This window comes from Primulina tabacum, chromosome 2 (assembly GCF_025594145.1).
Source record: "Primulina tabacum isolate GXHZ01 chromosome 2, ASM2559414v2, whole genome shotgun sequence".
NCBI lineage: Eukaryota > Viridiplantae > Streptophyta > Magnoliopsida > Lamiales > Gesneriaceae > Primulina > Primulina tabacum.
The window spans coordinates 46691281-46751586 of NC_134551.1; the positions used below are offsets into that span (position 1 = coordinate 46691281).

General features: G+C 36.7%; 3 protein-coding genes and 2 pseudogenes across 5 annotated transcripts; 3 read left to right on the forward strand and 2 right to left on the reverse strand.

Moving 5' to 3' along the window:
- The first annotated feature begins 9100 nt into the window (after positions 1-9100).
- LOC142532948 (derlin-2.2) lies at positions 9101-12264 on the forward strand. The gene is made up of 6 exons (XM_075639508.1): positions 9101-9408; positions 9807-9906; positions 10514-10728; positions 10830-10913; positions 11102-11155; positions 11819-12264. The coding sequence occupies exons 1-6, from the start codon at positions 9310-9312 to the stop codon at positions 11996-11998; spliced, it is 732 nt and encodes a 243-aa protein (XP_075495623.1). The 5' UTR covers positions 9101-9309; the 3' UTR covers positions 11999-12264.
- A 214-nt stretch (positions 12265-12478) lies between these two features.
- On the forward strand, positions 12479-13586 carry LOC142537776 (pentatricopeptide repeat-containing protein At1g11630, mitochondrial-like; annotated as a pseudogene).
- Positions 13587-13692: 106 nt separating this feature from the next.
- Positions 13693-17439, reverse strand: LOC142532956 (cardiolipin synthase (CMP-forming)-like). 3 transcript variants are annotated; one of them, XR_012816642.1, is made up of 9 exons: positions 16785-17439; positions 15835-15901; positions 15676-15750; positions 15479-15530; positions 14936-14985; positions 14774-14848; positions 14408-14502; positions 14001-14321; positions 13693-13917 (listed from the first exon to the last, which is right to left on the reverse strand). XR_012816642.1 is itself a non-coding variant. In XM_075639521.1 (8 exons), exons 1-8 carry the CDS (start codon positions 17297-17299, stop codon positions 14216-14218), a joined length of 1071 nt encoding a protein of 356 aa, XP_075495636.1. In that variant the 5' UTR covers positions 17300-17438; the 3' UTR covers positions 13922-14215. The 3 variants fall into 3 exon arrangements, 1 of the variants encoding a protein (XP_075495636.1); XR_012816641.1 differs by having other exon boundaries at positions 13699-13917; positions 14936-15021; positions 16785-17438; XM_075639521.1 differs by lacking the exon at positions 13693-13917 and having other exon boundaries at positions 13922-14321; positions 14936-15021; positions 16785-17438.
- A 2293-nt stretch (positions 17440-19732) lies between these two features.
- Positions 19733-22137, forward strand: LOC142532967 (putative serine/threonine-protein kinase PBL23; annotated as a pseudogene).
- Positions 22138-34861: 12724 nt separating this feature from the next.
- LOC142532975 (cytochrome P450 77A3) lies at positions 34862-36695 on the reverse strand. The gene is made up of 2 exons (XM_075639548.1): positions 35474-36695; positions 34862-35353 (listed from the first exon to the last, which is right to left on the reverse strand). The coding sequence occupies exons 1-2, from the start codon at positions 36621-36623 to the stop codon at positions 34968-34970; spliced, it is 1536 nt and encodes a 511-aa protein (XP_075495663.1). The 5' UTR covers positions 36624-36695; the 3' UTR covers positions 34862-34967.
- Between the last annotated feature and the right edge of the window lie 23611 nt (positions 36696-60306).

Here is a 60306-nt window from a genome sequence, read left to right on the forward strand (position 1 = left end):
GGTGACTAAATTTTTATGACGTGGCATATTTTAAAAGCGCTCATTATTATATACACACGATTACAGCACACATGCACACATTTTTACTCAAAATTTTTCCCGGGCTGACACGTGTCCAGAATTTGAACAGTCACGAACAAAAGCATTTTGCCCGCTTCACTTCAGTTCTATTCTTCACAATTACAATCAGTTTCTAAGAGTATACAAATTTCAGAACTTATTCTCTTCAATTTGCAGATCACTACACTTTCCGAAATGGCAAACCAGATCCCAGCCCATATATTGAATGCGATGGTCATCGATTTTAACTCGGTTCTATCGATTCAAGAAGCAGACGTTAAGAATGTATTTCTAAAGCTTGAGTCGGCAGGTCTCAGGATGTTCTTGGGACAATCTTCTCAGAAGATATACCTCAAGGAGGTCAATGAATTCTATCGGAAGGGATTTATCACTGCTAATGACACTATCTCTGTGACTATCAATGATCAGTTGCTACTCCTTTCTGAAGAAGCTTTCGGAGAAATCTTCTCTTTGCCAACTGATGATTATGTCAGCTTTTCTGAAGTAAAAACTCATGACATTGAAGAAATGCAGTGTCGACTATTTGCTGATGGACGGAAAATCAAGGTTTCCGATCCAAAGAAGGAACTGAAACCAGAAATTCAGTTGTTAGCTGATATCGTGGAAAATGGAATATTAGCAAAAGCCGGTTCTTATGCTGCTCTTACACTCGAAAAATTCCAGGTAATGACCATAATCATGGGTGAAAAGAAAGCAAATTGGAGATAAATTCTTTTTAACATCTTGAAGAATATGCTCAAGTCATCCAAACAGTCATGTGTCTTCGCCATCCAAATCAGTTATCTGTTAAAACTGAAAGGTTTGGTAGCTGAAAATGCTGAAACATCATCAAAATTCAAGGTATTTACTGCCAAAAACACCTTGCCATCAAAAACCAAAATAGAGGTTAAGCCATCACCAGTCAAGAAGGTCAAAACAACAAAAAGGAAACTGATTCTCAGTGAATCAGATTCAGAGAAAACTCCTTCCCCTAAGCTTGTCAAGAGACCAAGGACTCAAAGAACCAAACCAATAACCACAGTGGAAGTCATTCCACCTGAGAAAATTATTCAATCAGCTGCTCAACAGCCCATTCAGGCTGTCCCTTTGCAAGTAGTCTCACCTGATGATTCAGTTACCAAAGCAAAGACACCAGCTAAGGTAAGAGCTCCCTTGACTCTTGTAAATCGCCCTACCATCCTGCCTAGAGACAGATCTAAAGGTGTAATATTAAGGGAACCAGTGCACTCCACACATTCTGGAATGGATCTTCCTCACATTCTCTCAACTGACAAAGGAAAAGGACAAGTTGGTTGAAGAACCTCGGCCTATCCAATGTCATTCAAACACACATTGACCTAGTTTGGGAACAGGTCAATGCATTTGCCACATCACAATTAAAATCCTTTGATTGTTGGAAAAGTTTCAGAACAGAAATCTTTGCCAAAGAACTGAAGCATAGATCTCAACTGAAAAAGTTCATCAAGCTAGAAGCAATTGTGATGAAAGTAGTCAAAGCTGCTACAATTCCACAGGCATTAGAAAGGCAGAAATATTTCTTTAATCAGATTCGCGTCAAAAAGCTAACAAGAATGGTAGCAAAGCTGAAGTCCAACTACAATCCCACAAGTCCAACTGCATACAATGATAGAGCTGTGTTCACTCAACTGGACACAGATCTTAGTAGTCTGCAGAGAGAAATCAGATTTTGGGAAGAAGATCAGGAAGTAGTTCTTCATGACAAACCCCCCAACTCAAATATTGAAAAAGATTTATCCTCCTCTCCACAAAAAGAACCATATCCACAACAGGCAACTGAAAAGCCAGTTCAGGGAATACCTCAATCCTCTCAGACAGAACATCAACTATATTCTGAAGCAGAACTATCCTTGGCAAACATTGATGAAATCATTCAAGCTGTTACCTTGGAAGCTCATCTAGAGGAAATACAATATGACTCAATTACCCATTCAGCTGAACAACCAGAGCAAGACATTAAGATATCATCTGAAGCACCAGCTGAGTCACTTATTGCTGAAAAATTCATATATGCTCAAACTGAAGCTCAAACTGAAGCACCAGTTCAGCCAGAAACTTCTGCTGAACAAGATATTCAAACTGATGAACAAGCAAAACCCTCAAAACAAGAAACTGCTGAACATGTAGAAGGTCAGTTGCTCACTGAATCAAAGGAGCAAGAACAAATTTCAGTTAATTCTCCACATGAGGCCCCTATGTATGAACCATCCATCTCCATCATTCAGCCAGACAGTCCATTTCTTGATCAAAACCAACGTTCATCATCTCAAATTCAAGAAAATATTCCAGCTCAGCCTATGGCTGGAACAATGGAAATTAATCAAGCATTAGTTCTTTTGGACAAACATCGAAGCATTCAGAAACGCCCAGTCAGTGACCTCCAATTCAATCCACAGAAATGGATGTTGTTCTTGAAGAAATCCAGAACATACAGTACAATATGCAGCAGATGCTCGCTGAAATCAAGAAAATTCAATTCGAACAAGCTGTCTCATACTGTCAAATTAGATTCTTCGACTGAATTTGACTCGGCGAAACTAAACGCTCTTCAAGCCAACATGGACTCCCTTAGCAGAACTGTGCATGAAATAAAGAAGGGGCTAGTTAACTCACTCTTTACAACTCAGGATGTAATCATTCAGAGAGTTGAGCGACTGGAAACCTCTGTTTCAAATAAAATAGAATTGCTACAGACCTCCCTCACAACTGTTGCCTCAAGTATCTCATCAGATGTAAAACTTCTTTCCATTGACGTTCGAAAGTTATCAGACAAAATGGAGTTGTTTGACAAAAAAGGGGGAAGAACAGCAGCTGAAGAAGAATTAATCAGATTATTAGAATCAACTGATATAATATTCTCAGATTTTATGTTATCTACAAGGAATCCAGTTATCTTATGATTCAGTTGCGTAATCTATTATCTACAAAGAGCTCAGTTATTCGATCTTAAATCACTTGGTTTTGTCAAACACCATAAAGGGAGAAATTGTTGGAAACTAGATTCTGGAGTTTGACAAAACATGAATCAATCGATTAACAAAATATGAATCAACTGATACGCGCAAGAAAATTCGGCAAGTGAACTTATCAACTGAAATCAGCTGATACAATGACACATAGTAAACTGATCAGTTGGAACTGATCAGTTAAAACATTCAGCCGAATGCCTCAAAGTCTCTCAACTGAAGATGTCTCGGGAAAGAACAAAGAAGACATAACAGTTTACAAGAGCACCGCACAACAACCAAGACTACTTAAAACAACGCATTCCGGACAAAGCAATTAAGACGCCGAATTACAATAAATGAAGCAAACACTATCGAAGGAATAATCAAGTGGAAACCAACGGATACAAAGATTCAAATTTATCTCAAGATTACCGTTGGAAAAGAAGAGTATAAATATGGCAGAAGAAAAAGAAGAAGTAACGATACATCATTCAGAACTTGCTATTACTCTGTCAAAATCTCAGCTCACTCTTACTTGATTTATTCGTAGCATTCAAGGCTACAAGTTGAGCAAACTAGCACTCTGTAATATTTGTTAATTCAATAGTGCTAAGATCAGTTACGCACAGAGATCATTTTGTAATACTAAGAGTTTCAGTTTAGGCAGTGGGTAAGTCCTAACTGAAGTGGGTCTGTACAAGTGTTGTATTAGATCAAAGTCTTTTAGTGGAAATCCTATCCTTGTGATAGAAGGGGTGACGTAGGAGTAATTGAATTCTCCGAACATCCAGAAATAATCCTTGTGTATTTTATTTCAGTTCTGTATTCTATCTGTCAGTCAGTTACCTTCCGCAACTACCTCAGTTTAACTGATTGATATTGACGAACAAGATTCCGAGAATCAGTTTGTCACCAAACTGAACTCAAAAATTCGATAAGACCAATATTAATTGAGAGTGTTTATTCAACCCCCCCTTCTAAACACTCTTGACACGTCAATCGATCCTATCATATTTGGAACAACTTTACTAAGGAATGATCAATATTGGTGAATTGGAAATTTATATCAAAGGAACCCAAGAAAAGGTCCAGATCAATTGGTTTTTAGGATAGAGTTTTTCGAGTAATGCAAACCTGGAAACATTTAGAGAATGAAATGAAATTCATGACAGATGATAGAATGTGAAAAACCCAATGACCACGAGCCATTCTTGAATACAACACAGTATGGATGTTATATGAACAATATAAAGTAGAGTATTTTGCTGCTTATATTGATTGGAATCTACACAATAAAAAAATGATTGTTATAAAAGAACTGGAAGAAGAATTAGCTCATATAACTGGACGATATTTCTCCAAAATAATTTTAATCTTACGTAAAGGAATTAAGATGACATAATTATAATTCGGAGGTGCTGGACAAACACCTTGGTAGAAAGTAAAAACACCACCAATGTATTTTCACGATACAGGAGCATACATTCTGTTGTGAAATAATTTCTTGCAGATGTTTAAATCCCATCCACAAAAAAATGATACTAGAATATTAATGTTCACAACGTCATGTGGTCACAAATTCTTAGTCTAGAGACTAAAAGAGGTATTTTACAGTTATGAATCCAATTTCGCATCTAGCGTGGTGATGAAGGAAAACTTCTGAGCTAAAAAATGAAAAATTCTAGACGATTTGAAGAAACAATACTTCAATTAAGAACATATCAAAACCTCCGAGCAGAAGAAACAGAATTCCTCAAAATAGCTTTACACCAAAGGATGTAGAATTTGAAACAAAAGTATCATTAGAAGATGTCAAGAAAATAATAATAATAATTAAAAAAAACATTACAATGAAGATCCCTTGGTATGTTATGCTATAAATCAACTCCAAGCCAACATTAGAAAGGAAGACAGGGAATATGAGTTCGTCAAATATAAGTCTATCCCAATAAACATAGTATATCAAAAAGATATGCAAATTATTATAAAGAAATATTTAAACCATGATTTAATCAAATTAGAAATATCAGCATATAACAATACATGTTTTCTGTAAAAAATCATGATGCAATAAAAAGAAGAAACTCAATTTAGTAATTAATTATCAATAAAATAATAAAATTTGGAGTTCGATGAGTATTTTATACTCAGTAGATAACATTTAATCAGTTGCATACCCAACGCCAAAATCTTCTCTGAACCCGAGAAAGCTATATTATTTAGATGATAAGCTTTGTGTCAAAATTATATTTTGATATTGTTACTATTAAATCTCATAAAAATATTCTTGTATGTTTTTTAATAAGATATGGACAACGCTAATGTCGATGTCATCATGAAAATGCAGAGACATTTAAGACAATACCTTGAAATATTTCAAACTGAATTCAATAAGCTTGCCCTAAATGCAGAAATTGCAGGTATGCTACAACAAATTGATAATGTAACGTCCCAGATTCGATGACTGTCCTCACTGTACCAAGACGAGTCTTTCCAGCATGCTTATGTCCTCACTCACACGCACCCTGGGAAACTTCCCAGGAGGTCACCAATCCCAAAATTGTCCCAAGTCAAGCACGCTTAACTTTGGAGTTCTTATGTGATGACATACCGAAAAGAATATGCACCTTCGTGATATGAGTAGTACCAATCAAATCTTTTAAGCCCTCTTCAACTGTACAGTCCATTACATTGAACAGTCTCGGAATCCCTCTCATTCCGATGTGGGATCGGTTCATTCATGTTCCCTCCACCTAGAAGCCTGCCAGGAGCCGCTCATTGTCAGTGCAACCTCATGGCACCGGCGATCACCCCCCGCCCTCTTCGGCCCCGGGCCTCACATGCCCACCAGCTTCCGCTTGGTTCAGTCCCCGGACCACACCGTACTAAGAGAGGTCGGCTCTGATACCAACTGTAACGTCCCAGATTCGACGACTATCTTCACTGTACCAAGACGAGTCTTTCCAGCATTCTTATGTCCTCACTCACACGCACCCTGGGAAACTTCCCAGGAGGTCACTCATCCCAAACTTGCCCCAAGTCAAGCACGCTTAACTTTGGAGTTCTTATGTGATGAGCTACCGAAAAGAAGATGCACTTTCGTGATATGAGTAGTACCAATCAAATCTTTTAAGCCCTCTTCAACTGTACAGTCCATTACATTGAGCAGTCTCGGAATCCCTCTCATTCCGATGTGGGATCGGTTCATTCATGTTCCCTCCACCTAGAAGCCTGCCATGAGCCGCTCATTGTCCGTGCAACCTCATGGCACCGGCGATCACCCCCCGCCCTCTTCGACCCCGGGCCTCACAGATAAGCAGCAATGTCTCTTATCGAATCACATGTTGTTTACAGACTTATACTAAGCTATGGTCTGTATCTCAAAAGCCGATCATCCAGGCTATTGAGAAGTCATTGATTTCTAAAATGGAAAATTTTCTAGTAAAAAACTCTATACTTGGAACAGAGAATTTAAGTACCCTTAGCACAAGTGTTAAGTCAATATTATTTTTAGATGAGTCGACCAAAGAAAATATTGAAGCTCCAGATCATTATCTCGAGCCTTCGGGTCAACTCTCCATCTCGAGAATTGAAGAGGGAATATCAACCTTAGACATCAAACTGACAAGAGAAAATCTAAGGTTGTACTAACCAGCTTATAGTTTCTCCATTTCATGTATATCAACAGAATTGAGAGAAATTAAAAACAAGAATAAGTATCAACCAAACCACAATCTAAGTTGATAAAGGAGGAAAATATCATAAGATATGGATTAAACTAAATTCATATCCCAATGAGGTAAAAGCATAGTATGAATCTGGAGATCTAGCCTCAGTTTATACTAAATCACCCAACTTTCCAGAAATGTCAGCATTATCAAAATGGATCCAAGAAGCTTTTCATGAAACATAGGTGAATAATGATTATTCCTCAATAAGAAATATTTCGAAGATTTACTTTTTTAGTACATCGTAAAACAAGCCGGGAAAGACTCGCATGAAGCCTTTCACTTTATCAAGTTGAGAAGACTAGACATGAACATTCAGAAGTTTATCAAAGATCCTCCGGAGAATGAAACACCTCTTGTTTCATCACTAACTGAAATGACATCTCTACTAGACGAGCAAGAGGATTATGAGTCTGTCTCACAGATATGAATAAAGTTAAGTTTCTATTTAAGTTTTATCAAAATTTTGTAAATGAATATTTTCTGTTAAATACCATGACAGAAAAAACTACAAACTTTGTAAAATGAATATTTGAAAAGAAAAGAAATCTTCTATGTAACATCAAGCTGTCGAGGAGTAAATAAAATCGTCAGAATTCTTTAATATGACTCATGTGGGAAGATGGTCAGAAGGAATCTGACCATAATGCCCAAACCAGAAAGAGCTAGAATTCGAGAAAGGTTTTCGACCCAGATTTGATCGAAAACATAATACACAGACAAGTTCAAATGGTGAAGGTTCACATAAGTCACGGTTTCCTCGGGGACCATATAAAATCAAAAGATTCCCGACAAAAGTAAAGAGGACACATAATTCAACCACTTCATTAGTGGATGATGTACCATTCAATCACCACAACATGACAAACCACTAAATAGTGGTACATCAACTAAAAGATGTTGTCGGTCACAGATGACAATGCAATTCACAATTTTGAAAGTTCAAATTTCAAATCTACCAAAACTTCTATGTATATCATAATAGAAGAAAGATGAAGACATCAATCAACATCTTCATTTTTCTTTCAAAATAAAATTTATCATATCTTCAATTTATGTGTGTTGTAATTCCAGCTAATATAAGTAGCTAAACAAGTTTTCTTTTCTTTACAGAAGGTTACCATGTAATAATATGTTGTATGTTTGAATAAAATAACCAAGGCTTACTGTTTTTCTCATGTATTATTTTCAAAATTAAACTCCTTTAATATATAGCTTGAGGTAGGAATGATACAAGGTTGTGTTCAGTGATGTCGAAGAGATCTACATCAGGAATCATCTGCTGCGACTGCGTTGTTAGACTATGATGAACAGTCTATAAAATCCCGTGGATACAACCCGAAGGCATTCCTATCAAAGATGTAAAAATTTAATTTATTATAAGGAAACATGAGGAACTATTAAAATAAATAAAATTTAATTCATAGCATATAAGCTGAAATCTTTACGTAGCTCTATGCCTTTGGACATGCTTGATATGTATGACAATGCCACGCACCGAAAAGGTGGTTCAAGGATGATTTTTCAAAAATCTTAAATATAGTAGGTAATTTAAATTAAACTGAGTAAATTCTAAATAAAACTTGAGTTTGAGGATTTATTTTAAATTTATCCATAAAATAATCGCTATAAAAATACATGTCACTTGAAATACAACATATTTATGATTATTTCTATAATCAAATTATGAAAAAAAATTCTATAATCAATCAAATAAATTAATCACTATAAAAAAAATTAACAAAAAATATTAAAGAATTTATTGCATAATATTATGATATTATATAGAGTAGGTTTTTTGTGAGACGTTCTTACATATATTTATTCGTGAGATGATATTACGGATGTCAACCCTGTATTTAAAATAAAAATAATATTTTTAGCATAAAAAATAATATCTTTACATAGATGATCTAAAAAAATATTTATATACAAAAATGATCCATGAAACTGTTTCAGATAAATTTTTTTTGTGTATTATATATTTAAGTAGATAACTAAAAGATAATTTTTTTTTTCAATTTATCATTTTTGGATTAGGATCCTTTAAAATATTTAATTTAATTTTAATTTTCTATATGGATTATTTTTTTTATTAAAAATAAATTTTCTCGAATTTATTCATCAACTATCATCATAAACGACGCGCCCGTCCGCATAAAATTGATGTCACGGGGCCTACTCCTGGACACATCATTGGCCAACATCTCGTCGATAAAGTATCTCATTGGTTCGTGCATTGTACCCATTATCACTGCGCGTGTCATAAATATTACCATCCAGCGAGCCCCACAAGCTATAAGCTTAAATAGCAGCTTGGATTATGTCGAAGAAAACTGCAGAGAAAATTACATTTCCAATCCGTGTATGTATTCATGAAACCAGATATTACAATTCGATTTTATTGAAAGAAATTTTCCAGTGTCAAAAATTCTACGTTTCCTCTCAATTTTGCGGTATTTGATTTCGTTGGAGATTTGGGTTATGGTTTTTGTGGTTTTGATTATTTGATTGGGGATATTGGAGGAAATAGAATGGCGCAAGCCGTGGAAGAGTGGTACAAACAGATGCCAATAATTACGCGGTCTTACCTCACAGCTGCAATTGTTACCACGATTGGTTGCTCTCTCGATGTAATTTCTCGTGCCTGTTTACATGTTCCTTATTTATTTTTATTTTCAAGTTTTGATATTTTGGTTGGCCTGATTGTTATGGAGCCATTTGATTGTTTTTTGGAGGAAAGAAATGGAATTTCATGTTTTTTTGGTTAAACTTTCTTGATCATTCTTACGGATTAGGGCACTTCTTGTCATTTTTGTATGATATCTAGTTTTTCAAGTAATATAGTTTGGCATCTTTGGTGCTGAAGACAGTTTCATTGTTTTTTTTAAAAAAATTATTTTTGGGGGTTGAAAATGAAGCTATTGTTTTGTAGGGAAAAAGGCACCAAGCTATTGGCGTATTTGTTTCCTTTCTTAGGTTTTTGGATTGGGCGCTTTACTAAGTTTCATTTTTTTGTTGTTATTTGCAGATAATATCCCCTTATGACTTGTACTTGAATCCCAAGCTCGTGGTGAAACAATACCAAATATGGCGCGTCTTTACCAATTTCTTGTATTTTCGCAAAATGGGTAACTAATCTATTTTCTATCCTTCGGGAAGATGGGTTTAGCTGGTGGAATTATGTTTTGATTTAGTGATAAATGAATGGAGATAAATCATTTCGTAGGACTGAATGTGATCAAGTTCGATGCATATGATAATTACCTTTTGCTATCAAACCAAATATTTAGGAAATGATATCCGCCCTGATCATTTGGGCAGCACAAACCACCCATTTAACTCTGCTGCTATCTAACTCTTTGTTGTTGAATGGTTGCTTTGATGCGTTTATTCTAAATAATTATTTGAAATGTTACTGTAGCCGATTAATGCCATTCCTATTCAAAATTTGAGTATCCTCTAGTGTTCTGCATGTCTTTGTCAAATGTTTCTATTGCGATGGTGGGGCAGGCAAAATCTTGTACATGTATGTATCTTTTCTTCCTGTTGTTGTATAGTGAAAATGTGAAATGCACATGTATACAGGGCAAAATCATGTGATCTTGTCGTAATTCGTCAATTTACTCTCAGATAAATGGATCGGATAATTTTGGAGGGAATTAGCCTCTGACTAGATGAGTTTTTGCTCAACCAATACTTCCATTTGATAACACTATTTGATATGTTCCTTTCCAGACTTGGACTTTTTGTTCCACATGTTCTTTCTTGCTCGGTACTGCAAGCTTCTTGAAGAGAATTCCTTCCGTGGGAGGACCGCTGATTTCTTCTATATGCTGTTGTTTGGTGCGTCAGTTTTGACTGGCATCGTTCTTATTGGGGGGATGATTCCTTATGTCTCAGAGTCATTTGCAAAGATCATCTTCCTTAGCAACTCGCTCACATTTATGATGGTATGCTTCCTGTTATCAGAGGAGCCGTGCGTTTAACAATATCACTCTATTTGATTTCGACCCTTACTTCCCCTGGAATTCTTGCTTCTCTGGTTTTGTAGGTATATGTATGGAGCAAGCAGAATCCCTTCATCCACATGAGCTTTTTGGGTCTCTTTACTTTTACCGCAGCCTATTTACCATGGGTTAGTGTATTTAAATTGTCATCAACCAGTTGCATGAATGCTTGCTTGTCCTCACAATAATTTTACTCATTTTTTACCTTTGTCGCGATCAATTTAATCAGTGTCTTCTTTTAACTACACTCATCCGTTTTAGTTATTTCTGTTCATCTAGTGATAATATGTGTGACATTGGATTTACTTTTCTGCAGGTCCTTCTTGGGTTTTCTGTCCTCGTCGGCGCCAGTGCTTGGGTTGATCTATTGGTAAGTCCTCGCTGATGCAATATTTGTATTGGTTCTATGAATCTTATCTTGAAGCGGCTGATATTTTTGTCAGTTTGAGCAAGTTTTAAATGGTGTCTTATAATATCATATATATGCCAATGACCATTCCTTGGGGAAATTATCATTTTTTATATATTTGGTTTATGGCAAAGGTTTCCATCATAGTTGTTAAAACGCACGACTTCCATTGAGTGTTTTTAAGGGCGCTTAATAGAAAAACAACTTTTGTTTTAACAAATCAGACCGAGGAGAAAACGTCCATTAAAAGTGTGATATCTACTCTATTTATTAATAATATCACGTTGCCTCAGCCCCACATCATCTCGGCACTTTGCCCTCGAATTTTAATATTTGATACGTGGAAGATTAAAATGACGCTGCTTTGAATTTGTGATCTTTCATGTTTCATATTTTTTAAAATAAATTGATTTAATTTTTATAATTTTTTAGATTATTTTATTTATTGCCCTTTTTTCCCGTAAAGCTTGTGCTTCGCTTCGCGCTTTAATAGGACAGTTGAACCCTTTAATGCACCTTGCCCTTGAGATTACTATGGTTTCAATACTATATGGTTGATAATGAACATGTAGATGTACAAGTACTTGAAATATCTACTGAATGTGCAATTTTTTGTGGGTTCAGGGTATGATAGCTGGTCATGCATACTATTTTCTTCAAGATGTGTACCCGAGAATGACTGGTCGGAGACCCCTGAGAACTCCAGGTTTTATCAGATCATTATTTGCCGATGAACCTGTAGTGGCAGCCAGGCCTGCTAATATAAGATTTGCTGCTCCACCGGAGGATGTCCGACAGAATTGATCCTGTAATGTACGTCGGGATCTGTTTTAAAATGCATTAGGAGTTGTTTTAGAAGTCCCCCTAGTCCAAAGTGCACATGGCATGTTAGCAGTTAGTCATTTTGTCTTCACCCTTGTCCAGGTTTCGATATAATTAGCTGCTCTGTTTTTTGAACTTTCTTGTGTATTTATGCCGATTCAGCTTTTTGGGCATATGAATGAACATTGAAATTCTACCGTTGATTTGCATTTGATTATAAAATAGACAAAACATTGTTATGTTAATGATTTCTCGTGTTATCTCACAAGAAATGATGGCCCCATATTCTCTCGTTCAACGGGGAAACCCAAAATAGAACAAATATCGTCATTTATTTTTGTTTTATTTTCTAATAACAAATCTTCTTTTTTACCCATTCCAAGATATTTATGTCATATAATCTGCTTTTATCCCATTATTATCACATACACTAAACCCGCAATTGCAAGTCCAACACCCGTAATGCCATTACGCTGCAACCTCCGATCGTCGAGTCTCCAACGTAATGGCCTCAAAGAATCACACCATTACGAAGGTATTCGGAGCCTCATAAAGGAGTCTGTTGCCCGGCCTGAATTCAAATCCGAACGCTGTGTGTCCCATTTCGCTGTATAAGAAGAGGGTGTTTTCAGAGTATCCTAAGAAGTATGGCTTGGTTGGAAACGTACAACACTGTCCTGAAGGGATTCTGCGAGTCGGGCAGTGCAAATTCATCGCGCTCTATCCTGGCAGAGACGGAGAGAAAGGGAATAAAACCCCAAGGGAACCACATTTGCCACTGCGATTGCAGGGTTTTACAGGGAGGAAAAATTAGTGACGTGGGGAAAATGATGGAATTGACGAAGAAACATGGTGCGGGAACTGGTATCGGCATATACAGTGTCAGGATTCAGAGCTTGTGTAAGCTTAAGAGATCCACGGAAGCAAAGGTGTTATTGGATACAATCTCGGGCATGGGAAATCGGGTGACATACAGCCATTTGATTCACGGGTTTTGCGTTGAATGCAAAATGGAACCAGCCAAGATCTTGTTCAAGGAGATGATTGATTCAGAATTGAAGCCAGAGGCTGTGTTATTTTACGCCGATTTATTATCTGTGCCAAAAACAGGATTTTGAGACTGCATTAGCCATCTGCAAGGAGTGTATGCCGGAGGTTGGGTACCAAATATGAGATTATTCTACCTTATCTTGAGGATGGTTTGGTCAAATGTTAGCCCTTGAATTATCAACATATACGTCGAATTTTCATTAACATATGAGGACTTACATAGCCTAATGATATTGAAATAAGGGGAGAAATAGACTAATCAAAATATGTCTGACTATGAAATCTCTCGTTAATGGGTTAGGGAGCATCGACAAAATTGATGAGACGAGGTGGATTGTTGAGCAGGTGAAGGAGAATTTCTCCAGGAATGCTGGTACTTGGGCTGAGATTGAGGAAAACTTTCCAAAATAGAGTAGACTGTTCTCTCTTTTTTCCTCCAAGAATGGTGGATAGAGGAGGCTTTTATGGAAACTGATGCTTTGGCCTTTGAGGTTCTGTTGTTTTTTGGTATTTGGTTATGTTTAAGTGATGATACATACTATTTATTCAAGATTTTTTTGTCCATCTACAATTTGTCATCGAAGTTCTAGGCTTTATTGCACATATTAAGTTGTATATCAAGAATTAGGCAATAACAAATTTTTGCCTTTTGAATTATAATTCATGATGTGAATTTCCATTAAATTATGAAAATTCCATGTGATTTAATGACATTAGGACTAAAAGAAAACTACTCCCAATGAATGGAAGAGAGACTAACCCAACAATTTTTTGGGGCATGCCTGTCCATGCATTTTACTTGATGTGACTCGATCTTTTCCCAACATTTTAGTTGACGTTGCTTGAGCTTGCTGATAAAGAAAATGGGTAGGTTTTTTCACAACATAAAATTGCAGTATAAACATAAAAAAGTTTAAGGGGGTGGGAGATTGACCTTTGTAACATATAGATCCCGAGGTAGACGCATACAAATAGTAAAGCAAAAGGTGATCGTGAAACTTATAATGGTCTAAAGATTTCACTTTCTCTGCTTCCCTTAATGTGAAGATGTTTTTGAGGATGAGACACGGAGAAGTCATAGATGATAACTTGGCTCCAAAGAACGTCTCAGTTGCTCTCGCGAATATTAGAGCAGCCAGGTGCCCTGTTTCAAGTTCTAGCCCCCCCAGACTTCTTTCCAAATTTGGTTCCATTTCTCAGATATTGTGCCCCATACGCTGCAGTTGAGGCCACCGTTGTAGAAGCCACAACCCAACTGCACCAAACCAAAATAGTAGGATAATCTAATTTCACACATTCAGAATTCCATGGAAACATGGACGACTTGATGAAATCATTTACCCCAAGATGTAGATAAAAAATTGGGTTTCCTCGTTCCCATATTCTGGCTGAAGAAGAGCTGCTGCAACCAGGATTAACTGGAGCACCGTATTTAACTGTAGAAGGGAATATAATTGTTTTATAAATCTTGTTATACATATTTGCCACCTTTTACAATGACACCAATAATGTGCCAAACACGAACTGAGAATAGTTATAATCTTGTGCAACTCTGCAATAATTCCAGACTAGAAACGACAAATCAAGAAAACAAAATTATACCTTAAATAAAACACTATAGCTATACCCAGGCACGAGAAAAAAGTAATTTGCAACCTTCTTAAGTTCATTCTCGATGCACAAAGTACAAAGTACCATATGGTGTACCTTGCTTATCAAGAGAGGCTCAACTTTTTGGGCATGCTCCCCATCGAGGTTGAAGAAGTCATACCAACTGTTCCTCTAATTGTTAAAAAATGAAAAAGAAAAAGTAAGAAAGGCAAGATAATGGCTATAGCCAAACTGATGATATTGTGATATTGGTCTCACCTCCCAATCCAAACTGCTAGCTCTTTTGTAGACGGCACCAAAAACAAGAGCTAAATCACGCAGAACAACAAGTGAAACCAGTCCAGCTTCAAGTTAAGACAAATGCACAATTAAACATAGATCACAGGATACAACAGAAGGAACATGTCTCATATTCAAATAAAATCTATCCCAATAAAAATAAATAAACAAATACATGAACTCTATACCAATGATTTACAACTGATTAATAGCCAAAAGACTAGAAAACTTTTCCTACCTATCTCGTTTTCTAGGGCTGTATAACAATATTTACCCGTTGAAACAAAACGCTGGATAATGATAAAATTAATCCAGAACGTGATAGAAAATTAGAAATAACACATACGCGTGGACAGACATGGTTGCTTACTCAAACAAAGACAGAGATGAATCATCAACGTTCATAATACCGAACAAGATTATCATGAGTGATGCGAATCATTAACAAAGAAATTATGTTCCGATCCAAAGGAAAGTACTATAAATAAGGTAGTGCAGGTATAATAGCGTAAATTTACTTACGATGTATGAGATCCTTATCTACCAGTGCAAGAGCAACACATGCGATTAGAACCTGTCAAAATGTAATCATCGCCGCAGATTAGCAAACAAAGTTACAAAACATATTTTTGTAACAAAAATATGAACAGTGCAACGTGATGGAGGAAACTTGATATTGAACATGTAACAATGCCATCATAGAGAATACAGAAACAAACCTTGTCGGCCAATGGATCAAGATAGGACCCAACTACAGAATTGATTCCCATCTTCCTAGCCATGTAACCATCAAGCTAAAAATGTAGGTAGAGACGTGAGGAGAGGAGTAACGGATACATATTACACTACCACAAAGCAACCACAACTACCATTTATACCCAATCAGTTGCTCCAGATACTGCAAGTCCAATAAAGGCATATGAATACATGTCATTTGCAATCATCCTGCAAAATGGTGCAGCGATAAACACTTAACTCGGCCTCACCAAAAGGTTAAAGAATTGCACATTATTAAAAAACCAAAATGTCAACCCTTACCTTGCAAGTTAACCAAATATACAATGCACGGTAAAATTCACAGTCCAGGCCCACAAAACAAAAAAAGAGAGCAAAAGAAAGAAAAGAAAAAGAAAAAACATTCCAACAGGAAAAATATTTACTGGCACCATTATAAGAGAAATCACTCACACTTCCAAAGTATCTTCTCACAGATTCAAATTTTTTTTATTAAATTTACCATAGTTCAGTAAATTAGCAACTACATTGTGCTCCAGCCAAAGAAAGCTATTCTGGAGATAAAGGACTTGACAACTCCAGATTAATTCACCCAGTTACGCCTCAAAATCAGACATCTGACATCCATCTTTGAATGTTCCAAAATATATTGATGATAACGTTAAATAATTCTAGATTCAACTCCTGAAATTGAAATCACCACTAGACCAGATATTATTATAGATTAACTAGGTGCAAGGTTTTTTCCACGTAACTTTTAACTTCGAACAATCAACATTCTTCAGGTAGCATTTTTTTCAAATGTCAATAATGTTACACTCTGGAGTTCCTTCCAAAGCTCCCAAAATAAACGAAAAAAGACAATGTCAAATTCCAAATTCCCCCACTGAAAATCGATTATATAAGCGCGCAATACATGTACATGATAGCTAGTATACAATAAAAATAACGCATATGACGTAACGAGGAAACACAAGCATAGCCTCCAGCAGTACTAGAGAGTTAAAGTAATGAACTAACGGGTACATTAATTTACACTCAATTCAATAAACTACCCTGTTCGTAATATCTGATTGAGGAATTAAAAACGCACCATCCAAGCAACGGACCGGAGAGCAACCGCGCGAATGAGATATAATTAGGAAGATTGAAGTAACTGTCAGCGATTACACCATGACTAACACGAGCGCCTATTGCAGACGGATTTCTAAATTCCTCGCCAACACCCTCGGCCAACAGCTTATGCGCATCATAAGCAGATCGAAAACGTAAATTGTGAGGAAAAGAGGTCTTCTGGACTAAATTAAGGGCACCGAGTTTAATAAAGTATGAAGCGACGTCGGGCTGGAGGAGGAGAGGGGTGGCGGATTGGGACAGCTTCCAGGGAGGATTGCAGAGGAATAATGGCCCACAGATTGGGAACAGAAACCTAGAACGGAAGAGAAAGTGCTGATGAGAATTTTTCACGGGGGTATAAAGCAGATACGGAGGTGCAATTGGGGAAGGAGAGGTCAAAGAAAGGGAGAAAAGGGTTCGGATGCGGCATGAATTGCGGGGGTAGCTTGGAGATTGAAAGAATCGAGATATGAGTGATCGGAAAATGACCATCGGCGGTAGTGCACGAGCATTGTTCAATTGAGCGGATAGGACGTGGCGGCGGCGACGTCGGGGAATTGGGGTTTTGAAGTTTGAACGGTGGGGTTTGGAGGAGGACTGCGGTCACACGTGTTACGAGCAATAGGAATCATGGATGTTCAACTTTTGGTCGGTTTGACAAAATCCCAAACTAAATCAAAATTTTTTTATAATCTTATCAATCCAAATCATGAATTTTGGTTTGATTTGATTTATTCTGAATTAGATAACTAATTTTAAGTTTTATAGTGAATTATGCAATGCGATATTATAATTTGGAAAAATAACAAATGATATTTGTTAGAAATTGAACTATAATAATTATAAGTAAGACAATAACTCGTGTGAGTTGTATTTTGTGAGACATATATTTTATTTGGGTCATCAATGAAAAAATATTACTTTTTATTGTGAATATCAGTAAGGTTGACCCGTCTCACAAATAAAGATTTATGAGACCGTCTTACAAGAGACCTACTCTATAAGTAATAATCATATATTAAAATACTTAGAAAGATTACATAATTGTTCAACTAATAAAATATCTTAAACTTTTAGAGTTGTAGTTATATATTTGAACTAAAATTTACAATAAATAAAATCTCAATATAATTAGATTGTTACAAAACTTACTAATAATAAAATAAAAATAATAATAAAACATTCATATATCCAAGGAAAAACTACACTAAATTAATAAAATTTATTCATGTTATAAAAAAAGGTAAAGACTAACAAAATATGATGCAAGGACAAGTAAATTCAATATTTTAAAATGATTACAAGGGTGACCTATTTATAGGTACAAGAAATTATCAGATATGATAATTATGATATTATAATGAATTGATATAATCATGATTCTTTACCATCTTGTAAATATTTGATTACGAATTTTCTCCGACCGCCCAAATCACGATCTGTGATTATATTGACATCCATAGTATTGTAGCACTCCCACTTGGATCAGTCGATGAATGCGCATAGTTAAAATCTTACTAAGAAAAACCAAATAAGACAAAAACTTAGTTAATGAAAAAAATATGACATATCTCATTTTTTCTTAATTGACTCGTGAAAAACTTTATCATGAAAGAAAAATCATTGACAAAGGAAAAAGAGTACAAATTTGTTTTACTCTCTCTATTATAAAATCACTTGATATCTCTAACCCGCCACATTCCGACCTTGAAACCAATTTCTCAAAAATTGATGTGGGCCATGATTTTGTGAAAAGATCAGCCAAATTATCATTTGAACAAATTTTTTGAATTTCAATATCGTTTTTCTTCTGCAAATCATGAGTGAAAAAGAACTTAGGAGATATGTGTTCCGTTCTATCACTTTTGATGTATACATCATTTAATTGTGTGTTACATGTAGTGTTGTATTAATGGCCAAAACTCACAACTCAAAACCCCCCAAGTGATAGAGCATTGATAATTGAGTAGGGGTCTCCCAACGCATCAATAATGTATAAATATAGCAACTACAAATTTTATTACATGGAGCTGTCAAAATTTAAATAAATTTTCTTTTTAAAAAATATTTATGATTCTAAGACAAACTAATCAAGTCGATCACGTTACTATTTGAATTCAAACAATATGGACTCAAATTCCATTCCGTTAAAGTTTTAATCTGAATTTAAACTAAATATATTTGGTTCAAAGTTCCACTAAATAAATACTGCAGTTGTTATGGGTAAAGTCGTAAACTCATTTTATTTGAAAAATGTCTACCACATATCAATGAATGATTTGTACAACATTCATGTCAGCAATAATCGAACCTTTATTTGTTTTTACAAAAATTTGTGTGAGACGGTCTCACGAGTCGTATTTTATGAGACAGATCTCTTATTTGGATCATACATGAAAAAATATTATTTTTCATGCTAATATTATTAATTTTTATTGTGAATATCGGTAGGGTTGACCCATTTTAGAGATAAAGATTCGTGACACCGTCTCATAAGAGACCTACTCTAGGATTAGGGTACATCTAATGATTGATATTTGATAAAAGAGGAAATGTCTACTGAAAAATCAATGGACAATACATACATTGATAAATATCCACTGTTAGATGAACTCTTAGGGTACTATCCTAAGAGCATCATCTTATTACCTGTTATGGAGCAACATCATCATTTTTCAGTCACATGTCAGTATTTCGATGAAAAATAATTGAAAATAAAAAAATACAAGATTAAGATCGTAAATTAACTGATAATATTATAAAAATGAAAAATATACAAGTTAGATAAATGCAAAAATATACTAGGAGAATTACCTCGATCCATTTCCGTGTCCCTCTACATGCAGCTAATAGTTTGTATATGGTTTCCTTGAAAAAGATTTGTGGTGCGCCGCTCAACTTGTCCGACAAATGCGAGCCCCAAATCTTTAAAATCGACGTGGTATCTTGTTATCAAGCTGTCGGAGAAGTAGTTGTTCCCATGAAGATTGGACAAAGATATTATTTCCCATCTTCTCTAAGATCCTTATAAAATCAATATCAAATAGGTTTTTCAACTGAGCCTCTTTAAGGCAAATCTGCCCACAGTTAATCTTCGATGATCAATAATTTCCTCCCAGCTTTTCAAGTTTTTCTTGTTGTGCCACCGTCAATCAGAATAAAATTTTAATTAAAAGAAAGAAACATTGATCCAAGAATGAAGATTTTTATATGATATTTGGGGACATCAGAAAGAGGGTTCTTTCAGCGGAATTGCGACGGAGGGAAGGGAAGAAAAGGAGATGAGAATTCTGTATTGTTGTAGGATTAAGAGAAGCGATACAATGAAGAAGAATTATTTGAAAACTTCTAAAAGTTCTGCTAAAGAAATTAAGGCTGATGCCGAGACTTTATACACGATTGCCCGAAGTTTATCGATGAATACGGGTTAGAATCCATAGTAACATCCATTTCTTCCGGTCAAATCTTCTTTTCCCGTGGGAAGAATTTTAATGTTACATCAGATGTATTTTTCTGTTGTTTCTTTTGGGTTTATCCTTTCATATTGGAAGAACCCTTCTTTTGGATTGTTTTTTTGGCTAAAGTAGAGTTGCTTCTGATAAAAATTACATTTTGTTTCGAGATATTTAACGTTATCCTTTATGTACAGATTGCATGATCTTTTGAGATTGTTATGGACAGGTAACAGCAAACAAAGGATAATCGCTGAAGACATACACAAGCATGGAAATCTGAGAGTTCCGACTGAAGTATTTACTTTCCGAGAACTTGCTCATGCCACAGAAAATTTCGATCCCGAACTTCTTGTAGGTGAAGGAGGATTTGGTAGGGTCTACAGAGGATACCTCAAGAAAACAAATCAAGTATAAACATACATATTTCAGAGTCTGATCTCTCCTTTTTCACTTTTTTTACGGCCTTATAATCTTACAATATTGTTAATTTGTTTCCAGATTGTTGCTGTGAAGCAACTGGACAGAAATGGGGTTCAAGGGAACCGAGAATTCCTCGCGGAGGTCTTGACTTTAAGCCTCGTTCACCACCAGAATCTCGTGAATTTGATAGGATATTGTGCAGATGGCCGCCAACGGATATTGGTCTATGAATACATGCATATTGGATCATTAGAAGATCATCTTCTGGGTAGTTCTTGATTCATGATTTGTATAGTAGCTCATAAATCAAAAGTGTCGAAATGCATCACATTTTGATGATTTCCTAAGTAACGGTTGCATCTTTCTCCTGGTATCAGATTTGCCACCACATAAGAATTAAGCCTCTGGATTGGTACACGAGAATGCAGATAGCAAAAGGTGCAGCTCAAGGACTCGAGTACTTGCATGATACAGCGAACCCTCCGATAATATACCGCGACTTTAAGGCATCCAACATATTATTAGACAAGAACTTCTGTCCTAAGTTGTCGGATTTTGGGCTTGCTAAGTTGGGTCCAACGGGAGGGCAGGATCATGTGTCGACCAGGGTGATGGGGACGTACGGGTACTGTGCACCAGACTATGCAAAAACCGGCCAACTTACGACCAAATCTGATGTTTACAGCTTCGGGGTGGTGTTTCTTGAGATTATTTCAGGGAGGAGAGCTATTGATAACACGAAACAACCTGAGGAGGAGAATCTAGTAGATTGGGTCAGTTGACTAACATTATTTTAGATCAAATTTATACATTAGCTATTAACATATGGATTGATTTATATATATAGATTAAATATATAGGTCTCTTGCAATCTGGCGGCAATCTTACCTCATACCATCATCACGTGGAATTGTTTTGAATGTGGAACTTGCAGGCAATGCCACTATTCAAGGACAGGAGAAAGTTTACTTTGATGGCCGATCCATTACTCCAAGGGAAGTACCCGATGAAGGGTCTGTTCCAAGCTCTCGCTGTTGCAGCCATGTGTCTGCAGGAAGAGGCCAGCACGCGGCCGTTGATCGGAGACGTTGTCACCGCTCTCGAATTTTTAGCTATACCAACGGATGAAGAAGACTCAAATTCAACAGACATTTTAACAAGAACGTGATTAACAAATTATATTGGAGACAAAGGATTAATGAATGGTAAATTCATTCCTTTTCTTCTCGTTGGACATGGGCCTACTTTAGTGTTGGTAGTTTGCTTTTCTATCAAGGGAAAGATTTTCGGATACCATCAACAAGGTGAAAAGGAGACGGTTGTTTAAATTTCGGTCTGTTTGAATCTCGATGTTGCGTGACTTTATGTGAAATTATAACTGAGATATCGGTCGATTCTGTTAAAGTTGATACCCTGTAAGTCAAGGGTTGACTAAGAAACTTATCGACTCAGCTGTGATAAGCAATATTTATTTTAATATAATTTATATTTCATGGTTTGTTATTAATTATCAATACATCAATGCAATCAGAATAGATAAAGTTCTTAATTATACTTTAATACAAATAAATCGTAATTCGATCTTGAAACTAATTTGTAAACAATGTATATTCTAGATACATTCTTAATCGATTCAGCCGCCTGAAAACAGGGATAAAGGCCGCTTGAGCTTGAGAGTAACATCTGTGATGTTGTGTACCGTGTTTTATGGTAAGGCATAGAGATGTCCAATCATGCAGATGGGTGATCATGCGATGATTGTACCGAACAACTCTCCATCGGATTTTTCAAGTGGTTATTATCGAGAGGAAATGTCTGTAGTTGTGATTGTACATGATTAGTCCTTACGACCTGGGACAACTCTGAAGCTCTACATACTAGGATTGTACTTTAACTCGTTTACCAACTCCGCGAGGGTTACAAGGTGGCGAGGTTGGGTGCAATTGCGAAGTGTGTAGGAGCTAATGCATTGCAGTTGAGAATTCACCGCGCACCTACGTGTTTGAATATCCTATGTGATCTAACGAAATAATAATGGATGAAATATCTTGCCAAAGTGTGAGATGTACATCACACGAGTTTTTGAGGAGCACATCACGTGAATTGTGAAAAAATTCAGCAAGGTTCTCCCTATGTCGACGTCCTTCGCATTGCAAATCATTTTTCGTGCGTAAAATACACAAATGCACGTCTTAATTTCCTTCACTCATCTTTCACACCATATTATATGTTTTTATACATGATTGCATAAAAACATGATACACTTTGTATATTACTAGAAATGACGTTTTTTCACATGTCTAAGGGTCCTTAGGTGCATGTTGAAGGGTTGGACAAGATATGGTAACATGATGCATGAAAATTGGGTTTCTAGAGTCCTATGGTTTCGATCTTGGGTGCTAGGTGGGCACAGCTGTGGGCTGCCATTTGGGATGTGTTCAAAGGTCCTAAGAGAGTCTAGTCATGGTCCTAGATGGGCTGTACAAGGGCTGGACGCAAGCTAGGAGAGGGCTACACGTTTTGGGGTTTGTGGGGAAACTAGGGTTCGGTTGGGTCTCCTTGGAGCGTGGGGCTGCTGGCTGCTGTTAGGGCACGCCCAGGAGTCCTAATGGGGCTGAGTTAGGGTCCTAGATAGGTTGAGGGAAGGTTGGTACGAAGGCTAGGGTCGAAACGTGAATACGGGTCGCATGATGGCTTGAAGAGCACGGGTTTGAGGGCTGGTTGTGTAGGGCCTGTAGGGCTTGGTCCATCAGCTATTCTAAGGTTCGATCTAGGTCCTAGGGTGGTCGAATAGGGTCTGGACATGATGGTTAAGGGCTAGGCTTGAAGGAATCCATGGGTTGTTAAAGTTAGGGTGTAGAGTTTTTGTGCAGAAAATTTCAGTAGCTGTTTAAGCTTTTCTATGGGTTCTAAATGGCATGATTAGGATTGCATAGGGTATGGTTAGATGTTAATAAGCTATAGTTCAAGTTTGGTAAGGTTTGGTTAAGTTTTGAGTTATTCGGGTTAAAATCGAGACGTACGTTTAAGTTTTAAGACGAATTAGAAAATTAGTCGATGAGCTTAAGTTTAAGTCTAAGAAATATTTATGGGTGTATTTTAAAGTGTTATGTTAAGTTTGGATGGAATTGAGTCGTCTTTATAAGGTCTAAGGATAAATTGAGAAAGTTTGGATTTCAGGGGAAAAATAGTAATTTTACACCTGAAAAATGTTAGACGTCCTGAAACTGCCCTGAATGCTGTAATAAATGTTAAAATATTTATTTTAAATGCTTATTGAATTTTATGATGACACGTTAATGCTAAAAGACGTGTTGTATGTTTGGTTTAAAAGAAAAATGATATATATATGCATGGATTTTATAAGTTATGAAAATAATGAAAGGTTGAAGGAGATGACTTGATTGTGACATAAAAGACCTCAGAGAGAGCCTGTTTACGGAGAAGGCCCAAGTGAAAGCTCGACGATTGTTTTTCCATCAAAAGGATATGATGATATATAAGGCCAAAGCTAAGTTGACGGCTGTGAGTGTCGTTGATGTACCCGTTGTCTGGTACCATAGTTATACGTAGATGGATCCATCGACCTACATCTGAAACAAAGTCACAGTTAACGATATGTGAAAAGTGCATTTTGTGCACTTAAATTATCCTTATAATTCATATAGATTGTTAGTTTTTTTGGGCAGAATTATGCGTCTTTTACTATTTTTGATGTGCTTGCAGGAATCTAGGTAAGACTACTACATGGGCTGAAAAGGAGCGAAAATGACGATTAGAAGAAATTGGAGAAAAATGGTCCAGCTCTGAAGGCAGCGAGACCCGCGCATATGCGCTAGTCAGGGCGCGCATATGCGTGAGCAAAGGAAAAAGTTAGAAGCAAAACAGAAGACTCCGCGCATATGCGCGGAACTAGGGCGCGCATATGCGCGCAAGAAGATCGCCCACACAGAAGGACCCGCGCATATGCGCGAGTTTAGGGCACGCATATGCGCGCGACGTGATGTCCAGATTTCTTAGGTTTCATCGTGGGCTTTAAAAGGAGAGGAATTAAGAGAAAAGGGAGGAGCCGACAGACGAAAAGAAAAGGAGGGCAAAAGTCAGAGCGCACGGAAGACGGAGCACGGATAACGGAGATAGAAGACGTTTATTCCGGACACGGAGACACACTTTCATCCCTCTTCAACACGTTTCTAATTCGGTTCTTTACTTTTACGTTTTTAATGATTACAAACATGTTTTGTATTGATTTAGATTCCAGTATGAACTAATTTTATTTTCTAGAGATTGACGTAGTCTTGGTTGAACCTATGTTATTGACGTTTTGAATTTTCATTGAATTAATTCATCGTGTTTATTTGTGATTTCTTGTTCTTAATGCTTTTGGATTACTGGCCATAATTCGATTGATCAAATAGTTAAGATCTAACACTCGAGAGAGGGGATTGAAATTAGGATATGGGAAATCACATCGTCAGATGTTTATAACGTGCAAAAGACGTATAACTCTGGCGAATCCATAAAAAGAACCTTGTTTGCATTTATTATGTGTTACGTGATTTTGAATATACATATTAAAATCGGTAATAGGTAATAAAGTTCTATTTATCATTTGAAAAGGGAATAAGAAAATTACGATTTCTTGGTTATTAAACATGATGCAATTTAATAACATGTTAGTCAATTTTAATTTAGCATAGAGGAGACTAGACGAAATCATATCTCTAGATTGATCTACTCATTGGATTTCAACTGCGTGCTAAGAATTAATAGGATTTGTTAATTGTTTTGAATTGATTATCAACTATCTATTTGAATTTTCTAAATAAAGTTGAACTATGTCAATTATGGTACTTAATATAAAGTTTTAAATAATTACTCCTCGTGGAATCGATATTTGTACTCAAACCAATACTAAAACTTGACACCGTACACTTGCGGTAGTGAAAATACGCAACAATCTGAATTCAATAAAAAAGAAAAACATATACGTATATGATAAAAGGAAATGTTTAGGATGAAAGAAAAAAAGATATAAAGTTATGCATGTTCATGAAAAGCTATTTTATTAAAAGTATCTTTCACTGTTGCTTGTGAATATATATGTATTACTTGTTATCGTGTTTAAGGTTTGTTGAGTCAATAGATTCACTAGGCGTGATCGATGCAGGTGAGCATGATATTGATGGATGACTTGATGGTTGAACTAGCTTGACTGATGGTTCACATAACCCGATGACCTTTGCTAGTTTTCCGCATTATATTATGGTTTAGGATTACTTTATAAATATTTTATAACTTTTATGTTTTGAAATGATTTTGAGAGATTTAAGAGTTTATGTTTATTTTGAAAAATGCCAAGTTTAGATTTTGTTGGAACATTTCATGTTCGCAATCTTGATTTTTATGTTAATAAAACTTGTTATTTTGTTTCTAATAATTTACCTAAGTGCGCAGGAAGCTGGAACTGATCAGACTTCGAATTGATCAGTTAAATGAGCCAAAACTGAAGCTATCGAGATACAAACTGAAAACATCAACTGATCGACCAAACTGAATCAGCTCTACTGATATCTTAAAAAATGGTTCAACTGATTGTCCAGCTGATAGGTGGCTCAGCAGAAGACCTTCAGAAGTCCGGCCAGCTGATGAAGAGTTCAACTGATCAAGAACCTAGCTGACCAGTTCAACTGAAAGAGTGAAATCAGTTCAACTGACGAGTCAACTAATTTCACCAGCCCAACTGAAGATCAGTTCAGATGACCAGTTAGGAACATCAGTTAAAAATCAATCAGTTGCAGATCAAGACAAGCTTATCTAAGTGGATTTCAGCTACACACAAAGATACAAAAGCATCTGTACGATTAAAGGTACAATAATGGACGATGCAGCAAAGATTAAAGCCGAGAGATTCCTGAAGGCATGTCAGAAAAGTCAAGACACATATACCAAGGAACGCATTCAAGCTGCAACGATCACATGTGATGAGTCTTGGAGTACGGTCTCAATGCCTTTATATATACAAAGCTCAAGACCATCATCAGTAGAAAGAGAAAAACAAAAAGTGTGTGAAGATACACAAAAAGGGCACACATATTGCATATCAGCTTACAAGAAGCAATCAGCCCAGAGGGAACACTTCATCGTGTTATCAGCTTAGATTAGAAGCATATTTTCCTCAGTGTATGAGAACACTTTCAGGTAGTTTTTAGTGATCAGTTCTCACACGCACACACACCACCACTCAAATACAATTTTGCGCAAAGACAATAAACTTGTGTATGTAGTCTTTGACACTAAGAAGTTAAACAAGTGTTGACTGGAAGGTGATGCCTTGAGTCTAGTCTACGAGTTCAGTTAGGCAGTGGGTAAGTCCTAGGCTGGGTGGATTATTACACTTGTTGTAATTAATCAAAGTCTTCTAGTGGATCCTACCCGAGGTGGTAGAAGGGGTGACGTAGGAGCAGTTGAAGTCTCCGAACATCCATAAACATATCTTGTGTTATTTCTGTTTAACTGCTTGTTTTTTTCTTAACTGATTTGATCAGTTCAGCTGATATCAGTTCAATTCTGTCCATAACTGAACTGATATAAGCCAGAACTGATCCCTAGTAATTTCCAGTCATTCAGTTACACAAGATACAAAATATATCACTGTTTCTTAACGAAGGATCATTTCGAGTGTTTTCCGCTTGGTTTAATACCAAACTTGATCTAATTCATCAGTGTATATTTTCTTAGAACACGAGCTATTGCAGCTCTTGGAGAATATTTTGTTTGAAGCAACTCAATGTGCCCAGCAAACGGTCTTTCAGATTTGGATGACGTTTACGATTTTATGTTTTAAATGCTTTCTTTTGGATTTTAAATAATAAGTTGGTTGGTTTATTTTAAATGGTACAAAAGTATTCTAAAAATATATATGCATATATATTCGGCCGAAAAGCGTAGTAGGAAAAAAAATTTCTAGTATATTTCAAAGAAAAACAAGTAATTGACGTTTCACTATCAATGATACCAATGGAATAATGGGGCGATGCTACTAAACGCTCTTACCATGATTCGATGAGTTTAATCAGAAAATGATTTCTGACATTCTCATGATCAAATGTTGGTGCATTGAATGAGGCAAATTAGGGTAAGTTCGAATAAAGAAAAATGTCCTGAATCACAAAGAGTTGTGAACCCATGGCTAGCTGTATCCCTGAACTAATGAGGGCCACACAAGCACTGAATAATTTGTTCTCGTTGAGAGAATAAATTCAAGGAGTTCAATTTATATAAATTATGAGATAATAAATTCAAAGAGTTGAATTTATATATAAAATTACGATATAGTAAATTCAGGAGTTGAATTTATGATAATTAAAATAATGAGATAGTAAATTCAAGAAGTTGAATTTATGATAATCAAAATTTGGAGAGAATAAATTCAAGTAGTTGAATTTATAAAATTTGAGAATTTAAATTATTAAGCTCAAAAGTTGAGTTTATAAAAGATTTAATGAAAATAGTGTATGCATAATGAGTTTGTAGGAGTACAAGTTCAAAATGCTAAATAATTAAATTTTAATGGACTTTAATTAATTAACTAGTTGAATAGTCCTAATTAATCAATCAATCACATTAATATTAATTAAGGAACTTAAATCCACAATTATGGAAACTAGGTCAAGCATACACGATTAGGTGAAGGAGATGATTCACCTTGGCCTCCACTCACTCTCAATTTTCCATAATCACTCCTCACGTGCTCTTAAGATTTCAGCCATATCCCAAGAAAATAATTTTAAGGGTTTGAGTCACCTCTTGAACTTTTCATCTCCAAAGAAAAACCCTTCTAAATTTTCTAGTGCAATTTAGAAGATGAACATTCAATCCAGTCGTGGACTTGATAGGAGGACTGAAGAAATAAGATTTTGAAGAAAGTTCGTATGGAATTCAACAAGAGCTATATCCGCTAATACTGGAGTAGTTGGTGGGGCAAGTAAAATTTCACTAAAGGTAAAATTATAAACTCCTTATATATGATCCTATCATATAAGCCATAAGAGTGTCCAAAAATTTTGAATGTCAAAATAAAATTTTAAAATTTTCGCTGTGTTTTTGGAGACGAGAAAACCGATTTCCCAACAGATACAAGAATTAAGATAATATGACAATATCGTTTTCTCGCACTGTCAAAATTAAATTTTAAAACTTTCGCCGTGTTTTTGGACACGAGAAAACCGATTTCCCAACAGATACAAGAATTAAGATAATATGACAATATCGTTTTCTCGCACTCAAGACGCAGCATAAGTTCAAAAATTTTAGTTTTGACATTTAAAACGTTCTTGAGCATCGCATGATTTAAAACATTTACATGATATTTAAATTTTTTTACAATTTTTTTTTACAATTGCGATATAATGTTGAACACTAAATCAGTCCAAGATTAGCAAAGTTGGTACTTTTTATAATTTCATACAAACAAACTTTCTACTTTTTCAATCGTCTGATCAGACTCACGATAAAAAAAGTGTATTTCTCTCCTAGTTTGCAGTGAAAAGAGTCTGCCAACTGTAAATAAGTTTTCCATGCGGAAAGAGTCTGCTGGACTTGGTGAATAGCATGATAGATAGTTAATTAACAAGATAAATGAATAAATGATAGAGTAAATGCGGTAAATTAAAGTAGACAATATTCTTTCATGGAAGTTCGAAGGTAATCATTCTGTATCAACCATTCTTTTGATAGTAGGAATGTATTTTACTAGAATGATTTGATTATATAACTTTTGTACAAATCAACTTCAGCTAAGTTCAACTCTACTAAATCGAAACTCATAGCAATTAACCGACACTCTCAATTTTGTTCAAAATAGATTATGACATTTACAAATATTCGCTCTTTAATTCAATCAAAGCTCACAAGATCAGGTAAAAAAATTAAGCAGTGCTTGAAAACTTTAAATAATTGGGTTGATATTCAATGAACGTGAGAAAGCCTTAATTGCTGGATAATTATTCGAAGAATCAATTTTCTTCAATGTTCGATGATCACTTCTTCCATTCACAAAATTTTCAGCGTTAATAAATCCAAAAATAGTTCTAAATTGTACAGTCACCTGTCTCTTGTGAAGAGAAATTTGAAGGAGAGATCCGTCATGTCCTGCTCTACTTGTCTAAATCGAAACTCATACCCGTCCAGGCCCTTATCTAGATAATGTCGTGTCTCTTGTCTTCTTAAACAAAAAATAGTACGCAACAATTAATACTCGGATCTAAAATACCGAAATATTTAGATAAAACTGGTTTTCAAAAACCGGCCTCGGTGTGATAATAGTTTTGTGATGAATAATAATAAGAAAACACATGATCTTTTGTGAGACGGTCTCACGAGTCAATTTAGTGAGACATGACAAATATTCTACTTGAGTCATTCATAACCAAAAAAATCCCAAATTCAAAATATATTTGTTTGTAGATAAGATTATCAAAGTATCCCGATTCTGACGAGTCTTTTGCCAAGATCAAATCGGTCCTGATTAATTAATTCACTGACATTTGGCAAGCATGTCCAAAGATATATTCTCCATAATTTAGTGGTCACCCTCGTTCCTTTGAAGAAAATTGAAATTTCGGATAGGAAAATCAATCGTATGGAGTTCAAGTAGACGGCTCTGTGATTCTACTTGTGGGGAGATAAAAAGATATTTTTGGCATCAAATTACTAATTATACGTATTTTGTTGAGATAATTTGCATAACATTGTAAATTTATCACTACCGATAAAAAAAATTTACGCAAATCTGTTGCATAATTTGCATTATTCTTAGCTCAAAGAAAAGTCAAATGTCTGATCCAAAAATATATAATTTTAAAAAGGACAGCCCAGTTCGTACCAATTATTCATCAAATAGCTTATGATCGACCTCCACGTGGCTTCGATCTCGCATGTGAGATTTTATGTTTTTTTTAATATATATAAATATTCTAGGTAGGAGTGTTCATCGATCAGTTCGGTTCGATTTTCTATTTTTTATTTCGGTTTTTTCGATTTTACAAATATATAATCTGATATCCGAATCATTTTTCTTCAAGCTCGATTCAGTTTTCTACCGAAATAGTTCGATTATTTCGGTCAGTTATTTCGATTTTGATACAATTATTTAAATTAATAAAATAAATATATTATAAAATATAATATGTTATCTTTTTACCTGATTTCTTAGTAAAATATTTAAATATAAAATTTAGGCAAAAACTTGTGTCAGACGGTCTCGCGGGTCGTATTTGTGAGACAGATATATTATTTGGGTTATTCATGAAAAAATATTACTTTTTATGCTAAGAGTATTATTTTTTGTTGTGAATATGGGTAGGGTTGACCCGTCTCACAGATTAAGATCCATGAGACGGTCTCACATGAGACCCACTCTAAAATTTAAATGAATACATAAACAACAATCAACTAAATATTATTCAAAATAATTCATCATTCACTTATATCATTTCAAAAAATATATAATAAAAATAAAATTATTAATTTAATGAAATTAAATTTTTTTCGATCAGTTCAGTTTTGATATATATAATCTGAAACCGAACCAAATAAACTACAGTTTTAACATTTATATCCGAATTATAAAATTTAGTTTCGGTTCGATTCAGTGTGTGTTTTTTCGGTTAGGATTTTCGATTTTTTTCGGTTTTATCCGAAGTTTGAACACCCTTAATTCCAGGACGATAAATGCAGTTTATCGATTAAACTTTGCCGACACTAAATACACTATAGTAGCAAATCAATGCACATGCTATAACAAGAGTAATGATATTTTTTGATAAAATAACAAACATTCGATTCTGTAATATATAATTACAACACAATTTTTAGTAACTGATTGAAATTAATGTGTGTAATTAAAAATCTTTTTAAAATAACTGAATTTTATTATTAATCTATTTGAGAACTTATTGTGATATTAATTAATGTGGCCTAAACAAATTAATCTACAAAATAATATAATTAATAACAATTATTTAGTGAAAAATGGATTTGAGAATAATTTGTGATATAGTAATGAGTGACGAGATTATGCTGAATAAACCTTATACGACCTTAAATTAAGTCGATATGATAAATGTACATCTTATAAATTTTGATTGATATCATATTACATAAAATGAATGATTCAGATTTAAATATATTTTTCATAAAAAAAACTCATATGAGATGGTCTCACGAGTCAATTTTGTGAGATATATATTTTATTTGAGTCACAGACAAAAAACTATTAGTTTTTATGTCAAAAATATTAATTTGTATCGTAAACATGAATCTGTCTCGTACATACATATCAATCACATCATCTCGTAAAAAATCAAAATTTGATAACGTACAATATCGCATGCTCTGCTCACTCCCGACAGAAGATCCAATTCCCTATTGGACTTGGTGCGGTGGAGAAGAAAGTAAAGCTGTGTGGCAGAGGTAGGTGGGATTGCCATATACCTATTTAATGGGATGTGTTATGGCCATACGTCCACGGAATGGTCCATCGGGTCTCAGTATTCTCCATCGTTAAATATTCAGTATTTACTCAAATCTGCATCCACAGTATACCCTTTTCATTTAATATTCCCATCTTTTCAATCCAATGCTATTAAGTTTTTTTTTTTTTAAAAAAATAAAAATAAAAAATTTGTGAGATGTTCTCATGAGTTAATTTTGTGAAACAGATATCCTATTTGAGTCATTCATGAAAAAATATGACTTTTTATGCCAAAAATATTACTTATTATTGAAAATATGAACAATATTGACTCGTCTCAAAAATAAAGATACGTGAGACCATCTCATGATATATCTACCGTTAAATTTTTATATAGGCCGAATAGATTACAATTCCACGTACATTTTGGAGTTTTGTGCTGTCACCTAATCATATTTCAATATTTCGATTCATTTTCCTAAAAAGATATTGAAATTCTTGACTTAATTTTTAAAATATTTTCCTCCGCCAAAATTAAGGCTGCGTATTGATTTAAGACATCTATTTCATTTGGGAAAAATGTTTCATGTGGAGTATGTGTTAAGCTTACACCAGAGATATATAATAAATGTTGGTTGTGTTCGTTAGAAATTATTTAAATGTCGAATACTATGACTAATCCGTAATTGAATGAAATATAACGGTAGTCGGATTTGTAAAATTCATCACTAATTTCAATAACTTTCATGCTAAAATATGTATATATATATACTTAGTGACCTACTGCACACTAAGTTGAAATATTTATATAAATGTGATTATTTTTGTTCTTTACAAATTAATTATGTTTTCATATTTTTTTTATTAGGAGTGATAAACTATTTATAGATTTTAAAATATAAATAAATATAAGATTAAATTTAAAATATAGAAAAATAAGGATATAATTGTATTTTTAAATAAAGTTTTACCAAATTAATTAGTATAAGGTTTTCAAATTTAATTAAATAATAACATTAATGTATATTTGAAATGTTTCAAATCCCAACCATATTTTTTATTCATTTGTTTCATTAGCTTAGGTTTCCACATGACGTTGACTAATGTCATATGTTGGCGGGAAAAAAACATTATTATTAAAAACATTTCGACTAATAATTATAAGAGTTTTTTTGTTATTTTTTTAATCTTCTTTCTTAATACATATTTTCCATCCGTTTAATATTTCCGACATAATTATTACTTGATTCAATTTTTTCTCTCTCCAAAATACTCTCTCTCTCTCGATGTATATATTATAGCTTTAAATGCAATATTTAAGAGTTCAAAATTATTTTAAACAATGATTCATGATATTATTTTACATCTATAAATAATAATAATTATTATACTTCTCCAAAACGAAAATCAAATATTGTTTTTTTTGGAAATTCTATTCCTAATTTCCGAGAAATACCAATCAAGCTCTTATATATCTGGAATCACATCACTACCAAATAAAAGCCTGTTTGTTCATCGTATAATATAATTCTAATCTTAGCAATGAAAAGCATGGTATTACACTTTAATTTAATTTGTTCACTGAAATGGAAACAAGGGGATCGATGCACTAAGTTCTTTCATGATTTGATCAAGCAAAACAACAAGCGGAGTGCGTTAATTGCAATCAAAGATATTGTTGGCATTACGGTGACTGAACCCGGGGGGGGGGCGATAGCTAACTGTTTTGTACAATACTACAAGGACCTATTGGGTACCAAAGTTGAGACAGTGCCGAGTGATCAAGAATTGATGAGAACAGGGACTTGTGTACAGGAGAGTGAGTGGCCTGCATTGATTGGGATGGTATCAGTTGAGGAGATTGAAAGAGCACTGTATGATATAGACAATGACAAAGCACCGGGGGGTCGGATGGTTTTGGGGCACTGTTCTTTAAAAACACTTGGGGCATTATCAAAGAGGATGTTTGTGCGACGGTGGTTGAATTCTTCACGACTGGACACTTACTTAGACAGTGGAATCACTTAACATTTGCTCTAGTGCCGAAGATTGTGGCTGCCTCTTCTGTTAATGATTTCCGACCGATATCTTGTTGTACGGTGTTCTACAAGCTAATCTCCAAAATCCTTGTTAACAGATTAAGTGGGTTGATGCGAAATTTGGTCGATGGTGCTCAATCAGCTTTCATTAAAGACATTGTGGATAACATTCATTTGGCTCAAGAGTTGTTGAGGAAATACGCAAGAAAACGAGGGACACCAAGATGCATGCTGAAGGTAGACATTCGTGAAGCTTATGTCACAGTTGACTGGGACTTCCTACGAGAGATACTCTTTTCACTTAACTTTCCTAGAATTTTCGTTGAATGGATCATAGAGTGTGTGACTTCTACATCATACTCGATTGTTGTCAATGGTCAAATGCATGGTCTCTTTAATGGTAAGCGTGGGTTGAGACAGGGTGGCCCATTGTTACCGTTGTTGTTCACATTATGCCTTGAGGTACTATCTAGATCTTTGAAACGAATGTCCAGATCCCCTGTCTTCGGGTTTCACCCAAAGTGTGGTAACCTGAAGATTACCCACTTAGCTTATTCAGATGATTTAGTTAGTTATCATTTTCCATTAGTGCACACTGCAGCTGTAATATGTATGAATCATACGATATTAACAAATAAAGGCATAAAATGCATTTCATTCGATATAAAACACATAAAATCAATCGAATACAACACATTAAAACCCAACAAACCAAAACAATAACAGACCACAGACTTCATTGTTGTGGGACTATCTGCGCAATCAATAATTCAAATCTTTGCCCGTGGCAGAACAATTGCTTTGAGCGGATCCTTCATGACAACAGTAAATGCGAAGGTTTCGGTCGGGTCGGGTGGGTTTTCTGGAATGGGGATCCACTTGAACGCTTGCACCATCCTGGCCAGGAGCAAGTTCACATGCAATGTGCCCAAACTCCAGGCGGGGCAAATCCTCCGGCCAGCCCCAAATGGCAGCATCTTGACTCCCTTCATTCCAGTGATATCCACTTCCGTGCCATCGCCGATTAAGAACCTCTCTGGCTTGAATTCACTAGGGTTCTGCCACATGTCCGGATCCTCCGTCAGCCAAGCCGTGTAAAACTCCACATTTGCGTCGGCTGGAATTGTGTATCCCCCAAGCTCAATCGTTTTCGTGGCTGCATGTATTTTAAGATCATAATTGTTGTGAAACTGAAAGAAACTTGAAAAAATGTACCTTTTTCAAGGTTTTAGCATATACATATATTAAACAAAAATAAAAAAGTTTCCAAATTCACCTGCATGAGAGAGCAAAAAATGACTTGGAGGGTGTCTTCTGAAAGTCTCCTTCACTATGGCTCCAAGATATGACATTTTCTCAACCTCACTTTCAGTCAGCACTCCGTCTTTACCCACAATGTCAACTATTTCTTGATAAAGTTTTGCTTGAATTTCTTGATTCTGTACTAAATGGAGTAAAGCCCACTCCAGAGTGGTGGCACTCGTATCAGTTCCCGCGTTAATGGCTTCAGAACAAAGCGTCACCATTTCTTCTTCCCCCAACTTCCCTCTTCCCGCCGGTTCAAGCTCGAACAATGAATCAATATACGCAGCGCCGATGGGGCTCGACATTTCGGAAGTGGCGGCTGTGTGCTTTCCTCCACTCTCAACGAATGCCTTTCTGTTTTGAATCAATGGAACCAAACATTCCAGCTGTTTCCGTCTCAGTTCCTTAGCTTCCTTGACCTGCCGCCGGAAAAGAGGGGTCAACAAGGGCAAGAAATCTGGCAGCTTCGGCGTGGTCATCATCATCACATCTTTCAATATACTCTCGATTTCTTTGATTCGTTCTTCAGAAATCTTTGCCCCGAAGCACAGGCAAATAAGAATGCTGCATATGGTGAGCCTGCAATTACTCATCACCTCCACATATCCTACGCGGGCCGCTTCTTCCTGAAGCCGCCTCATGTGGTTTTCCATAGCCCACTTTCTTATCCAACTGCACTGCTTGATTCTCGCCGGATTTATAAGCTCGGTGACGAAGTTACGGCGGAGGGAACGCCACAGAGGGCCGTACTCAGCCGAGTTAATGGCGCACTTCCCGACACTGAATATGAGTCTGATAGGGGAATCGGCCGGCCGACTGGCGAAGAGCGCGCCTTTCTGAACAAGGGCTTCATGGATCAACTCCGAGCTAGTGATGATCACCAGAGTTCGTTGCCCCATCTGCATGGTGAAAATGGGACCATATTTTACACGTAAATCACGGACAACAAATATGAAAGGGCGGCGCTGGAGGATCACTTGAAACAAGTTCCCCACAAGCGGCCAACCAGGCGGACCAGGTGGTAGGTTTCTGGATTTTCCGCTGGCGGCGGACCAGTATCGCCACCATAAGCGGAGGAAAAGGGCTGTCAGAAATAGTACAACAATGTCTATAATTTCCATATATCTTTATCCTTTTGTTTACCACTATTATTTCTATCGGCAAATGGCTAGCCGGTGAGCAGATGAGTCCACAATGCTGGTTATAAAGAAGAAGACGGTGAAATTTTTTTTAAACCACCAACTGGCAGAAATAAATATTTTCAACAGAAATATTTAATAACAACGTACCAGATGTCGACGTAGTAGGGGTCACAGGTATTTTTAAATTATTTTTACAGTCTTCTTGCAGAGTTACTCGAAAGCTGCATCATGCATTAAGTCATGCATGTTCATTTGTTAAAAGAGAAGAGATCCATGCTTCAGGTTTCGGGGCCCCAATTCCATCACAATTAGCAATGAAAAACATAGAGAAAATGTACAAGATAAAAATTTTTTGTGTCGTTTTCTGTAATCCATTATAGAATTTAGTCAAATTTGACTGTATTTATTTATTCACACAGAGGTGGAGACAGCTATTAAAGACTGTGTTTTTACAAAGATGGAGAAAAATAATGGGAACCCTATTCAGCACCTTAATTTGCTAATGAACTGTTCATGCGAGATATACAGTAGTGTTAATGCCACCTACCTACTCAAAGCCGATGCACGACCCTCTCTGTGACCTAATTAGATTGGGTTTTTTTTTTCCTTTGAAATTTATTTAGAATGGTTGGTTGGTTATACGATATATTTTACATAATATTTGTTTATGATTTATTATATTTTATGCGAATGCAAAAACTTGTGCGAGACGGTCTCACGGGTCGTATTTTGTGAGACATATATCTTATTTGGTATTCCATGAAAAAATATTACTTTAATGCTAAGAGTATTACTTTTTATTGTGAATATCGATAGGATTGACCCGTCTCACAAATAAAGATTCGTGAGACCGTCTCACGAGAGACCTACTCTTATGTGAATCTTCTTAATTCACACCGATCATATGAACAGCTCAGGGTAATTATATTTTTGTTTTTTTTTTTAATTTACATTTTTTTTTTATTTTTTGGTCATGTTATTTGGTTAATTCTCAATTGGGACTATTGACATCTCATCAAACAAGTCATCAATTTTAGTAAAACATAATCATTTTCCTGCGCTATGTCAATATATGGTAAAAAAAAATACTAAAATTGAATAAATTACAAATTATTAGATTAAATTGAGAATTGACCATGAATTAAAAATGTGCAATTATATGATAAAAGATATAATTTTCAAAAACACTTATTACCTAATCAATATTGACGACACAAGAATTTATTCTACATCACACATAATGAATGTGTATGTATATTTATTAACACCATTATTGTGTTATTATGACCAATAATTCTTTGTTGGACCGTGCACGGGTTTTTTGAATTTCAAATGTTCTGTTATTTCTAAACATATAAATTTTTGGACACTGTTTACTTAAATTTAAATGATTTCGGGTATCATTTAATACTTAATAGTTTAACTTTCACAATCACTGAACTTATCTATTTTAGGGAACTTGTATATATATGCGTCTATATATCTATACTATATAATAACTAAATAAATGATGGGTAACAAATCATTTAGTTAATTATTTCAATTATGATAAAATCAAAAGTATGGGATTTATAATTAATATAGTTAGAGGAGAAAAATGCTCAAATAATGATTAAAATTTATTAAACCCAAAATTGGGCTTACAGCTTCAAAGCTAAAAAGTGGGCCCACACCTTCAAAGCCCATGATCCGTCTTTGAGAATATATAAATAAAAGAATAATTTCATTTGTCAAGATATGTTCTTATTTTCACTCTAAAATTTTATTTTTTTTTGAGTATTTTATTGAGGTGATAGTTGACTTGAATGTCATAAAATTTCTTCGAGTATCTCCCATGTCTCTAACATTGTTTGTGATAACTCCAAGTATTAGTTTGTCTGAGGACTAGAAAATCATTTTTCCACCCGGATAGTCCACCAGGATATGGCCGGGGATGGTTGTTTCTCAATTGTTTGCATTCAATGATATCATGGCAACATTCTTGGTGGCTGGTACAAAATTTCAGGACTGATCTTGGGTCCTGCGATGATTGTTGTGTTTGGGACAAAATTTTCTCCTCTTCACAAAGATGCAATGTTTGATCCATTGACACTTTGAGGGGGTATAGTGAGAAAACCGTCGTAAGGGGTTTTCCTTCTGCATTCATTCTTAAACTCTACCTGGTCTATCAACCCTTTCTTTCTTCACGGCCTCTCTTCTGCCTCTGGACTGATCTTGGGTCCTGCGATGATCGTTGGGGCTGGGACAAAATTTTCTCCTCTTCACAAAGATACATCACTTAATCTTTTGGCACTTTCATGGGGTATAGTGAGAAAACCGCCCTAAGGAGTTTCCCTTCTGCATTCGTTCTTCAACTCTACCCTGATCGAGCAATCATTTCTTTCTTCATGACCTCTCTTCTGCCTCTGGACCTCTCCCATATTGATATATTTCTCTACCCGAGATAGCAGATCTTCAAAGTTTCGTGGCAGTTTTTTCACCGAGGTCCAGAAGAAGTCCCCTTCCTGGAACCCCTGCGTGACGGCGGTAACATAAAAAGGTACTTCCAAAGACACTTTGTTGAATTTGCGGGTGTATGCACGTAATGATTCATCCTACCTTGCATTACTTCAAACAGAATTGAAAATAGTCTTTTTAAAATCTCTTGCTGCTACTGAATTGTTGGAAGAAAATTCTCTTAAAATCGTCAAAGAATCATATGCTCTGAGGCTCGAGTTTGTCAAAAAAATGTTGGACTGAGTCCATCAACGTGGTCAGGAAAGATTTACCCTTTATCTTGTCATCATAGCAGTGTAACATGATAATATTTTTGTGCAAGGACAAATGTTTCTCGGGATCTCTGTTTTTGCGTCATACTCCCTTACTTTTGCTGATTTGTAATGGGCAGGAAAGGGCTCATTTACTATATGGCTGAATAAAGGACACCTTTTTGGTTGGACTCGGAGGGTTCTGGAAGACCCGGCATGTCCTTCTAGATTCTTCACTTTCTTTCTCAAGCCTTCCAGCTCCTCGGCCATGGTAAGGGCCTTGGAACACTCCTAGGAACTTTCTTCTTTCTTGATCTTGTTTCGAGCAGAGGACTCATCTTCGGACCCTTCTTCATGGTGAACACGACTGCTACTAAGAGGTAACTTCTCCATCATGTCTTTCTGGACAATCACTTCTTCCACTGGGTTAATTGCTCTTGGTTGATCAAAAAAGTTTTCTGAGGTGGTGGTTTTCCTTGGGGAACCTCTATCCGATGACTCCTTACTGGAACCATCCCTTTGGGTTGTTTTACGTGTGGAAACCATATTTATGCCTTAGATCTAGTTTCCCACATACGACGTCAATGATATCGACCAATTAAATCAAGTTGAGTTTAGTGGGAAATTATATCATGTCGAATGGATTTCTTCTCAAGAAAATTGGAGATCAAGCGGGAGTATTCAGGCAAGAGAATATGCATACTTAAAAGAGAAAATAACGTTAGTAGGGTGTCAGAAGGTTTTTCGACGTGGCCACTCCAACTCTCAAGTCAATCAAATGTTTTACGCAAAGAAAAGTATATAAAGATTATGGTTTCTAGTGAAAAAATATCTGAACACATTAATGTCAATCAAACCTGGTATATATAAAGGAAAAGTCAATGGCGAGATTGTCACCCATGCCTTGCTCCTCATGGCGAGATGGTCACCCATGCCTTGCTCCCAGATACTGCCATATCTAACAAATGATACCAATTCTGGTCTAGTCACATCATCCATACGTGCACCGAAAGACATGCAAATTATATCAAATAATGGCATCCTATATCTATAGACTCGGGAGTGACACATGTACCAAGTTGCGCGGGTAGATAATCATGGCGAGAAGCCCTGTCCTTTGACTCATCACATTGCCCGGGCTTACACCACCCAGGCTCATCCGAGAGCCCGAGCTCACCCGTGTTCGTGATGATATGATCTGTCACCCCAGTTAGTGATTTCTTAGCTTCCAAATTTCGCCACAACCCGGGTTCTAAGATGACTTGGACGCTTACACAAGTATCACCACCATAAATCCTTAATTATCTCATCACACGAGTTAGTTTGTCAGTGTAAAAATAATTAAAAGAGCTATGAAAATTTTAAAAGCTCTATAAATTACCTCACAATTCAAGGATAAATAATGTAATAAACTGACGAGAAAAATATGCCCAAAACTTTGATTGACTAACCAAAATTTTCTATTTTCTCGTAAATATTATCTTTTGAGGCTTTGTACCTCCGTTTTTATATATACTTGAAAACATTTCGGCACTATCCATGAATTTGTTCTCTCAAAAAATGAGCTGTGCATAAAAAAAGGCCTGGTTTGAATGATTGACTACACGGGCTTTTTTATTCATGAACTCGATCAAGCCCATACAATCATATGTAGTTTTTGTCCCTTATCTACACTTGTGATCACCACATTTCATCCATTGTTTTCGCGATTTCATTGGTTGGTGGAGATTAAATATCAGTCCCAGTAGTATTTTGTTATGTTTGGTATTGAAAATCCGTAAAAATCACGTTATTTTGGTTCTTATCACATTATCATAACATGTAATTAAATCATTAACATCAGGACAACATGTTTTGTTTCTGAATAGGTTTTTTGTGTGACGGTCTCACAAATCTTTATCTGTGAGACTAGTCATCTCTATCCATATTCACAATAAAAGTAATACTCTTAGCATAAAAAGTAATACTTTTTCATGGATGATCCAAGTAAGAGATTCATCTCACAAAATACGACCCGTGAAACCGTCTCACACAAGTTTTTGTCTTTATTTCTTATCACATTACTATAACATGTAACATGCAATTAAATCACTATAGCTAACATCAGGACAATTTCTAAGGAATCTTCAAATATTCACGTGGTATCACCAATTAGAATGAAATTTGAAATATTAATCAAATATGCGGTGCACTCGATTTTCTTATTTTTATTTTTGCTTCATCAGAAGTGGAAAGAATGGTTACTTTTGCTTCGAGTATGCTTGCCTCCTGCCTTTCTTGATGATTCTCGATCAAAATAAAATTCAAACATTAACTTTGAAATGAAAGATTACTCTAACATAGTTATATTTCACACGATTTCACACAAATATGCACTATGTACAAAATTATATTTTATATTAAAATTTAACCTACACATATATATCACATGATAACTTGCACGAAATACTAGTTATAATGGCCCTAAGGGGTAGCTAAGATGATAGGCATGACATGCACCTATCAAGATGTCATATATTTAATTGTTCTATACTTCTGCATTACACATGACTTGTCCAGTGTAATTACCTAGTTAGCGTGGTTTGCAAGCTACTGTATTAACCTTTTGGATTTACCAAGAGCGTACCAAAATAGAGATTAGAGGGATGAATAAAATCTTTTAAAATATTTTGCAAAATTGAGCTAGGTTTAACAGTTTTTAGATGTTAAAACCATTTCTTGAACGAATAGACTAACCCGGAACGCTGAAAATAAATAAGTGCATAATCGGTCTGACTCGACTATTGAGATTATATATATTCAATGCAAAAAACAGTTAACAAGGTGACTAAATATAGGCAAGCAAACAATATAAAGTGTACAAGTAAATGAGATAAAATATTATGGATGTTTGGATATAAACTCTTACATCACCTATTTTTCTACTTAGGAATCAATTCAGTAAAAGACTTTGATTAGTGCACTCTTAAACAAAACACACTTCAACAAAACACACTTCGACTAGAATTTATCACTGAATAAGTCAAAACTTTCAGGAACCACTCAACAACTTTTGGTTGTTTAAGAACCATTGGTTTACCAGAAACAATAACTTCCAACAGATAGCTTTGAATTGATTGAGTTGCCTAGGGTAACAAAGATTGATTCTATGCTTGGCCTTGTTCTCAAAATTTACATTCCGGTTAGGTTGGAATTTTGACTGATCATGTTCATATATCATGCTGTACCGAACAAAGTTTATCATTTTAGCATTGCCTTTGTCCATACACGATTTAGTACTTGCCTAAAAAGAATTACATTAATTTTTTACAAACCCTAAGCAAGTTCTATCTCCAGCTGGTTTTTGCAACCCATGCACCTTCTCAATGAAAGTAGAATACTTGTTCCAAGAATTAACGATTGCATCAACCGTTTTTTTAATCATTGATAGCTTTAAAAGTTTTAGCCGTTAAATTTTCTTGAATGGCTAGACTGAGATGGATCACTGGAAATAAATAAGTGTGAAAACTGTCTGACTTGACTAATGATATTATATTATTCAATTTAAACAACGTTAACAAGGCTGCTAGAAGTAAGCATGCAAATAAGATAAAGTATATAATTCAATGAGACAAAATATTATGGATGTTCGGAGATAAATACTTCTACATTACCCTTTCTTTTACTTAGAAAATAATCCAATAAAATACTTTGATTAATATACTCTTGTACAAAACCCACATCGACTAGGACTTATCGAAACTCTAAGTGATAACTCAAATTTTGGCATTTAAGAACCATTGGTTCATCCTTCCAGCAGATAGCTTTGAATGACTAAACTTGGTTAGGTTAGCACAAAACGATCCTTGAAGATCTGATTTGGATATATAGGCTTGTGCTAAGAGAGCAGCTAGATATCTGAATGATTATGAATGCTCGAGATCTTGAATATTTGCAGAGTTTAAAAGGCTTTGAATCTTGTAAATCATGTTATTTTCTTCAATCTGAGTATGTTTTCATATACTTAAAAAGCTCTAACAGTTGGAAAACTTTTCAACAATCATCTGTAGTACCTCCCGATAGATTGGTTTTTTCAACCTCTTTTCATTGTACGATGCATTAAATGAATTTTTTTACGGCTTCGGCTCTTAGCTTCTTAAAAGTTGATCGATTCTTTGAAATTTTAGAAAATATGTATGTCAATCAAGAGTTAGTAGGATATTGTGCTTGACACTTTATCTGATAATCTTTGAGCGGCTTGATTTGATGTATCTATCTTGACCTATTAATGTATGACAAATTAGAGTTGAACGGTTAGACTCTGAGCATATGTTTGATAGAGCAGTCCGATTTGAAACAGATACAAGTGATGATATTCTGATGATTTCTATAGCTTGAAATTCTGATAGAATAAAGCGAAATATGGGTTGTCCAACGGCTATAATATTTTAATTATTACATGAAAATAACAGTTGGACCTAAAACAACTCGATGTTATTCTTTTCATTGCTAAACCTTAGGATATTTTAAACTTAACAATCATCCTATGTGCCGTTTATTTAGTACTTGAACAAGGCCAATGTGTATTTAGTAAAGCTATTGTTGAGAGACTATGGAATTCACACACGTACATGGAGAAAATATTAGAAGTAGCAGTGTAAATGTTAACTATCCTACTAATATTTTGGGAATATATACATTTGATTCGGTATGTTAAATATGCACAAAAAATGCATTAATGAAGGAAGAGGATACACTACAAACAATAAATGAAAACTAATTATCAAAATTTTAAATAAAATCTTTTAATTAGGACCACAAATGTCATGGTTGTTGTCCGTGAAGGTAAAAACCATGTTTTTATTGTTTTTGTAAGATTGTGGGTCGTAGTTATCATTCATTACGATCTTGTCTCACACCATGTAGAAATTGTGGTGAAGAAAATTAGGTGATCAATTTAACGGGACTGATCATTGAAAAGAATATTTAATTTGCTTCCTCATAAAAATATGCTGTGGCTGCGCGTTGGCCAATTAATCATTTCTTCCCACAAATTTTAAAATGCATCATGTTTGTGAAGATTTGAAATTTAGAAGAACAAAAACACCTTAAAGAATGCAAGATCTTAGCTCAAGGAATCCGAAACATTGCAAGCTCGTCAGAACCAAAATGTGGTAGCTCATGTGCAAAAACCCCTGCTCAAGGAACCAATAATTTAATCAATGAAGCTCAATACATGCTGTCCTAATTGACTCAAAATTAAGCTGAAAGATGAGCTAAAAGTTAGACAAAATTAGGTGCAAGAAGTGATCTTTTAGCCAACCGAGATGACACTTGACTTGGCTAACAACTTGGACGATTTAAGTAGTATCAGAGCCACCAAGTTCAAAAATCTGCATGGATTTTGATAGAAAATGTAACGTCTACCGTTTTTAAAAGTGCGGATTTTTTTTTATTTAAAAAACTCACATTTTGAAATTTATTATTTAAATAAATTGCATGCATTAAGTCCTACTAAAAATATCATTTTTAAATAATCATAAGTAATTACAAATAAAAATATAGCGGAATAAAAACGAGTGAAAATCTCAACATCAAACAGTAAGTGAAAATCCCAACATCAAATAGTGATATAAAACAGCGTATAAAATACTCATATCATCTCAGTAACATGAAATCATAAAATATGCGGAAAAATCATGAGGTCCTCGGGTCGTGTCGCCCACCATGTCTGCTGAATCAGAGTTCAGCACCTCCTGTCCCCTCGACATCGAACTCACCTGCATCACACACGCCTAGTAAGTCTAAAGACGCAACACACATGTACCATAAGTAACAAATACCTATACATAGCAAACAGCAGTGAAAAATATCATACTCAACATATCTTCCATGAACTTCAAAAGCTTTATGTAAACGTGTCATATGCAATCGTGACGTGTTAAGCAGTTCATCGTTAATCATCATTCATCATTCATCATTTAGCGAATTCAGTGCATTAGAAGTGACTATCGTACATCATCATTTACAATGGATCCATCATACATAGAACCGCAGTACCCGACGGCTGTCGGACATCAGTGTCTACTGTGCCTAGGCCTCATCATCATCATTTACATATACATCTTATGCATTTACAGATAATTCGATAGCCACAACTAATGTCCATAATTCGAAACTCAACCAAATTTTTCCCAACTTACCACACCTAAAAAACACAATATCAGTCCCTACTCCACCAAAACCAGGCCCCTTAAAATTTCGAACATCCCTGAATTGCTGCTGGAATTTTAGCTAATGTCACCCATCGAAACCCTTACTCACCCAACTCGATGATCAACCATCCTAGGCGCCACCGGCTCGAACCTGTCCTGAATAAAGTTACTAGGGACCAATACCAGAACCTGCTGGACCTACTTGAACCACACCTCGGCCCCATGCACGTTGCAGCAACCTACACGTCTAACCCTCGAGGTCTCACTACCGCGACCACTCCTATTCTCGATTGATAGGCTACTTTGGTGGTTCCAACGATGGTTGAGCCTCCTTGAGCCATGACTCAGACCCATGATGGTCTGGTCTAGGCCTTGGATTGGCCTTTGCACCGCCGTCCCCACCCCCTTCACGCGATCTACTCAAACCCGAAGCAAAACCTTAACACTTACTCACGGTTCCTAGCGTACAACACACCAGCTAGCTTCCTCTTATTGACAGCACACTCTCGATGAAAGAGCCCCTTCAGCAACATCACTCGACAGCCCCCTTGCAACCATGATCAAAGAAACGTGGGAAATCAACAAAAAGAACAATAAAATATGCGCCTACTATGACCTAGGAACACACAGGAATGGATCGAAACATCTACATGATTTTACAATTACTCCACATATATTATCAGCGTATATGATGCATTAAAAGAAGAACAAGCGTGCCTTTGATGATTCATACGCAAAAACAATGAAGAAAGGAGCAACGAGGAGGCGCCGTAAACTTTCTTTTGCAAGAACAAGGAGGCGGTCGAAGCTTCTCAGCTGATGTTTGTTGAAACCGAGAGTATTCTGATAGGGGAGGGTGTCGGCTGGTTGGGAAGGGATAGGTTTAGGTTAAGGTTAATTATGTATTAGTTAAATAGTTAACAAATAAACTAATGGGCCCTATAATATCATTTAAAAATTTAAAAAGATTTTTAAGTCCAACAAGCTTAAAAGTAGGCCCATTAGGTTCAAACACACTCTCAAAAAATATTTCGTATTGGAAATTTTTTCAAAATATTAGCCGAACTTTGAAAAAGTCCCCCGATCGATAAAATTTACGAATCGTTAAAAATTATGCTTTGACGGGTAAAAATACCCAACAAAGCCCATTCCTTGAAAAATACCTTTAAAACATCTTTTAATAATTAATAAAAATTAATCAGGTAATAAAATAATTTTGTTGAAAATTCTCCGGTCTCCGTTTCTCGTTCGGCCGCGAAATACATCAAGAAACCCTAACGCACGAACTTTTAAAATTTCATGAAATAAATCCTATCATGCATGAATCATGCATAAAAATAATTAAACACATAATTTAAAATAAAACCCTAGATTGCATGCATTCAGGTTACGTGAATTAAATTCCTGGACCTTACAACTCTTCCCCCCTAAAATAAAATTTCGTCCTCGAAATTAGAACGTATCGAATAACTTTGGGTAGAGATTCCTCATCTCGGTCTCGGTCTCTCAAGTATCCTCCTTCTCAGAATGATTCAGCCAATTGACCTTGACTATCTGGATCACCTTGTTCCGAAGTCTCTTCTCCTGCCTGTCCAAAATCTGAGTGGGTTTCTCCTCGAATGATAGATGCGGTGTTAGCTAAAGTGGCTCATAGTTAAGCACTTGTGAAGGGTTCGACATGTACTTACGCAGCATGGAGACGTGGAACACGTTATGAACTCCCGCCAGATTCGACGGTAAAGCAACTCTGTATGCGAGTGTCCCAACTCTCTCTAGGATCTCAAATTGTCCGATGAATCTAGGGATGAGCTTGCCCTTCTTCCCGAACCTCATCATACCCTTCATCGGTGCGACCTTCACGAACACATGATCCCCTACTGCGAACTCAAGATCTCGCCGCCTCTGATCAGCACAACTCTTTTGACGGCTTTGTGCAGTCTTCATCCTGTTTCTAATCCTGGCCACTAACTCCGCTGTCTATCTGACGATATCCGGACCCAACTCTGCTCGCTCTCCTACCTCGTCCCAATAAACTGACGACCTACACTTCCTCCCGTAAAGTGCCTCGTACGGAGCCATACCTATCGCTGCTTGATAACTGTTGTTGTATGTGAACTTCACAAGAGGTAACTTCGGCTCCCAGCTACCCTGGAATTCGATCAAACAAGCTCGGAGTAGGTCCTCCAGAATCTGAATCACCATCTCCGAATGACCGTCCATCTGAGGATGGAAAGCAGTGTTGAACAATAACTTCGTACCCAACGCCTGGTGGAGATTCTTCCAGAATGCAGACGTAAATCTCGGATCCCTGTCTGACACGATGAACACTGGAATCCCATGCAGTCTGACTATCTCTCTGATGTACAGCTCTGCATACTGAGTCATGGTGAATGTCTTCCTGATCGGTAAGAAATGAGTTGATTTAGTGAGCCGATCAACAATCACCCAGATGTCGTGAAATCCTCCAGTAGTTCGCGAAAGCCCTGTCACGAAGTCCATAGTAATGTTCTCCCATTTTCACTCGTGAATAGGGAGTGGTCTCAGCTTCCCTGCAGGTCTCTGATGCTCTGCCTTGACCTGCTTACAAGTCAAAACACTCGGAGATGAAGCACAGATTATCCCGCTTCATGCCCGGCCACCAATACAGAGTCTGTAGATCCCTATACATCTTCGTACTCCCTGGATGGATGGAGTACAGGTGCTGTGGGCCTCACTCAAGATATCTGCTCGAAGTGAATCACTGTCAGGAACTCATAGGTGGTCCCTATACCTGACTATGTCGTCCACAACTGTATATAGCCTCTGGCCCTTAGTCTCGTCCCTCTATCTCCACTTCTGTAATTGTTCATCAGAAGTCTGCCATGTCCGGATTCTGTCTCTCAGAGTCGGCTGTACTGTCAGAGTAGAAAGATTCGGGGCCTCGCCCCTGGCATAAACTGCAAGCTCAAATCTCTGAATATCAGCCTTTACCGGTCTATACACTGACAAATGGGCAATCACAGCGTGCTTCCTGCTCAGAGCGTCTACAACCACATTAGCATTACCCGGATGGTAGCTAATGTCACAATCATAATCTTTCACCAGCTCAAGCCACCTCCTCTTTCGCACATTCAGTTCCTTCTGTGTGAAGAAGTACTTCAGGCTCTTATGATATGTGAAAATCCTGCACTTCTCCTCATACAGATAGTGTCTCCAGATTTTAAGGGCAAATACCACTGCTGCTAGCTCGAGGTCATGAGTCAGATAATTCTTCTCATGGACCTTCAGCTGTCTGGATGCGTAGGCTATCACTCTGTCCTACTGCATCAGAACCACGCCCAGACCAAGATTTTTTGCATCCGTAAAAACCACAAATTCTCCTTGCCCTGATGGCATAGCTAGCACTGGTGCAGTAGTCAAAGCCTGCTTCAGTCGTCCAAAGCTCTCCTGGCACTCAGATCCCCGGATGAACTTTGCATTCTTCTTCGTCAAGGCGGTCATAGGCACCACAATAGAAGAGAAGCCCTGGATAAACTTCCTGTAGTAACCTGTCAATCCCAAGAAACTACAAATCTCTCACACTCTTAGGAACTGACCAATCTTTGACTGCCTCTACCTTGCCGGGGTCGACCTCTATGCCATCATGTGATACAATGTGGCCCAAGAATGCCATCCTGTCAAGTCAGAACTTACATTTGCTGAACTTGGCATACAGTCATCTGTCCTGTAGAATCTGCAATACTGTCCTCAGATGCTGACTGTGCTCCTCCCTGCTCTTCGAATATATCAGAATATCGTCAATGAAAACTATGACGAACTGATCCAAGTACGGCTGAAACACGCGATTAATGAGATCCACGAAGATCGCTTGCGCGTTCGTCAGGCCGAAAGGCATCACTAAGAACTCATAGTGCCCGTAACGCGTCCAGAAGGCTGTCTTATGCACATCAGATTCTCTCACTTTCAGCTGGTGATATACGGATCGAAGGTCTATCTTGGAGAACACTGAGGCTCCCTGAAGCTGATCAAATAAGTCCTCGATCCTCGGCAGCGGATGCTTATTCTTAACTGTGACCCTGTTCAGCTCTCGGTAGTCAATGCCAGTCGCCTTCTGCCATCCTTCTTCTTATCAAAAAGAACTGGTGCGCCCCATGGAGAAAAACTAGGGCAAATGAAACCCTTATCCAGCAGATCCTGAATCTGATCCTTGAGCTCCTTCATCTATGCAGTCGCTAATCGGTAGGGTGCCTTAGATTTCGGCACTGTCCTTGGCATGAGCTCAATCGAAAAGTCCACCTTTCTATCTGGTGGGATGCCTGCAACATCGTCAGAGAAAACACCGGAGAACTCCCTGGCTACATCAACATCCTCTAGCCTCTGACTGACTGGCTCTGTCACTGATACGATGCTGGCTAAGAATGCCTGGCAGCCTCTCCTCATAAGCCTCTTCGCACACATGCAGGAAATGACGTGCGGCATCTGCTGATGTCTAGCTGCCTAAAAAACAAACGGCTTCCCACTGGACGGTCTGACAGATACTGACCTCTGTTGAAAGTCTATGAATGCACCATGAGAAGATAGCCAGTCCATACCCAAGATGATATCAAACTCTGGCAATGGTAGCACTACCAGATCTGCACGTACTGCCTTCTGTTGCAATCTAAGCTCCAATCATCTCACTATTCGGGAAGTGAACATCTGATCCCCAGATGGGATCGATACTCTGAAACCTAAATTCATCGCTACTGGTATGATTCATAGTCGCTTCACGAAAGATTCAGTTATAAACGAATGTGTAGCCCCTGAATCTAACAATGCATGTGTGGCTGCACCTGCAATGTATATCCTCCCTGCGACAAAACATACCATCAAATCTAATACTGTTGAACTTAATGAATTCTTTATCGGCAATTAACCCAAAATCTTAGAAAAATCACTGAATTAACACAAACATCATTCCCCAAAAATTTCGAAATTGAGCGTCATAACATCAAAATTGCGATTGAGTCCCTTAAAGTTCGAAAATTTCATTTTGGTCCTTAAATCATTTTTTTATTACAATTGGGTCCCTAAAATTCCTCAATACAATAATCAAATTCCTAATTCCAACTAGATAGAGCATGCATCCTAAATTTTTTTAAGTTATAATTCCACAAGAAAATCCTCATACATGCATAAAACCCAAGCAATTGTATAGTAAATTAAAATCTTAAACCAAAGGATTACCAGTAATCAGTGTCGAGTATCGAGCTGCATCGGCCTCCTCGGCATGCATCACATAGGCCCGGCCAGTAGTGGGGCCTGTGTTCTTTGGGCAGTCCGCTTCTTTGTGGCCCTCATGGCCACAAATGAAACATCTGAAGGTCCCCCATAAACACTTGCCGATATTAAACTTGTTGCACTGCGGGCAAGGCTGCCTATCATCTGGCTTAGGCGCTCCTGGCACCTGAGGGGGTCTCTGCTGCTGCTGCTGAAGCATCCTAAACTGCCCTTGGGGCTTCTGCTGCCCCTGCTGCCTCGGCGGCCCTGAGAAATGTTTCTTCTGCGGCTGAGAGCTAGACTGAGTCTGATGCCGCTTCCGCTGCATCTCAAAGACTATGTCCCGTAGCGCCTGCTCCGCCTGAAAAGCGCAGGCGGTGGCCTCATCATAGCTTTTCGGTCTCATCAACATCCCATCCCGGCGAAGGGTAGGTCTCAGTCCATCCATGAAATGCCACAACTTCTGACCGGCATCTCCCGCTATCATGGGCACAAAATGGCAGCCCCTGTCAAACTTGCAGATAAACTCCGCCACGGATACGTCTCCCTGCGGAAACTCATGAACTACCTCGTCAGGCGGCCCCTGACGTCGGTTGGAAAGTACTTCCCATAGAACAACACCTTGAACCTGGCCTAGGTAAGGGTAGCCAAGTTCACTGCATGAGCTGCGCCCTCCCACCACAGGGACGCATCGTCTCTCAACATATAGATGTTGCACCTGGCCCGGTCGCCATCCCTCATCAGCAGATACTCAAAATATAGCTCCAGAGATTGGATCCATCCCTCTACTATGAACGAATCAGTAGTGGCCCCGAACTCCTTCGGGTTAAGCAGACGGAACTTCTCAAAAACATCCACCTAAGGCCTAGGAGCCTGCTGAACCTGCTCCAGTAGCCTAGCCATACCCTTCAGAACTCGGGTAGCTGGGTCCCCTTACGATGGTGGTGGTGGTCCTCTGCCCCCTCTAGGAATCTCATCCTACCTATCAGTATTGGGATCACGTCTGTGAGGCATATCTGAATACAGTCCAACTTAAAACGTAACCCCTCATACAATTAATCTAGTTTTTAAAATAGTAAATTATTAAATCGTAAAAGCCTTTAAACATGAACAGTAAATCATCATAAAGCATAAATCATGTAGACATGCATGTGATAACAGTAAATCACTTAAATCATTTAAAATATAAAAGCTTACAGACTTGAGACTTGAAGACTGAGCGACAGAAGCTGGTGGCGGCACAATCCTATACAGGACCCTTGCTCTGATACCAACTGTAACGTCTACCGTTTTTAAAAGTGCGGTAATATTATTATTTTTTTTAAAAGCTCACATTTTGAAATTTATTATTTTAATAAATTGCATGCATTCGGTCCTATTAAAATATCATTTTTAAATAATTATAAGTAATTACCAATAAAAATATAGCGGAGTAAAAACGAGTAAAAATCCCACTATCAAACAGTGGGTAAAAATCCCAACATCAAATAGTGATATAAAACAGCGTATAAAATACTCATATCCTCTCAGTAACATGAAATCATAAAATATGCGGAAAAATCATGAGGTCCTCGGGTCGTGTCGCCCACCATGTCTGCTGAATCAGAGTTCAGCACCCCCTGTCCCCTCGACATCGAACTCACCTGCATTACACACGCCTAGTGAGTATAAAGACTCAACACACATGTACAATAAGTAACAAATACCTATACATAGCACACAGCAGTGAAATATATCATACTCAACATATCTTTCATGAACTTCAAAAGATTTATGTAAACGTGTCATATGTAATCGTGACGTGTCAAGCAGTTCATCGTTTATCATCATTCATCATTCATCATTTAGCGAATTCAGTGCATTAGAAGTGACTATCGTACATCATCATTTACGATGGATCCATCATACATAGAACCGCAGTACCCGGCGGCTGTTGGACATCAGTGATAGGATCACCCATCCACTGTGCCTAGGCCTCATCTCTATCATTTACATATACATCTTATGCATTTACATATAATTCGATAGCCACAACCAATTCCCATAATTCAAAACTTCATCATTTACATCACTTATGAAAATAATGCACAAATGCAAATTTTATTTAAATCCAAGCATGCAGCGTATATTTTCATAAAATCTTAAAAATCATGATCATGATGCATAAACATTTAAAATATAGTAAATTTGTGCTCGGAGCGCTGCCAGGACCAAAATCTCACCCCGAAATCAAAATGACCATTTTGCCCCTGGAAACCGAAAAATTGCCGTTTTACCCATGGACATCTAAAATTGACCCGAAGCTTACCAAACTCCTTAAAATATCCCAAAACATATTTAAAATCACTCTTAGATGTAAACCCGAGCCCATTTCGTAACTTAGTCCTTTCGTTTTAAAACTTGGACCGGGGTCTCGATTTTAACCCGAATCGAACCAAAACTCGACCAAATTTTTTCCCAACTTACTACACTTAAAACACACAATATCAGTCCCTAATCAACCAAAACCAGACCCCTTAAACCTTTGACCAGCCTTGAATTGCTGCTTGAATTTTTGCTAAGGTCACCCATCGAAACCCTAACTCACCCAACTCGACGATCAACCATCCTAGGCGCCACCGGCTCGAGCCTATCCTGAATCAAGTTACTAGGGACCAATACCAGAACCTGATGGACCTACTTGAACCACACCTCGGACCCATGCACGTTGCAGCAACCTACACGTCTAACCCTCGAGGTCTCACTACCGCGACCACTCCTATTCTCGATTGATAGGCTACTTTGGTGGTTCCAACGATGGTTGAGCCTCCTTGAGCCATGACTCAGACCCATGATGGTCTGGTCTAGGCCTTGGATTGGCCTTTGCACCGCCGTCCCCACCCCCTTCACGCGATCTACTCAAACCCGAAGCAAAACCTTAACACTTACTCACGGTTCCTAGCGTACAACACACCAGCTCGCTTCCTCTTATTGACAGCACACTCTCGATGAAAGAGCCCCTTCAGCAACATCACTCGACAGCCCCCTTGCAACCATGATCAAAGAAACGTGGGAAATCAACAAAAAGAACAATAAAATATGCTCCTACTATCACCGAGGAACGCACAGGCATGGATCGAAACATCTACATTATTTTACAATTACTCCACACATATTATCAGCGTATATGATGCATTAAAAGAAGAACAAGCGTGCCTTTGATGATTCCTACGCAAAAACGATGAATAAAAGAGCAACGAGGAGGCGCCGAAAACTTTCTTTTGCAAGAACAAGGAGGCGGCCAAAGCTTCTCAACTTGTATTTGCTGAAACTGAGAGTGTTCTGATAGGCAAGGGTGTCGGCTGGTTGGGGATGGATTAGGTTTAGGTTAAGGTTAATTATGTATTAGTTAAATAGTTAAAAAATAACCTATGGGCCCTATAATATCATTTAAAAGTTAAAAAGGATTTTTAAGGCCAACAAGCTTAAAAGTAGGCCCATTAGGTTCAACACACTCCCGAAAAATATTTCGTTTTGGAAAGTTTTTGAACATATCAGCCGAACTTTCAAAAAGTCCCCAAATTCGATAAATTTACGTACCGCTAAAAATTATGATCTGGCGGGTAAAAATACCCAACAAAGCCCATTTCTTGAAAAATACCTTTAAAATATCTTTTAATAATGAATAAAAATTAATCAGGTAATAAAATATTTTCCCGAAAATTCTCCGGTCTCCGTTCCTCGTTCGGCCGCGAAATACATCAAGAAACCCTAATGCATGAACTTTTAAAATTTTATGAAATAAATTCTATCATGCATGAAGCATGCATTAAATAATTGAACACATAATTTAAAATAAAACCCTAGATTGCATGCATTCAGGTTACGTGAATTAAATTCCTGGACCTTATAGAAAAAATTTGAATATTTTGGTAAAAGCCTAATGTCTTCCTATCCAAATCGTTTTGACAAATCAAACTCATATTCCATCGTTTAGATTTTGAAATTTGAGTTGTTTCTATTTGTGGGAATATTTGAATGACATATATCTTTGCATAGAAATTTCAAAAATCGATTCCGTCCGCTATCCCATACTTCCAATCTAAGCAAAATTTCTGAACTTTCCACTTTTGGAAAGACCCACGAAAACTTCTATTCGACCCGAATCTTGTACTTTCACCTGTCAGATGTTGTGACTTTGATTTTTACCATTATTATGATTATAAGATTTTTCATTCAATTTATTCTAGAAAATGGTCGCACATCGTACTCATGCTCAAGCAGCCCTTCACATGCGTCATGCCACATTGATAACCAAACCTTAAATATTGCAACACTGAAGGCTCAACTCGTTAGAGAGAGACTGGGGAAGAAAACACTCATGGAAGCTAAGAATCAGTTCCTGACTAATGTGCAACGACTCACCAATCACCTTGACCGAACATAGAGACATCTCGCTTTAGCCCTGAGAAATCCATCTCACATCATACGACTAGTTGCCCTTAACAGAGTGTTGATACTCTGATTGAGACTAAGAAGGAACTTTCCTCTCGTCATTAGTAGAAGACCTGCTAGCAAGAAAGAATGTACAATGCCAAGCTTATGGATAGACTGCAAGTGCAAAATAACTATCTGTATTTCTTCGTGAAAAACATGAACAAAGAAATAGAAGCGCCTATGTAGTTGAGGAAGACAATGATGATGGAGACATGATAGACTAAGCTAGACCAATACTATGATTGTAAAAACCTGATTACTATCCTTTTATTAAAATAAAATATTGTTTTAATAAATTGAACCTGTTAAGTATTTTGTAAAACCATTAGTTAATTTTTTTTAACCTTCTTAGATATAAGATATGGATGCTCAAGCTATCATCTCTGAACTTCAAGAACAACTTAGGGCCAAAGATTCAACATACAAGACATTGAAGGTGGATGTGAACAACATATCCTTGGAAGATGACCTTCAACAAGCCCAAGACGAAGAGAATAGGTTGCATGAAGAAGTTAGGCGCTATTATGCTTACCACCTTGAATCTGAACAACAACATGATATCACATAGGAAAAATTCAAAGAATACCAAGGCATGATTATGGAATCAAGAATCGAGAATACAAGCTTAACGCAGCAATTTATCACCTCCAAGTGAAAATAAAAGAGCATGAACTCGAAGAGGCAGTAACCAGTCAAATATCTAAGAGCTTCAATATCAAATAAATGCCCTAAATGACCACAACACACTTTTTGAATGCTTCATTGATCAACTGAAAATAATATGATCAATTTGGAAGAACTTGAGGAGGAGCTCAAAGGAAACACCGAGGAAAATCCTGTGGTAGATGAAGTTGTTGGTGATATAGTAGATGGATAAGTCTTGGATGATTAGGATAGACCCCTAGGATAAGTCTCAGTTGTATTAGGGTCAAATGAACGAGTCACTTTTGATATCTAAAAACTTGATTGAATGCATCCTGAAAATTAATGAAAATTATTTGGTTATGCCTTAATTACTCTCAACGTTTTAAAATTTCATGTTTTTCCTTACAAATGTCCTAAAAGTGTCGTGGAGAAGAAATTAAACACAAAAGGCCTTTCGTTGGTCAATCTGCCTAAGATGGTCAGAAATTTAAGATGCCCAACCATTAAAGTGGCCCATGAAAAGGAACCTTTATCGCCACCACCAACAAAGAAATGAAATGGTGTCCTACTTGCAACTAGCACCACCATGGGGAATACCACAGAAAGATTGGAGCTTGTTTCAAGCGCGAATAATTAAGACATCAGAATAGTGGGTGTCCTGAGAACAAAGATAAAGAGATCAAACCAAACGTGGGTACTCACAAGCCCAAGGAAAACAAGCTTAACACTCGTGTTTTTCAATGACCCAAGATGAGGCGGACAACACAAACGAAGTTGTGGAAAGTACTGTTTTATCAATAAAATGCCTTCCTATGTATTGTCTGACTATGGTGCTACCAACTCATTTGTATCTAAAATATTCTCTAAGAAACTAAAACTTGAATGTGAAACTCTTAGCAAACCCTTAAGAATAACAACAACTAAAATTATTGAAACCCATAAGGTACATCAGATCTGCAAAATTTGCATCCATACACAGAGCTTCAAGGCAAACTAATTCAACTCAATATTGTGTAATTCTACGTCATTCTAATAATGGATTAGTTAGTTAAGAACCATGCTTTGGTATACTGTCAAAAGAATGATGTCAAACTTTGGGCTCCAAACCAAGAAAAAATCGTCTATCTTGGCAAATCCAAGGAACAAAAATATGTCCTATCAGCATCACAAACCTGGAAGGCCATGAAAGGTGGTGAATAAATTTACCTGGAAATGATAAGCGACGTAAGTAAAGAAACTACTCAAAGATTAGAAGATATCCAAGTCATTCAAGAATTTTCGGATGTCTTCCTCGAGAAATTTCCTGGCACAATTCTTTATAGAGAGGTGGAGTTTGAAATTAATTTTGTTCCTGGTACTGCACCAATCTTAGAGGAACCATACCGATTGGCACCAACAGGGCTAAAAGAACTAAAGTATCAACTCCAGGAATTTTTGAATAAAAAGCAAATCCGACCTAGTGCATCTCCGTTAGGGGCTCTAGTGCTATTTGTGAAAAATAAAGACGAGAGTATGAGGATATTCATGGAATACATGGAGCTGAAAAAAATCACCATAAAAAATAAATATCCTCTCCCGAGAATAGACAAACTTTTGGATCAACAAAAAAGAGCAAATATCTTTTCAAAGCTCAATCTAAGATAAAGCTACCACCGAATGAAGGTCAAGGTAGAGGATATCTTTAAAACAACCTTTAGGACAATATACAAACACTATGAGTTCACGATAATGCCATTTGGTTTGACCAATGCTTCAATGACATTCATGGACCTCGTGAATAGAGTGTTCAAACCATATCTTGAGAAGTTTGTGGTAGTACTCATAGATGACATTCTTGTGTACTCACCAAGTGAGGAAGATCATAAGGAACATCTTCTCTCACTCTATAGATACTCAGAGAAAAAGAAGTATACGCAAAATTCAAGACATGTGAATTATTTCTAAATATCATCGCTTTTGTGGGTTACATAATCTCTTCGTCAATACATGATCTAGAGATAGCTGCAATTGTGTTTGCGCTAAAAATATGGAAGCGCTATCTATACGGTGCCAAATGCGAGATATTTCTATATCACCAAAGCCTCAAGTACTTATTCACAAAAAGATTATTAAACATGAGGCAGAGAAGGTAAATCGAACTCCTGAAAGAATATTATTTAACCATAAACTATCATCCAAGAACGGGAAATAAGGTAGGTGACGCCCTAAGCCAAAGAGACATGGGGAATGTAAACTTAGCCTCTCTTTCAGCCCAACTCCCTCTTCAAGAATCAGTTAAACTGAAACTAAACCAGAATTCTTCCTTAACAAAAATTAAGGAACAACTCAAAAAAAGGAAAGCTCAAGAATTTCAAATTGATGATTAGAAAGTTATGTTGATACATGGATGTTTGTGCAGACTAGACATCAGCAATATCTGACAAGAAATAATGGCCAAAGATCACAATTCAAGATTTTCACTCCACCTTGAAAGCACCAAGATGTACCGAGATTTGAAGAAGAATTACTGGTGGAATGGAATGAAAAAAGATGTGGCTGACTTTGTCTCTAGGTGTCAATCAGCAAGTCAAAACAGGACATCATCATCTTGGAGGACTTCTGCAGGACAACTATGATGATATATTCCTGACACAAATCAAGTCCTTGAAGTTGCACCGTTACTAATAGAAGAAAACATGAATGAAGAACTAAAATACAAAGAAGTCCCTGTGTTGGAAACTAAATTTCGATTGTTTGACAAACCAAATGCTTAAATCGATTGGATTAACTGATCAAGAAGTTTGAAAGTAATTGAACAATTAATCAAACTGACAGTTTCCCATAACTGAAGATTAATGCGCAGACTAACAAAGGCAACTGAACCGGCTGAACTGAACTTACGCAGACAACTGACTGATCAGTTGCTACATTCAGTTGTGAGCTTATCGGCTATTTCTTATCTGCTGATCCTTCAGCTGTACACGTCAACAGTTAACGAAAAGGACATTCAACCGACAACAGTACAAAGTAGAATGCAACAAATAGTGAGAACGCCGCAAAGATGCAGTGTACGAATGTCAGAAAGATATTGACGTGGCAAGCAATGGATATAAAGATTCAAATTACATTGATTATTACCGTTGAAGATAAGCATATAAATAGCAGAGAAGGGCAATTGAAAAACTATCCCAACAATCAACGATTCACTATTATATCAATCTTGTTGTTACTCTGCTGAAATTCTCGCTCATATTCAAAAGAATTAGAAGCTCACACTTATCAGATATATTTGTAGCACTCTAGGCTACTTTTCGAGCTTACTAGCACAAATCATCTTGTTGTAAATTCGATCTTAAAAGAGATTAGTTGTGCTAAGTCCGGTTGAGTACTGTGAATCATTTTGTAAGCTAAGAGTTTCAGTTTTGGCATTGTTAAGTCCAAACTGAAGTGGGTCCGTACAAGTGTTTGTATCGATCAAAGTCTTTTAGTGGATATCCTATCCTTGTGATAGAAGGGGTTACATAGGAGTGATTGAAATCTCCGAACATCCATAAAATCTCGTGTATTCTCATTTCAGTTTTCATTCTACCTATCAGTCGGTTTATTTCCACACTTTATTGTTAACTGATCGATATCGACTGACAAGATTCCGAGTTTCAGTTTGTCACTAAATTGACTCATCATTCGAAAAGTTTGTGAAAATTGTGAGTGTTTATTCAACCCCCATTCTAAACACTCTTTCACCAGTTAATCGATCATATCAAGTGGTATCAGAGCAGTTGAATCTTGTCCCAAAATATTCTTATTCACAAATTGATCACCATGTCTTCATTCAATAAACTATTAATGTTTTCCAGAGAAGATTTCGATGACTGGAAAATCAGAATGCATGCTCATTTAGCTGCACAAGACGACGACATGTGGTATGTCATTACTGAAGGTCCCATGAAAATCTTAAAAGCAAATACAACAGTTGCAATGACTGATGGGGCACCTCATCGCATTGAGAAGCCCAGAGAGGAATTGATAACTGAGGATAAAAGGAGAGCCAACCTTGACAATGTGGCTAAGGACATCTTATATAAAACGCTGGATAAAGTTACTTTCAGCAAATCAAAATGTGCAAAGCTGCTAAAGAGATATGGGAGAAACTGATTCAGCTTTGAGAAGGAAACGAGCAAACCAAAGAGAACAAGCTATCAGTTGCCGTTCAGAAATTTGACAATATCAAGATGAAAGTTGGTGAATCTATGCACGAATATGATGAGAGGGTCAGTAATATTATAAACGAGCTGAATGCACTCGGACATGTGTATTCTAACAAAGAAATAACACTGAAGTTGGTCAGATGTCTTCCCAAAGAGTGGGATGTCAAGATTATGG

Coding starts and splice junctions, on each gene's coding strand:
- LOC142532948 (XM_075639508.1), top strand. CDS start 9,310: ATGGCGCAAGCCGTGGAAGAGTGGTACAAACAGATGCCAATAATTACG. Junction 9,907..10,513: donor CTTGTATTTTCGCAAAATGG/GTAACTAATCTA, acceptor GTTCCTTTCCAG/ACTTGGACTTTTTGTTCCAC. Junction 11,156..11,818: donor GTGCTTGGGTTGATCTATTG/GTAAGTCCTCGC, acceptor TTGTGGGTTCAG/GGTATGATAGCTGGTCATGC.
- LOC142532956 (XM_075639521.1), bottom strand. CDS start 17,299: ATGGTCATTTTCCGATCACTCATATCTCGATTCTTTCAATCTCCAAGC. Junction 15,751..15,834: donor TATCTGGAGCAACTGATTGG/GTATAAATGGTA, acceptor CTACATTTTTAG/CTTGATGGTTACATGGCTAG. Junction 14,503..14,773: donor AGCCTCTCTTGATAAGCAAG/GTACACCATATG, acceptor TCCCTTCTACAG/TTAAATACGGTGCTCCAGTT.
- LOC142532975 (XM_075639548.1), bottom strand. CDS start 36,623: ATGGAAATTATAGACATTGTTGTACTATTTCTGACAGCCCTTTTCCTC. Junction 35,354..35,473: donor TTTTTTGCTCTCTCATGCAG/GTGAATTTGGAA, acceptor AAATACATGCAG/CCACGAAAACGATTGAGCTT.